The sequence below is a fragment of the Elaeis guineensis genome, chromosome 4 (assembly GCF_000442705.2).
Source record: "Elaeis guineensis isolate ETL-2024a chromosome 4, EG11, whole genome shotgun sequence".
Classification (NCBI taxonomy): domain Eukaryota; kingdom Viridiplantae; phylum Streptophyta; class Magnoliopsida; order Arecales; family Arecaceae; genus Elaeis; species Elaeis guineensis.
This window is the reverse complement of record NC_025996.2, coordinates 38343165-38415253: the sequence shown is the minus strand read 5'-3', so window position 1 is coordinate 38415253 and position 72089 is coordinate 38343165. Positions and strand designations below refer to the sequence as shown.

General features: G+C 37.8%; 3 protein-coding genes across 5 annotated transcripts; 1 reads left to right on the top strand and 2 right to left on the bottom strand.

The window, feature by feature from the left end:
- Positions 1-13612: 13612 nt before the first annotated feature.
- On the top strand, positions 13613-16305 carry LOC105042929 (probable glucuronosyltransferase Os03g0107900). Its single transcript, XM_010920299.4, has 3 exons — positions 13613-14417; positions 14513-14754; positions 15383-16305. Exons 1-3 carry the CDS (start codon positions 13755-13757, stop codon positions 15864-15866), a joined length of 1389 nt encoding a protein of 462 aa, XP_010918601.2. The 5' UTR covers positions 13613-13754; the 3' UTR covers positions 15867-16305.
- A 4541-nt stretch (positions 16306-20846) lies between these two features.
- Positions 20847-52644, bottom strand: LOC105042930 (uncharacterized). Its single transcript, XM_073256100.1, is given in 14 exon segments — positions 20847-21459; positions 21544-21605; positions 21608-21653; positions 31222-31293; positions 36577-36660; positions 36663-36747; positions 39073-39181; positions 39691-39838; positions 41775-41848; positions 41905-42240; positions 42309-42355; positions 44858-44961; positions 50676-50789; positions 52286-52644. Coding segments are annotated over 14 exon segments (1542 nt in total). The 5' UTR covers positions 52391-52644; the 3' UTR covers positions 20847-21303.
- Positions 52645-60503: 7859 nt separating this feature from the next.
- On the bottom strand, positions 60504-64821 carry LOC105042931 (ACT domain-containing protein ACR10). 3 transcript variants are annotated; one of them, XM_073256361.1, is made up of 6 exons: positions 64375-64821; positions 63898-64134; positions 63144-63249; positions 62002-62341; positions 61422-61580; positions 60504-61055 (listed from the first exon to the last, which is right to left on the bottom strand). In XM_073256361.1, the coding sequence occupies exons 1-6, from the start codon at positions 64526-64528 to the stop codon at positions 60918-60920; spliced, it is 1134 nt and encodes a 377-aa protein (XP_073112462.1). In that variant the 5' UTR covers positions 64529-64821; the 3' UTR covers positions 60504-60917. The 3 variants fall into 3 exon arrangements, with proteins under 3 accessions (XP_073112462.1, XP_010918604.2, XP_073112463.1); XM_010920302.4 differs by having other exon boundaries at positions 61296-61580; positions 64375-64819; XM_073256362.1 differs by lacking the exon at positions 60504-61055 and adding an exon at positions 61065-61223.
- Between the last annotated feature and the right edge of the window lie 7268 nt (positions 64822-72089).

Here is a 72089-nt window from a genome sequence, read left to right as displayed (position 1 = left end):
CCTCTTCTTCATTGTTTCTCTTTTTTTTTCAAGCTATAGTCTGAAGACATCTCCATCTGTGATGGTGCTCCATCTCCATTCTCTCTCTTTGGTGGGAATGAACCATCCCTCGGATGTACATGTGAGAGGTAGTCTAGGATGGCATCATAATTCCGGCAAGGGAGAAGATGGTGTAAGGTCAATGGGAAGGCAAGGAACCAAACATTGGAGTATATCCAACAAAAGTTGAGCATTAGGCACTCGACAAGTTGATGTCAACTGGGGAGAATGTGATTGGACCAAGAGTCTTGATGGTAATGCAGTCTTCATGGTCACTGACAACAAGGTGAAGGTGGGAGTTGGAGGTTGTAAGTGCAGGGATGGAAGGACTGATGGTGGCCGGAGGTGAAGGAACAAGAGCTTTCGATGGGATGCAGTAGGTGGCGACACGAACATTGAAAGAAAGGTAGTGGTGGTGGGGACGAATATAAGAGCAACTTAAGAAGACTTGCATAAATTGTGAATTGGCAATAAGACCCATGGATGGAGTTGATGATCACTTGATGCCAATGTTGGTGACAAGTTGTGGGGTGAAGGCAAAAATGGAGCTGCCCTATGCTAACAAATATGTAATGAATTAATATGGTGAAATGTGGAAGAACATGATGTTTCAATAGAATATTCTAGATGTTGACTTAGATGCTTCAGAAATTATTGACATTTTATTTCAGAAGAGCAAATTATTAACATTTACGACATACGTTATATTAATTTTTAGCAGAAATTAAGAGAGTTTGATATTTTTCGGATGGAAAAAGAGAAATTTGGTGTACTCGCATTTTCTGAAACTCAAACTCAAGCTCCAAAGATCCACTAATAATTAATCTTAAATTTTTTTTTGACATAAATGGGCATTCACACTATTCTCATGCAAGTACAGCTTAAGAGGTCAAAGTACAAAATGTCACACAGAGCTCTAGGAGACTCCTGACCTGGGTACAGGATCATTCATCAAAGTGGTCGGCAACAAAGGATGCAACCCAATCTGTAGCGTTATTCGCCTCTCGATAGACATGCCGAACAGTTATCGCAAAGAAGTATCGAAGAGACTCTTGGATGTCATGAATCAATGGGTGAACTATGGACTACTCCGCAATATCCTGGATCCAGGCAATGACAGTAGAGTCACCCTCCATAACGATCCTCTCTGCACATATCCTTAGTCGTGTGCAGGTGATGCCCATTTAGTCAGCCTGAAACTCTGCATCAGAAACTGACGGCTCAAATAAGGGAGACCCTCCAACCGCCGCAGCCTGCCCTCAGGGCCCCGGATCACATAGCCTGCACTGCCTCTACCCCCCTGATACTGCCATTAAAGTTGATCTTGACAAAGCCTGAGGGTGGGGGCTCCCAGGAGATGAAAAGCATCCTACGGACCGCTATTGGAGCAGCAAAGGAGCTCCAAGAACTCGGGTCATCAAGAGACTGTCCGACAACATCAAAATGGTAGTACTCCGTCAGATAATAGGCTCTTTCCAGCACCCGATGTATGGGAACAACCTCGGCATTGAAGGTCAGACTGTTCTTTGACAGTTAGATCTAGTAGGCGATGTAGGCCAGCCTCCCCATCGAGCCATGGCGGATCACACCAAGGAAGAAAGAGAGCCAAGAGCTAGAAGATACACCCCAGTATGGGCCACCCGCCATCCGCTAGATCAAGCACGCCCTAGGATAGCAAAGAAGGGCATACTCCATCATCTCATCCTCCATCCCATAGCTCGGGCAGGTGGTCGATAGCTCCATGCCCCTATTCTTAAGGAGGGACCGAGTTGAAAGACGGCCCCAAGTGACCTTCCAAAGGAAGAATCTAACCCTGGGTGGATAGCAGCTCTCCAAATCCAGGCTGCCTCGATCCTCCTCTCCAACGCTAGTCTATACATCGTAGCAAGCTCCCTGGTAGGGACTTTGGCGTAGCAAGACTGGCCCCACACCCTCAAATACTGACTCCGATGGATAGGAATGGGGATAGCAAAGATCTTATTGGCAAGCTGGCCTCCAAACAGTCGAATGATGTCTTGGGTCCTCTAGCCTCTGCCATCCTTAGTGATCAAGTCATGAATGTGCCAATCATCACCCACCTCTATACTGACGAATGTCAACCAATGGGAGACAGGTAGGCTAGAGATCTATGCATTCGGGCTCACATCAATCGAGATCCCATCATCAATCAACCACCTAAGCTAGCCTCCACTGCAGGATTGTGAGTCCGAATCTTCCTCCAAATGAAAGAGCAACTACGATCTCCTCGACTATGGGGTCTCTGACTCCAAGCCCTATAATGAGCTCTCATCATCCTGCTCCACATATAGTTGTGCTGGGTGAGGAATCTCATAGCATGTCTGGCAATCATCAGCTCCCTTTTGAGAGTAAAGACTAGATCCCCAAGCCCCCATCATGCACAGCTGGCAGACAACTTTCTATGAGAGCAGGTGCAGTCCGTGATCACTCTGTGTTGAGTCCCATAAGAAGTTCTGAAACTACTGCTCCAGACTCTTGAGACAAATGCAAGGTCCAACAGTATTCACAAGTAGGTAGACTGGAATGGAGCTCAGAACTAACCTCACGAGTGTAGCCCTCCCCATCATAGAAAAGGAATGGGCTTGCCAGCCATCGAGGTGCTCCTGAATCTTTTGCCCCATGAGCTTGCAATTAGCCCTCTGCAGTCACCGACTCATGATGGGGACACCAAGATAAGTCAGAGTCCCAATCTGCTCGAAAATCTTCAGCCCATCTTGAATCACATGCTTCACCTGGACCTTCATCTTTGGACTGAAGATGATAGTGGACTTCTGCAAATTCATACACTGTCCAGACATCTGATAGTAGGCCTCCATCGTAGATGCGAAGTACCTCGTATTGCACAGTGAGATCCGATCGATGAGTAAGCAGTCATCTGCAAATAAAAGATGCAACAAAAGCTGCATCCCAAGGACAGACCAGTAGGGCTCCAGCTCATCCCCTGAACTGCCATCCGAAGAGTACAAGATAGGACATCAGTACATAAAATAAACAAATAAAGAGAGAGAGGACACCCTGGTCGGAGGTCGCTAGTTGAATAAAAGAACTCTATCGGAGAGCCGTTGATCAGGATGGCAAAGCTCGGGCCTTCCATACAGTCCATAACCCAATCAGTCCACCTGTCATGAAAGCCAAACTCCTGAAGCGTCTGCCACACAAACCTCCAGCTCATTCGATCATACACGCGCTCCATGTCTGGTTTGATCTCCATCAACCTCCGACAATCAGGGATCCACTGCAGGTCATGCATAAACTCATGGGCAAGCAGGATGTTATCAATGATGCAATGGCCATGAGAAACCTCCCTGCTCCTGACTAATCAGGTGTGGTATGATCGGCTTCATCCATCCCACTAGAACTCTCGCACACACCTTATAAAGAATGGTATAGAGGCTGATAGGCCTAAAGTACCCAGGTGCCGACGTATCAAGTCTCTTCGGGATGAGGATGATCAGCATCCTCTTCCACTGCTCCAGTATGCCTCTAGTCCCAAAAACCATCTGCACAGCCTTAGTCACCTCTGCACTAACGATCGACCAATATCGATGAAAGAAGAAGGGTGGGAAGCCATCGGCCCTAAGGCTTTATCTTCCTAAGAGACTAAAGGGCCCCACGCACCTCATCAGTCGTCACAGGATAAGACAGGACCTCATTCTCCTCATCAGAGATACTGAAAGTAGGGTGACACTATTGGGATAGATCACCCCCACCTAGAGGGGCAGTCCAATAAGATCTGAAGAATCTGACCTCTGATCTCATCGCTGTCCTCCATAATACTGCCATTGGTGTCCCTCAGCTGCCTGATATAGTTCAAGGATCTCCTTATCATCATAGATTGATAAAAAAATCTGATGTTCTGATCACCTTTCCTAATCCTCTGCACCCTGAACTTCTACCTCCAAAGTGTCTCCTATCGTTTCAAGAGAGAATGGTGCTCAGGAGCTTATGATGAAGCTCCTGCAAGTCTGGCTCCTGAAGACCACCCTTTTGGTCCTCTCTCCTTTGTAGCTCCATAATATCTGCCTCTGCCCCTTGTGTCATCTAAAAATGTCACCTACTTCAAGTTGGTTCCATTGAATTAGCCTGCATCTCGCTAGCTCTAGCCTCTGAGTCATCTGATATCTTGCATCCCCATGAACCAGCATTCATCACACCTCCCTAATCCGATCCCATGATCTCGAATAGAAGGTCCAAAACTCCTCAAATCTGAATAGAGCTCTGGGCAGATGTAGGCCATTAATAGTGATGGAGAGCAGACAGTGGTTCGAGGCTATCCTCGGTAGGTGGTGCACCTGGTGCTCTGAAATCATGGAATCATGCAGTGGTGGTTAGGACTCGATCAATCCTCTCCCAAACCCTAGCTTCCCCAAGATAGTTGTTACATCAGATAAATTTGGGACCAATGTAGCCAAGATTAATCAATTCCAGATCACTGATGAACTCCCTGAACTCTCTGGAGTCAATGATATCTACATGCTCCCCGCCACCTATTTACTCATGAACCCTACAATGTAGTTGAAGTCTCCAGCAATGAGAAGGGTAGGCCCTGCATCACCAGTCTGGCTGGGACCCAAAGATCCTCCACTCCCTATACTCAATGCTCGCATACACCCCATATAGTAGCCAAGGACCTCCTGTTTGCTCGTAGATAACCAAAACAACCTACTGTTCACATCCATGGAAAGCATCCACCCTGATACTGCCGCAACGCCGCATCACCATGATTCCTCCAGCTAGACCCTGGACTCTATGACATAAGAGCACCATGATGGTGAAATCCATCTCCTGGCATGGGCTAGGCTCCTCCCTGACAATCACATCTCAAGCAGGATACAAATGTCAGGACTGTGTTGCTGGATAAGTCTTCCGAATGTCGTTTGAAAGGATGGCTTCCCCAGCCCCCGGGTGTTCCAAATCAGCAATCTCATTGGGAAGAGTGGCATGGTGGTGGGTCAACTCCCATGACCCCCTCTATCTGAGTGTCATCCTTCGATCCCATGGTCATCAATTCTCCATCTGCTGACCCCCCTTTCTCCCTGGATGGCCTACCTCAGTCGGACCACAGCCTTGTCATGGTCCAAGCCCTACCCTCTCCAACTTGGGGGAAAGAAGGGGTGGGTCACCCTTTACCACAGTCACCATCTCCTGCTCAAGGTGCTTTATCTCTTCTATCTAAACATCCTCTGGAACCACACTCATTTCTCCATCCTCTGTTGTCCTGGCTGAAAAGAGGAAGATCCCCGGATCCATGGGACTGCAGACACCTCCATCTGAGTCTCCGGATAGGCTGGGGCCTTACCCCTGGCTCTATTCATGAAGGACTAGCCTTTTTTGCTTTTAGGAGACCCTTTCCCCTTGCTTTTGGGCTTCTCCTGCACCCAGCCCACATCAAAATCACTAGGCCAAGCGGAGCCCACCCCCATTTCTGCCATCTGCGCCTCAGTTAGGCCCATGCTACGTGGGCTCTCCCCCATCTCATGGTCCACCATCGGGCTGAATATGTTGGCGGGTCGGGCTGCACCCACACTCGACTCCACACCCACCACCGTGCCTGCAGCTGCATAAATCACCGTGACTCGCCCTAGCCCAATCCAGCCATCGAACTAGGGGGATCATCGCCGTGCAACTTTGGTTGGCTTCAGCCAGTCGTTGGATCCCTCCGTCAGGTTGACTCGATCTGGGCCGTCCTGAGTTGGCCCCATTACAAGTCGATTTGACCTGGTTTCCACCCTAAGGGCCCGAGCTGACTTGGGCCTTTTCTCACCGCTCTACCACCAGCCTCCAGTCACTATTACAAAAAGAAGCTATGACAGCACTTATACGGCAGCAGTTTCTAAAATCACTGTCATAAAATCTACTGTAGTGTTTATTCGTAACCACTGTCATAGGTCAGATCTACAGCAGCAATTATTTATAACCACTGCCATAGGTCCACCTATGGTGGCGGTTACGAATAATCACCGCCATAGGACTACTATCGTAGATAGGACCTACAGCGGCGGTTACGGATAACCGCTGCGTAGGTCGGACCTACAGCAATGGTTGCTGAACCGCTACCATAGGTTATACCTACTGCAGTGATTATGAATAATTGCTGCCGTAGCTATCCTACGACAGTGGTTACCTACGATAGCGGTTATGAAGTGGTTATTCATAACCGCTTAATAGATCGACCTATGGCAGCAGTTATTATAATCGCTGTCATAGGTAAAAGCTTTGTCATTTCATAACTTTTGATCAAGAGATCGGATTTCAGTGATTTTTTTTCGATTTCATATAACTTTTTGAGATCTATGTGACTGCAAAAAAATATCATTTTATCTATCAAATTAGAGTTTTAAAGAAATTTAGTTAATGTTTACAAATAATTTTAGATAATTATGTGAATCTGTAATAGTGAAATCAAATTTTAAGTATATCTTCACCATTTATTATCTAAATAATTATCATTGGAGCATCTTCATAAAAAATTATCTCGATCTAATAGCTCTAGCTTTATCGATCATTAAAATTCGATTTCGACGGTCACGAACAACCGCATGATAATCTGATAAACAGAGACTATCGATGGATCCAAAAATTTATGATGATGATCTCGATGATATTTGTAGCACACTATCAAAATTTTACTTCAATTGGATATCATTAGCATGATCAATTTAGCACGGATGATTTTGATCGTTAAATAAAAAATAAATGATCACAAGGCCAATCGACGTCCGATTGAGATGATTTTTTGGATAAATGATCTCTGTTAGTACTTTAATCATTTATATGATGACGATCATAAAATTCAAATCGTGCGTATATGTTGGAATCCACTTAAACACATGTTACAAAAGTATAAGTATAATTACTTAAAAAATTTAAAAATGAATAGCAAGCGACATATAATTTTAGCTCGTTCATATACGTATGGTTTGAATTTTACGATCATCACCGTACAAATGATCAAAAAATAGTAGCAAAGATTATTTATCCAAAAAATTACCTTATAATCGGATACCGTTTGGCCTTTTCATCACTCATTTTTATTTAACGGTCCAAATCATTCTGTGCAAATTGACCACGATAATGATATCCAATTAAAGTTAAATTTTGATAGTATAATATCAATATTATCGAGATCATCGTTGCAATTTTTGGACCTATCGATGGTCTCTATCTATCAGATCATCATGCACCATTCATGATCGTTGAAATCAAATTTTAATAATGACATATTAGGGCCGTCGGATCGAGGTGATTTTTTATGATGATACTCTAACGATAATTATTTAGATAATAAATGATAAAATAAATTTTAAATTCTAAAATTATATTATATTTAAAAAAATAGAAAAAAAAATTATATTCTACTTCTATAAAGCGGTTGCATAACAGCCGCTGCTATAGATTTATGGCAGCGGTTAGTAAACCATTGCTATATTACTTATGACAGCGGTTAGGTATAACCACTATCATATCTCTATCTATGACAGTAGTTATCACCAACCACTGTTATAGTTTGGACCTACGACAGCGGTTATCGATAACTACTTCCATACGTCAGCCTATTGCAGTGGTTATCGGTAACCGCTGTTGTAGATCCAACCTATGATTGATTGTGATAGTCTTATATCGGTTGCAGAGGAAATAAAGGATCTGTATATAATGATTTAAGTAGTCAACTAGTACAGCATGGACTTGAGTATTTCGCAATCTCTCTCTCTCTATTTGGGCCTCGTCGCCGCCGGCTTCGCCTGACGGTAGTGGCCGCCGCTGCCTTTGGCCGCTCCACCGCCCCCGACTGCCGCCGCCACCATCGACTGCTGCCTGCCACCCATCGCCACCCCTCGATGCTCTGCTCGGGCTGGCCGCCCGCCACCGCCCCCCACCATCGCTCGCCCCCTCCCATCGACTGGCCATCATCCGTTATCTATCGGCTATTTTGATCAGTGAAAGGCTATGGCAGTGGTTTGACAACCGCTGCCGTAGTATCTATGCAGCGGTTGGCATAACCGCTGTCAAGGCTTAGCCACGGAGCGGTTGGACAACAGCTGCCATAGTTGTACGGCAGCAGTTGGACAACCACTGCCATAGCTGTACGGCAGTGGTTGCTATAGCGATGGTTGTAAAATAACTGCCATATCTTTCTATGACAGTGGTTCAAACAACCGTTGCCGTATCCCAAAAAATTACTGTCATAAGGCTACGACGACGGTCAGTGACAGTGATTGTCTAACCGTTGCCGTATGCTATGGTAGCAATTTGGCTGCAACAGCAGTTGAAAACTATTGTCATAGTCCTATTTTTAGTAGTGGGTCCCGACAACCACCCCCGGACAGCAACCAGCCATGGCTCAAACTCCTCCTTCCCTTCATCGCAGACCACGTTCTCCGCATAGAGGCCCACCGAGGAGCTCCTCCCTTTTCCATTGGTTGGGCATGCCGTTGGCACGTGAAAACGTCGCACTGGAGACACACGCTGTCCAAGTTTTTATAGATGAACCTCTGCCATTGAGGGCCCTCTGGTCCATCGATCAGCACCCCAGATCGCAGCAGCTGTCCAAGATCGATTGTGATGTAGACCCACACGAAATCGAGTCATTGTTGCTCCACTGTGCATTCATCCATCGCCACCATCTCCCTCGCCAAAAGCATAATGCTCCGGACCGCCACCTCTCCCTAGAGCTCCATCAGGAGCAGTCGAACCCACACCAGGGCCGACTGGTTGCCCCCTCTGATGGGTGAAACCATGGCCTGCCCTGTCACCACCCAGGGAGTGCCAAAGATCGCATCCTTATCTCCTTCGTCAGCGAACCAGAATAGGAGGTGGCCCCGATCCAAAATGAAGCTTGCCACCACTCCCTTCACTTCAGCCCATGACCAAAACCCCTTGATCGTCACCTCCACCCCCACTCATCGCCCAAGGCTCTTGGCCACCACTGTCGTGGCCATCCACTCCTCCATATCCGCCCGCACCTCCTTTTCGGGAGCTAGACCACCTTCGGGAACCATCAGACCAGCTCCTCGATCTTTGCTAGTGATGGTTCCGGTGAGACCCACATCGAGCGCCCATTCCCCGTCCTCCTCCATGCCATCTCCGGCCAATCACTTGCTATCGCAGCCCCCTGATGATTCACAAAGTTGCTTCCCATCTTCATCGGTGTTGCTAACTATCGAACGCAATCGGAACACCGATGATCACCCGAAAGAGAGTCGAAGCATAAATCTCAAAGCACTAACAGAAGTTGCAACGGTCACTATTCAAAATAAACACTTCGAAAGTGTTCAGATTGTATCCTTCGTCACTATTAGAAATCTATTCTCTGGTCAAAACAAACCCAATCTTAGAATCTATTCTCTATTAGAAAAAAGATATAACACCTTACGATGGAAGTAGAGGATCACTCCACAAAAATAGTAAAGAAGCTTGGTTCAATTGCTTGGCCTGATCCTTGAAGCCAACAACATGGTCAAAATAATGTCTAATTATTAGATAGATCAAATCCAATACACCAATCCAATAGTTACTCCTGAAGGAAAAGTATCCGATTTGATTGGCTCATCAAGGTGTGTTTTAAAATTTTTCTATTCTACTGGTAATATAACATACCTAATTTGTAGCAGCATAGAGATCAAAATTTCAGGAGAAATTGAATCGATGTCTCATAAGGCTTGAAAGCATAGGTCCTCTATTTCGCATGCACGTTAGGCTTTGTAAGAAAGAGGGATGATCTTCTTTTCACCAATCGTCAGGAGGAAACATGGAGAGGGAGGAGATCTAATTTCCTCTCCTTAGGGACACTTAGAAAGGAGTTCACATGCCTACAAGAAGAGCGCCCAAGATGTCTCACGGTAAGAAAGAAAAAACACCTTTTTTTTTCTTTTGGTCGCGCACACCCTTCACGCCCCACTCTTTTTCATGGTGTTCTTTATTTGTCACACAAAAATTGCATGTTTTCACTGGTTGGTTGGGTCCCTGCTTAAATAGGTGAGGCATCCAAATCTGATCCAATGTCCTAAGGAGTTAGGAGTCCTTGTTCAATAAGGAATCCCACTTAAGAAAGGAGATGTAAGAAAGAAAGGACACCTCCTTTCTTCATGCGTGAACACTTTCACCGTGCGCACAATGTGGGGTGGAAAAAATCAACCCCCTCCCTCCTTTGGTTGGCCACCTTATGAGAGAGAGTTTCAGGTAATTGAGACTCTTTGGTTTTTAACCAAATGGGCTCAGATTTAACTTAAATTGGATTTGATTCAATTCGATTCGAACCAGATTCGAAGGGTCTGTCAATCCTAATCTAATTAAAATTTTGATCCAAGTCTAACTTGAATTTTTAACCCAATTCAATTCTAATTAAATCAAATCCAATCTAAAATTAATAAGTCCTTAAATTTAATCTTTCATAAATCTCTTGGATCATTGATCCGATCATCATCATCTCCAGAATTAAACTTGAACCTCATGTCTAGTGCTAGCTAGACATAGTCAACTTGTTTAATTCCGTATGACCCTTAACTTAATTCTAAACTAATTTATTCATTCAGTCAAGTCACGTACTTTCAAATTGAACTCATAAACTTAGATCAATTCTTTTTTACGTTGCTTGACTTTGTGCGTGACTCCATAAGTTCGAACATTAAGTCGGTAGCAAAAGAACCATTTTCTGTACTAATCAAAGTTACCATCTAGCAATGATTTTCGACGTCCGGATAGGTTGAATATATGCAAGGCAATATTCAAGAACCAATGCATATGGTTACTGCATAATTCATCCCTTTGATCCTGAATGCTCAAAGACGATCTAGGATTTAACTGTCAACCCTGAATGAGTCATCCACATAGTATTTTAATCTTTCAAATCTATCACATGAACTATCCGAGCCTAGAGTTTACTAAATTGAAATACAGTGATACATTATCTTCTATAATCCGGGGGGATCAATCCCATCTTGATCCACACACAAATTTCGCAAGTACTTGACCGTACCCAATAGCCTTCTATTACTGCACTAGAAATGCAGATAGTTCGACACCAAAGTACAGTGAGTTACTTGCAAGTCACTATGGTGATCTTAGGTCTGAGGGACACTTATGCACATATGTTTCATGAGCTGCTCTTGACAGCAGAGCGCTCCACAGGTGAGTCACTTATTTAGTGATGATGCACCCCTATATTTTACCTGTATACCATACCAGTATCTCCACACTTTTTAGTTACAAAGATAACCAACCTATATGGCACATAACGACCTACACTCGATAAACGTCATCGTCTTTTAATAACGTATCATTTGGTCGTGAACATGTTTAAGAACTAGTCGATAAATCCTTCTTTATCGATTTTCATGTAGTTCTAAGGACTTCATTACAATATATGAGTTTATGTAAAGAAGATGTATACTTTTTGATGAAAAATATCAAATAATTTTTATTAATTCATAATTCATATACAATTACAAAGAGCACAATCGTTCAAACGATTGATTTTAGGACATATTTCTTAACAACTTCCTATATTAATTTTTTTTTATGATAAAAAATATTAATTTTTATATTATAATAATCCAAGATCAAATATAGAATGCGCTTTATCTATCGTTGGGGCTTGAACTGGGCTCGGGCTGGGCCAACTTTGGATCGACTTTCAGGCTAGGTCCAAAATAGTTCAGACCAGTTTCAAGCCTAATTATAGGATTCATTTATCTTTCTGGTTGAGCTCGGTTATATCTTTGATCCGACCCCAAAATCTAACCTGATCAAGAGCTCGAATATTTGACTCGAGCTCAATTTTCAAAATTATTTTTTTCCATTAAACTCTAAAAATATTAATTAGAGCAAAAACTCAGCATTATCATATTAATTAAAGTAAGAAATAATATTATCAAATTAATTAAAATAGATTCTAATAAGAGAGGAATGAGATCTTTTCTCGCGAGTTACAATACTTCAAGATGCATCTCCCTTTGGGCCTCCTCCTTTGCAGCCTTCCAAGCGGCAGGGACCTCCAACCAGACGACGGCAACCTTCTGAGCAGCAACGGCCTCCTCTTCCATTGGTGTCGTGGGTGGGTGTGAAATATGATAGTGGCTGCATTATCGAGATCCACCTCCTGACCAATCCGTCTCGTAGGCTAGGTCCCCATCGAAACCCTCGACAACCTTATCACTCTCCAGGTGGTTAGCCTTCGCCTCAACACCCTCTTCGGGCCCCTCCCATTGGACCTCACCGACTGCAAGGAGCTTCAGATTGTCTACCTCCAGAGGAGCCACTTCTCTGACGGCTGGCCTCCAACTAGGCAACGGCGACCTTCCGAGCGGTGGCGGCATCTGTGGTGGCCTTCTCCTCCTTTGTCGGTGACACCTTGCTTGTGGGTGGATGTGAAATACGACGGTGGCCATGTTACTGAGATTCGCCTCCTGACCACCCATCTCGTGGGCTATCCGTCCTAGAACCCTCGGTAACCTCACCACCCTTCAGGGGGTTAGTCTTCGCCTCAACACCCTCTCCGACCCTCTCCCGTCAGACCTTGTTCAACTGCAAGGAGCTCCGTATTGTCTACCTCCAAGGGAACCGCTTCTCCGGTGAGATCTCCACCGACTTCTCCTTCGACAAACTGGTTTTACTCAATCTCGCCATTAATAACTTCATCAACAGCGGTGTTGGGGAAGGGGAGGGAGATGGCCATATGGATTAGGGTTAGGATTTTTTTTTTCATTTTTTTTAGAGATGGAGGAGAACTAGTGTGGGTTGGGTCAATCGGATTCGGGCTGGGCTTGAGTCAGGTTTGGATTTGAGTTTTCAAAAATCTTCGAGCCTAAATCCGATCCAAAACTCGATAAAAAATTTTAGCCTGAGCTCGAATAGAGAAGTGGCCCGATCCGATCTGCCCCACTTCTAACCTTATCTACCGTATGTATGCCTCGCATTTGGATTGATCCACCTAGTTCATATAATAATTTTTCAAACTCCCGCGAAACATCGATCCAGCGACCGTGAACGGCAAGATGTGGACGAAATCGACTGTGAACGGCACGTCATCGATGGCTGGAAGGAACGTTAGCCCAAGACGAAAACCAGTTGCAAGATAAGGACCGAGTAATAGATCTGAGAATACGATGCACGACCCACTCAAAGAAAGCCCCAGTTTATTCGCCCAAAAGAAAAAAAAAAAAAACCCTGCTTTCTCTGTTCATTCGTCTGGTTCAAATTCAAGTCCTCGGCGGTGGAAGGTCCCCCAGGTCAACGGCAGACACGAATCATAAGGTCACATCCAGTCCACGGCCATGTGAACATGCCCAGAACCCACGGTGTCTGATAAATATATATAACAAGTCAAATAAATTTTAAACTTCACCAAAATTAATTAGAAAAATAATTCGAAAAAATAGCAGCGGGACACCGAGGACCCACCGCACCGCATAAACTAGCTGTTCAAAACTAGCAGCTGGGCATTCCCAGGGATGTATTTAAAAATAGCAGAAGAAAATGATAAATTCGATTTAAAAAAATAGCAGCAGAAAATATGTGTGACAAGAGACGACCTCCAAAAATCTCTTGTCCTCCCTCCTCCGACCGACTCTCTGGTCCTCCTCCTCTCTCTCGGTAATAGTCCTCTAATTTCCCTTCCCCTCTACTCCACTTCCTCCTACTCCGAAAACCCCATCCCACCCTCTTCCAAATCCACCAAACTCCTTCCCTTTTAACCATCCATGCAGGAGCTCAAAGCTTCTCGCCATCACTCCAGAAGCTACTTCCAATCCCACCCATCTTCCTCCGGTCATATGAAGCTCCTCCCCAGAAGAACCCACCTCCAACACCCCCACCACCACTACGAGAAAGCCCTCCACCTCAAAAAGTACTCCAAATGGTTCCTCTGGCTCGCCCTCTCCGTCTACCTCTTCTCCTCCTCTTCTTTCTCCCTCTTCCCTCGCCCCACCCCTACTTCCCTCCCCAAAACCACGCTTCCCCTCAAAACCACCCCACGCGCGCTCATCGAAGCTCGCAATATTTCAACTTCTCCTTCTCTCAAAATCTATGTCTACGATCTGCCCTCCAAGTATAACAGAGACTGGCTGGCGGACCGGCGGTGCGAGACCCATTTGTTTGGGGCGGAGGTGGCGCTCCACGAGGCGTTCCTCGGCTTCTCCGGCCGCGCTCTGGACCCCAACGATGCGGATTTTTTCTTTGTCCCTGTCTATGTGTCTTGTAATTTTAGCACTCCGAATGGATTCCCTTCGCTCCACCACGCCCGCCCTCTTCTCGCCTCCGCCGTGGAGCTCGTCTCCTCCCAGCTCCCCTTCTGGAATCGCTCCGGCGGCCGCGACCACATCTTCGTCGCCTCCCACGACTACGGCGCCTGCTTCCACGCCATGGTATCATTAGTTTTATTATTTTTATTGTTGTATTTATTAGCATATATTGTCATTATTATTTGAATATATTAATTACTTTTTTTGGGTGGGAATAGGAGGATAGGGCGATAGATGATGGGATCCCGGAGTTCTTGAGGGAGTCTATTATTCTGCAGACCTTTGGGGTGCGGACGCCGCACGTGTGCCAGGAGGTGGAGCACGTGCAGATACCCCCGTACGTTCCAGCGGATATTGAACGGTGGCCAGCGCCGGAGACGGTGAAGAGGGATATCTGGGTGTTTTTCCGGGGGAAGATGGAGGTCCATCCCAAGAACATCAGCGGCCGCTTCTACAGCAAGTAAGTTCTGGTGGTGACGTCTTTATTTTTTTATTTTTATTTTTTGTGTTGGGGATGGGTGGGATGAGAGGGAGCGTGGTTGCGACTGGTGACGTATATATATATATATATATATATATATATATATATATATATATATATATATATTTTTTTTTTTTTTTTTTTTTTTTTTTTTTTTTTTTTTTTTTTTTTTTTGGGTACACACGTTTACTCGGGTTCTTTGGACGCCTATGGTCTAAAATGACGGCCGTGAATGTCTAGAATTTTCAATGTGTGCAGCATTGTCCTTACCAATTACTTGGACTCCTTGATCTCCCTTTAAAATCCGCAACAACGGCCGTTAGATAATTCAAGCTGTGTTATTTTTTTAAATTGCAAAACTCGTCGTGTTTCCTGAGAGCAGAATATATTTTCCATCCTGACTGTTTAAAAAACGCGTTAAATTTTTTTTTTTTCTTTACCAACTAGGGAAATACGGTGTTTTGACCTTTTTTTTTTTTCTCATAAAAGATGACGTAGTAAGTAGACTTTACCGTTGTTAATGGGACTTTTAGGAAGTTAAGTCTTGACGGAGCAAATGCCGTCCGTTACTTTTTTTAATTACGTATTATTTTTTTTTCTGGTGCAGGAAGGTGAGGACCGAGATCTGGAACCGCTACAACACCAACCCTCGGTTTTATCTCCAGCGAAAGCGGTTCGCCGGGTACCAGTCGGAGATCGCGCGCTCGGTTTACTGCCTCTGCCCCCTCGGATGGGCCCCCTGGAGCCCGCGCCTCGTGGAGGCCGTCGCCTTGGGCTGCGTTCCCGTCATCATCGCCGACAGCATCCGCCTCCCGTTCCCGTCTGCTGTTCGGTGGCCGGAGATCTCCCTCGCGGTGGCGGAGCGCGACGTCGGCCGCCTGGAGGCCATCCTGGACCACGTGGCTGCCACCAACCTCTCCGCGATCCAGCGCAGCCTCTGGGACCCAGCCAAGCGGCGGGCACTGCTCTTCCACCGTCGGATCGAGGATGGCGACGCCACGTGGCAGGTGCTGAAGGAGCTTGAGGGAAAGCTGGATCGGTCCTGGCGGAGACGGCGGGAGGACCAATGGGAAGTTGATACGTGGAGGTAGCGGGAAGGCGGGGAACGGCTGGCTATTTCTTGGAGTGCTCGCTGTCACGGGAGCGGCGGATCGACCCACGGGTGATTATTGCTGGGTTGCTGAGCTGGCGTCACGTGATTGGTACGACCAAAAAAGGGTAGGGAGATCACGGTAAGCTACATATTTTGAAGAAAAGAATGACGAAATAAATAAATAAATAAATAAATGTAATTGGTTGGAAAAGGTTGATAATAATCAAATATTATACTGGGATATAGTTGAGATCAAGAAAGGGACTCTCCGGTTAGGGCAGAGGAAATTTTTTATTTATGGTTTTTGGGTGGTTGGATGAGATTAAAGTAGTAGAGATTAGGTACACGGGGGAGCAGGGGGTGGACCGGGATGTAATAATTATGAATTAATTTTGATATATATTAACAAGGTCGGTTGGTGCTTTTTCGATGTATTATTTAAATGGATGTGCGGTCGATAGAGGGGAACAGTTTAATTATTTGTACGTTCTTTTTTTCTTTTGTGATAATGTTAATTCTTTCTACCAGAAAAATAAAATCAGCAATTTGAAATTTAGATTCAAGTTACAAAGACGCTTATTAAAGACTTTTCCGCACGGTGGTCATAACATATCTGGTGGCAGAGTAAGAATGGCGATCATGTTCCAGCTTTTGAGTTCAAGAAGGATTGGGAGTGGCTGTATCTTCTTGTTTCTGTGAGAAAGTAAGAGGACTTCAAAATTCAGTGAAGAAAAGGAAACATAGAAGAAAAAAAAGAAAAAAGAAAAAAAAGAAGGGAGAGAAAAAGGAAAGAAAAAAATAAAGAAGGAGAAAAAAAGATGAAGAAAAGAAGGATGAAATGAGAAAAAAAAAATATTGGGACGTTCCATCCCATAAAATAATGGGAATACCTCCATCTTATAAAATTTAAAACTTCAATCATGCACGGTCTAATTAGAGATTTATACCGTTTTAACTAACAAAAGGTGTATAAGAATTTTGCATTCTATGGAATATACCTTGGCAGTCTGCGCATTGGTGAGTAAGATTTGTTTAAATAAACAATATTAGCAGTGAAATTTATCGAAAATTTAATTATTTTAAAAGCAAGATATTCAGCATTTGTTCTGTCGTGCATCAGAATCTGCTGTCCACTGTGTGATAAGTGGAAATCTAGATTGTTGACATGATTAGAGATCTTATTTCACCCTCTTGCTGAAGCATCATCCACCTAGCGCTATCGGAATTGGGTGGTGAGATGTTCCTGTCGAAAGACCAATTAGCAAGGGCCAATTCACGTAAAGCTAGTTCCATTTATAACAAGATTGCTTGTCACATAAGTATAGTTTGTTGGGCCTAGCTGAATGTTGGCTGCTGAGCTGTCTGGTTGGTCTGGTCTGGCGATAGCCTGTCTAACCTTGATCTAATATGCATCTGAGACATACCTATCAAACTATGCTCATATCCCTGCCAACTTTTAAAAGAGTGAAGGTTTCATATTTGTTTTGTAAAATTTGCTAATTGTTTGAATTCACTTGCTGGTTCTTTGCATCCAGAAGGAGTTGGCCTTGGTTACCAGTTTTATTGGATTACCAATCATTTGATTGAAGAGTTCTCGTTCTTCTTCTGATTTTAGATAAAAATAGGATATCCTAATCCTCAAAATACAATACTAATATTCTCCTATTATTCATATTACTTTCAATTTTAATTTTGATCATGAACTGATATACTCGGATATGGTTATGCTAATTTTTATATCAATCTATTCTGATTCGATTCCAACGTGAATTAGATACACCGAAAGCATGTTTTTTGTGTCATGCTAGAGCCACTTATAAAGGAATTCCTAATTTCAGACCACTGCCTGTTTGATTTATTTAAATTTTGTTTACTTTGAGCAAATGGCAGAGGGCGAGCGAACCGAATTTTGAAAAAAAAAAAATAATAATAAAGACAATGTCTATTCTTAGAAATTTTAAAAAAATCCGACCAGTTTAAAGTAAGATATAGATATCATGGAAGTAAGATATCGGATTCTGCATTGGTTGGTACCTAATAATTCAGGTAGACCGCAGCCATCATGCTTCACGGCCGAAGCAGACGGGTATGCTTTCTTTTTGAAGTGTCCCATATGCACCGCCTTTCTCCCTTTGAGAAAAATGGGCAATCGTCATCTTTAACACAAAGGTGGTCACGGCCTCCAGAAGCGGACGCGGGCGTGTGGACCCATCGTCACAAAGGTGTGACCTACTATTGGACCAGGAGAAGCCATGATCGGCGAGGACCAGATTTATGACAACGGCTGTGGTATCATAATAATAACTATTTAAAATAATTTATATCTTCGTGAGATTCTAATTTTTGAAAAATGACGTGCATGTGAATAAAGTTGTGATTATCCGCCATCTTATTTGTATATGGTATAGTTTTGAGATTTTCTTCGTTTTGAATAAAACTTGAACTTAGTAATGTGCATGTTTTGAAGATTACAATAGCTATGAAAATAGGAAGAGTGGTAGGGATGCGTATAGAATGAATGCCCATCTCAAAATTTATAGTAACAAATACTCATGTTTATATTAAGAATTCATTATATTACATCCAGTGCCACATAAAACTCAATACAAAGGCTTTTGTACCGTTCAAGTATTATCCTGATGTATTGATTTTTTATACTTTCATCGCACATCCAAGCAAAAACTGATATTCTACGGAAAAAAATTGATATTTTTTTTAATTTATGATAATAAACTTATAATCTGATGGTGCTGGAGAGGATGCCAACCGGTCAAATTGATAGTTTAATTTCCTTCAAACTTTCGGAGTGTTCATTTATTTTAATAAAATGATGACATATCACCATCACATGATATATGATAAATCAATTGTTTATGGATGCCTTCTATATACTAACTGCCAGTTACAAGCTTGGGGACAAACTCTATCATCTCTTGCACTGTGAGCACTCTTAAAAGAGAAAAGTGAATCTCCATAAAATTTGAAAAGAAAAAAAAAATCTACAGAAAAACAGAATCATGATGGATAGAACCTAGGAAAGAATGAAAAAAACAAAGAAAATAGATATCTAGTGGAGAAAGAGAGGGGCATATAGCATTGTATTATCATGATCAAAAATTTTATTTATGGAGAAATTATTGATTAGAACTATTCTACCAAATGAAATTTAAACTATCTAAAGAAATATCGCCGTATCATCCAATAAGATTAAAAAAATTCTAACAAAAGTCAGATCGGAAATGGCCAACTATGGCTCGGCAAAAAAAAATGACCATGGTTGACTTTGTACTTTTCTATGACAGAGAGAGAAAGGAAATTTTATGCAGAGAGAGAGAAGATGGCAAGCCCAAAGAGTGGCACCTTCCCCACCTTCCTCCCATCCTATACCACAACAGATGGAAGCGCAGTTTCCAAAACCCACTCGAGCTCTTTCTCTTTCTAATCACAACCCTGTTGCAAACATAAAAAGGAGGAGGAAAGCACAGTAAGAACACTATTACGCTCTCCTCATTGGGGATGAATAAGGCGAGTTGGTGGAACGCGATAATGACGTGTGGCAACCTACGAAGGAGGAGTGCCGACGATTCGAAAGTAAGCGGGAGAAAATTAAGGATAGCGGAATGAACTTGGAAGATGTTTGAAGCTGAGGACATTTTGGTTGGTTGATGAGTCGATCAAAATGAGATATTTTTCAAGATGAGGAGATGTATGTACAAATCACTCAAACTTAATAAGTCAAATTGTATTCTTTTCTTGTTCTTCACTCTTTGCCATTCATTCAAATTCCAATCTCATGTACAAGTCCTCTCCTTATTATTATTATTATTACTATTATTCACTCTTTGCCATTCATTCAAATTCCAATCTCATGTACAACTCCTCTCCTTATTATTATTATTATACTACTATTATTTACAGTTGAGATGATTGACCGTCCACCTAGTGGATAATGGTGGGTCCTTTGGAGTTAAGCAGGGCTACAATTGGTTTAGAGATGTAACACACCAAGCTTCATTGAGTTTGGATTTACCTACTTGGCTTGAAAATAATTTTGAGCTTGGATTTACCTCTGAAGGAAAAGAAAGACACTAGTTTTCCAAATTAGAAAAAGTTAGTATTTAAATTTTTTCAAATTTAAATTTTACTAAATTATCCTAAATCTGGATTTTTAGCTACCACTACATAAAAGCAGCTTAGTGTCTTCCAAAAATAACCCTAATCAAATAAATCTATCAAATAACTCGTAAATGTAAGATCTCTCTTAAACGCTTTAATATGCTAACAGTCTAGAATGGATCATATGATTGATTGACCATCAGATGTCTGATTTAGCAAGAAAGAATTAAACAACTTCAAAGAAGATATTTTAGCATTCTGAGACTCCAAAGACTTTCACGGAAAGACAAAGAAAGATGCTTTTAAACCACAAGAAGGCGAAATATAGCACATTAGAAAAATAGTTTATTATTTCTAAAATCTTTTGAGAATTGAGATTCTAGTTAAATTATCCTAAATATAGGATACTTAGAAGCAACATACATATGTACATGCATTAGTATAATTTAAATACGCTCGAGCCTGTTTCTTAGTTAAAGCTTGGTTTGTTTAGCTTCCAAACAAGCTTGATTTGGTCTTTTCACAAGCTGAGCTTGAGCAACCCAGTTCATTTGACTTCTCCAGTTAGGCTGGGGAAGGTAAGTTATTTTGCCCATCCATCCATCCTTGTTCAACCAAATAATTATTTGAGCATCTAGAATTTGTCATTTTCTCAGAAAGATAAAATAAGTATTCTGAAAAATTGGTACAGCACAGATACTTCTTTTTGGTCTTTCTAACCTATTCACCCCACTCAACCCAAAAAAAAAAAAAAAAATCTATATGAGAGGATGCATAGTTTAAACCAGCCTCGCAACCAAACACATCCCAAAAGATCGAGCTTATTGACAACTGAATGTGCACTTCTCTACTCTATGCACCATTATTCACTTCAATATCATCTGGAAAAAATTCTACTAAAAAAATGTATATCATCTGAAAAATTAAGCATCTTGACATCACCACAAAAAATAAGCAAATGGTAAACTAGTCCATTCTTGCATCTTGTATTATTCTTCCATGAAGTGGAGCACTATTTGCAGATGATAATCAACAGACGCATAACTGAAGAATTAGGACTGCACAAATTTTCAAAAAAAGGACTCGTATGGACTAGTTGCATGAAACTCTGGTTCCCTTCAGATTAAGGACTGCCCTACAGCTACCACTATGATATATTTGCTTTGACACCAACAAAGACAAACCTACTAACCCAACAGAAGTTGCAGCCCAAGAAATAGAATGCAATAAATTCAGATTCCTGTTTTCTTCGTAGATCTTCTGTTTCACCACCAAGAGATCATGACCCTTTTATCAGTTCTGAAGCTAAAAATTCTAAACTAATAATTTGACAGGTTAGAAGCAAGAAAAATACCCTGGCGTCCATGTCGCACTTCCATAACATCAAAGCCAAAGAGAAAGCAATTTGAATAGCAGGGGAGATATAAGGCACTATCTACCACCTCCATCGGCTGCCTGAATGGATTTATCTGAATCTACAGTACAGGTTGCATCATCATCGTCAAAGCTTAATTTCAGATAAAAATCAGCAAACAGAAAAAACAGGAGAACAAACATACTGGCAGCTTGAGAGGTTGACAAGTAGTGCTTATGCAACGGGCACCAAGATATGCAGCTTCTCACAGAAGTCAGAAAATACTGCTGGGACACCCATCTCCTTGATTAGTTTCTGAAAAACAGCATGTGTAAGCTGTATGCAACTTTTCAACTTACCCTAGTGCAGTGACTCTAAACCGTTGTACTGCAACCAGCAAAGATGCAATGTTTGGTGATTATTTCACATCCACACAGAAGATCATTCAAAGTTATTACATAGAGAACCAACTTGGAAAGAAGCATGAAACCAAGGTTCACCATATTGGTACCAGACCTTGTACTAGTACATCCTATTATAAAGTTGGTATACAGTTTGCACATCTCAGCATACTGAATGTCGGTATGATATGGTAAACATACAAATTTGATACCAGTGTAGTACTGTATGCCTCGTACAGTATGGTACCAATCCATATGGCAAACCTTGCATGAAACAAATCAACAAATTCAACGCATAGTGACCCAACTTATGTACATGAAATATAGTGCTGAAGCCATGCTAGGAACTATGCTTCTATACGTTCATACATCTAATGTTATTTGAAAATGTACATAACTATCAAAACCTTCAGTAATAACAATACACAAGAAAACTCAGAAACAGATACACCCATGTGGGTTTCAAGGTGTTGATGCAACATAGTTTCTGGAAAGCAATACTACTGTGCTTTAGTTTCCCACAGAGAGGACACTTAGAAAAGACAATAAACAGAAAACGAATGATAATAGCCAAATTTGTATATGAGCAGCTGCAAATGATAGAAATGTGGTGAGCTGGCACGAAGAGAGCTTGGTGAATGGTGACCTTATTTAAAGGCAGCAAATGGCACAAAAATATTGCAGTGCAGTCAGTGGCACATAAGGTAACGGTAGATTGACAGTTTGCCCATCACAAGCATCATCAGGCTGATAGATTTTAAGACGAATGAAATTGTTGGAACCTGCTGGAACCACAACGCACAGAAACATTGGCGCCACCAAAACTTTCCTACAAGGCCTGATTTATTTCCTTCTTATCAGAATGATTGTTGGAATTCTTAATTTTAGAATAGAGATATTAGGAATCAATTATATATATTTTTTCTATTGTAATTAGTTTCTATTCTAGGACAAATCTTTGTATAAAATAGAAGCTGTTGTAAAGAGTTTTTTTATCAACCAAATACAAAAAATTCTCTCCAAAACCTGTGTTCAACATAGTATCAGAGCTGAGCCAAACTTTCTTGCATAACTCTACGAAACAGATCTAGATTTTTTTGGTTTTTTGGATCAAGCTTCTTGACAACATCTAAAGGGGTTGGTGACTATCACCACCCATCTCTGAAGGAAGATCTACCATTGATCAGCCTTCTCCGGTGATTTTTTCCGGCCGTTCTTCTTTCCGGTGATCTCCCTCGTGTGTTGCGCCTCTACCCAGCCCCTGCTTGTAACCGGTTTGCATTTTTTATTTTTTGGTGCATATCTCTTGTTTTCAGTTTTGCTCCCATGTTTTTCCTTTCTGTTTATTGAAGAATGGCTGACGGAAAAAAAGGAGTAACTGAAACTAAAATGGGTTCTGTTAGTGATAATCCCTCCTTGCAAATTAGTCCTGTAAAGCTTGATGAAACCAATAATCTAGTATGGTCAAGATCCTGTCTCTTGTTCATTCAAGCTAGAGGACTGTAGGGTATATTATCAGAGATAAGCCAAAACCAGAAATTACTAGTTTCACCTATAGTCAGTGGGAATCAGAAACTTCTCTTGTGATGTCTTGGCTCATCAATTCTATGCAACCTCAAATAGCCTGCGGATATTTGCTATTAAACAGTGCTTCCATCATTTGGAATGCAGTTTCTCAAACCTATTCTCAAATGGGCAATGATGCACAGATTTATGAGCTACGAAACAAGGTTTATGGCACAAAACAAGGTGAGATGACTATTGCTCAGTACTTTGCTGAATTGAGTGGTTTATGGCAGGAACTGGACTACTATCAGACTTCAGGCCACATGTGCTGCTGATGCTGTTAAGTTCCAGAAATTGATTGAAAAAGAGCGCATCTATGACTTTCTTATTGGCTTGAATATAGAGTATGATCAGATACGGATCCAAGTGCTTGGAAAGGATCCCATGCCTTCTTGAGGCAGACATACTCATATGTGCAACAAGAAGAGAGTCGAAGGAATGCCCTGATCTATTCAACCTCTATTGACAAGGTAGGGCTAGTAGCTACTTCTCGAGAACAGTCACATGTTCTCAGCATGGTTCATCAACAAGATCATTACACTTGACTACTGTGGCAAGTCTCGACATACAAAGAACATTGCTAGAAACTGCATGGTCATCCAACTAAGGGCGTGGAGGTAAACGGATGGCTCATCTAGACCACAAGCAAATGTGTCTGAGACTGGATTTTTCGAAGAAATAACTAATATTGAAATTTTCCTATGAAGAAGTTCAATCCCTAAGACGTTTGTTGTCATAGCTTGAATCTCAATCTACCACTGTTGCCTCTTCTAATTTTGTCAAATCAGATCACGCTTTTCTTGCCAATCTTGAAAAATCTTTTTGGATTATAGATTCTGGAGCAAACAAACACATGACAGGCTCTTCAAACAAATTCTCAACTTATTCCCTATGTTCAGGAAAAGAAAAAATCCGCATAGCGGATGGGTCCTTAGCCAATATTTTTGGAACTGGTTTATTGAATGTACTCCTACTATGAATCTAACTTCAGTTCTACATGTTCCTAGCTTTCATATAAATCTTTTGTCTGTTAGCTCTATCACTAAGGCCCTTAATTGCAAAATTGAATTTTTTCCCACTCATTGCATATTTCAGGAGTTGAAAACAGGGAGAACGATTGGCAGTGGTAGATTGCAAGATGGCCTATATTTGCTAGATGACAGTTGTGGTTTCTCAAATCCTGATACAAACCAAGCTTTGTTAGGACATTCTATGAGTGCTAATCAAGAGATCATCCAATGGCATAGGAGATTAGGACATCCTTCTTTTATGTTTTAGAAAGGTTATATCCTATTTTGTTTAAATAATGCAAATCAGATTTGCTAGTTTGTGATGCTTGTGAACTTGCTAAACCCACACGACATTCTTATCCTTTAATAAATAATAGAAGTTTGGTTCCTTTTATGACTATTCATTTTGATGTATGGGGGCCTACCCAAACAGTGTCTTTATCTGTTATAGATGGTTTGTCACTTTTATTGATTGTTGCACTAGATGGACTTGGATTTATCTGTTGAAAGCAAAAAATAAATGTTTTCTTGTTTTCAACAGTTTCACAAAATGATTTGTCCATAGTTTGATGCTCAGGTTAAAATTTAAGAATGATAATGATACAGAATACATAAATGGAATCTTTCGTGCCTATTTGAATTCACGAGGAATCTTACATCAAACTAGTTGTGTAAATACTAGTGCATAAAATGGGATGTCTGAGAGAAAGAAGAGACATTTACTTGAGGTGGCTCGATCTCTATGTTTACTATGAATCTTCCTACACCTTACTGAGGGGATGCTGTTCTTTTGCAGCATATCTTATTAATAGAATGCCCCTTAGAACACTGAACTTTAAGAGTCCTTTAGAGATGCTCCAGAAAAGCAATTCTTATATTGTTCCCCAAAGATCTTTGGTTGTGTTTGTTTTGGTCATAAGACAAATGTTGGAAAGTTAGAACCTAGAGCTCTTAAATGTGTGTTTGTGGTTACTCTGAACTAAAAAGGATATAAATGTTATCACCCCCCTTCAAGGAAATATTTGTGAGCATGGATGTCACATTTAGAAATCTGAGTCTTATTTCTCCACCCAATCACCTCTTCAGGGGAACATAAGAAGGAAGAGGTGTCTTCCCCTTGTCATTTTCAAGAGGAGACTCTTAGACTTGAGCCAAACTTTAGTGATGATGTTAAGGACAAACCACCTCAAACCCCTGGGAGATTGAATAGATTGGATTTGAGAACCTACACACGTCGGAAGAAGACAGATACAGCCATTAACATGATGCATCTGATCAACCAACATCCCTGAATTCAGTTTCTGAACATCCTGAGGAATATGTGGTGAGTCTCTTTGATTCTGATGATACTAATCATGATTCCGAGTCTAATTCTAATTCCTCTATTGATGATCTTGATGTTCCCATTGCTCTCAGATAAGGAGTCAGGACTTGTACTAAACATCCTATCTTCAATTTTGTTTCTTATAATTCTTTGTCTCCTTCCTATAGAGCCTTTTCTTGTTGTTTCTTCTGTTTCTATCCCACGGATTGGAAAGAAGCGTATCTTGATTCAAAATGGAAGGCAGCTATGATTGAGGATGAGGGCTTTGGCAAAAAATGAGAGATGGGATCTTGTTACTCCTTTGGAAAGAAACCAGTTGGATGCAAGTGGGTGTTCATAGTAAAACATAGAGTGGATGGTTCAATTGAAAGTACAAAGCCAGATTAGTGGCAAAAGACTTCACACAGACCTATGGAGTGGATTATCAGGAGATCTTTGCTCTTGTTGCAAAGATGAATACTATTAGAATACTGTTATCATGTATTGCAAATCTTGAGTGGGACTTACCGCAGTTTGATGTTAAGAATGCCTTTTTACATAAAGATTTAGAGGAAGAAGTGTACATGGAAATTCCCTCGGGTTTGATGATGAAAAAAACCAAAAGAAAGGTTTGTAGATTGAAGAAGGCATTATATAGTTTGAAGCAATGTGACTGCTTATCAATGCCTGGTTTATGTTGATGATATAGTTGTGACTGGAAACGATAAGGAGGAGATTACCGTCTAAAAGAACTCTTGGCCGAGAGTTTGAAATTAAAGACTTGGATAGATTATGGTATTTTCTTGGAATAGAGGTTGCCAGATCAGATAAAAGAATCTTTATTTCTCAAAGAAAATATATATTAGATCTCCTGGAAGAAATAGGTATGTTGGGATATAAACCTGCAGAATCTCCAATTGAAGCTAATCATAGATTGCAAGCAAGAGTTGGGGAATCAGTTACTTAAGGAGATATCAGAGGCTGGTTGGGAGATTGATTTATCTCTTCACACGAGCTGATATAGCATATGCCGTGGGCCTAGTGAGCCAATATATGCATGATCCTCGTGAGCCCCACTTAGAAGCTGTTTTTCGCATTCTAAATATCTGAAATCTGTACCTGGAAAAGGACTTCTATTCTCAAAGCATGGCATCTTTAGATAAAAGCTTTTACAGATGCAGATTGGCTGGAACTCTTGATGATAGAAGGTCAACATCAGGTTATTGTACATTTGTTGGTGGCAATCTGGTTATCTGGAGAAGCAAAAAGAAAAATGTGATAGCAAGATCAAGTGCAGAAAGGAATATAGACCATGACACAGGACATCTATGAATTATTATGGTTACGAAAATTGATGGAGGAATTGAAGTTGTCAGAAACAAATGATTTGTCCTTATTCTGTGATAACAAAGCTACCATCAGTATGGTGCACAATCCAGTCCAGCATGATCGGACCAAGCATATAGAAATTGATCGACAGTTCATAAAGGAGAAAATAGTGAATGGATCTTTGAGTGTCTCTGATGTGACTTCGAAGGAGCAGTTGGCCGACGTGTTCACGAAAGGTCTAAGCAGCAATTATTTCATACTCTAGTTTGCAAGTTGGGCATGTGTAATACACATAACCAACTTGAGTAGTGTTGGAACCTGCTGGAAGCACAACGCACAGAAAAGTTGGCGCCATCAAAACTTTCCTACAAGGCTGATTTATTTCCTTCTTAACAGAATGATCTGTTGGAATCCCTTAATTTTAAGAATAGCAGATTATTAGGAATCATTGTATAATTTTTTCTATATAATTAGTATCCTATTCTAGATAAATCTTGTATATAAATAGGAGCTGTTGTAAAAAATTTTTATCAATCAAATACACAAAAATTCTCTCCAAAACCTATGTTCCACAGAAATTTTTAACAAGCTAAAGAAAATATGCAAAATCAAAAAGAGTCTCACCATTATTTGATCCAACCTTCAACTTAAGCTTGATTGGCACATGGCACAGCTGGCTTAAACACTTGAGGGTGGTTTTACAATCAATCAATGAACATAAATCCCACATTCTTTTGTTGAGGAAATAGATATCCCAGATAATAGAAATCTAAATCTCAATGCTATAACAGTAAGAGGATCGAGGTCATGTCAAACTGCAAGTGCTCCTTGATTGAATGATTGTAAAATAAGATCATACCTAGTAATAATCACATTGTCCATACTCCACAAACAAAATTGGAAAATACCTTCCCCTATAGAGATATTTAAATTAACATAAAATGGTCAAGCTTGCTTCTAAAAGGGGCCACCAAACCAAATTTCTCGAACAAGCCCGAGGTTCTTATTTGGGACCATAACTAGCCTGGTGAAGACAAATATGTGGACAAAAAAATTTATTCTAAAAAGACCAACAGTAGAAATGCTGTAACGATCTAAGACCTCACCATAAAAGGCTATCCGGAAGGTATTGTTCATGTGCGTTAGCCTGGATAAGTACGTAATATCTCCCCAACCGCCCAGCACACAATCAAGGTAGGACTAAACACACACCTACACAAGTCCTCACATACTCTTGTTTAAACCCTGGCATCCTTGCAGTGCTCAGGGTTAGATCCAATTAAATCCAAATCAAATAAAATCCAATCAAAAATATTACATTCAGCTTGTGGTTAACCTCAAAAGGCCAATGTTGTAGTGTACCCTATCCCACATGAGCCATAGATTAGGTCATTTTGATACCATTTATAAATACCCAAGTGCTCACCAAAACAGCCAGCCAGAAGTAATTGTTTAAGATCCTTGAATCTGTTTAAGAACCCAAGATCTCCTCAAGCACAACTATGTGGGACGAAAACACATCGCATGGGTCCTCACAAATGTAGTCTTCATTCGTAATAGGTAGAGAAGCCTACCCATGAAATACCACAACAATCATCAACAGCCAACAATGGTCATTTTATTTGAGCATGTGGATCCAAAATCTCCTCGTAATCAATATAGTGCTCCTGATTAAATCCAATACCACCATCTTGTAAAACATGAAGAAAACATTTGGATCCACATTATTAAGGGATACTTGCATAACATATGGGTCTCAATCATTTGCAAAGAAATAGATTCCAGGTCTGTGTGCAGCAGATTGTATTAAACTTCTATCTTAGCCTCCTTTTAAGAGACAAGTATGTGTACCACATTCCATATGAACATATGTAAAAGAACGACCAAAACTCAATTACTTAGCATCATTGAAGGTCAGAAAAGGCTTAGGAGTCATTCAAACACAAATAATTCAAAACATGCTAGCAGTGCCCAGGAGGAGAAATCAAAGAGGTAGTGTTGTTATCTATGGACACCTCAGCAGGACACTGCTGGATGAAAATGTTGAGAAGTAAGCTGTTGAGGCATTTGCAAAAGGTCAAACCTCTAAATAGGGGTAGATAAGGAGTACAAGTGGGATTTAGAAATACCAATGACTATAGTTAGGAAGCATATAAAAATCATGGAAGGAGTGGAAGTGAAAAATAGGCAAAAGAAAGATGGCAAGGCTTCATGGGTGAGACCACTGTTTAAATACATCAACGAAAACGGAGGCACAACCATAAGACAAAAAATAATTAAGAAACTTATATTTACTAGAAAGGTGATATCTACCAATACGAGGAGAGAGACCAAGAGAATAGAGAATAAGTGACCAGAAAAACTGAGATCCTATAGTGAAGGAAAGACACCTGATGCAGTATTGCTTCATCAGCGAGAATAAGGCAACACGAGTGTCATTGTTCCAATGTTGGAATAGGTGCAGTAGCAGCAGTGCTGCAACTGGTATGCATGGAGAAGAAATAGCAGGGCGCAAGTTTCTAGACTGAAGACAGACCAATGGATAATGATTTATGGATGCCCATTGGCAAGCTTAAGGCAAGCCATGAAGAAGAAGGGTTATAAAAATTATCCCAAACAAAGAGCAGCAAGGAAGCTAGGGTTTTCATTCAAAGAGGAAGGAGGATTACTTTATAGGTCACGGCCATCCATTGAAAAGCAAATTATATGGCTGTTGGAACATCTGGAAGAGTGAAACTGCAGAGGGTTTTTCTTCTTCATTTTTTTCTTTTGTGGTAGAAAAGTAGTGTGATGCAAGTTCTATGGAAGGCTCTGAAATATGCTAGAATGGGACTCACCATGCTCTCCCAAGACCCTCGATGGCCCACTGAGGTGCTTTTAAAATGGGGTGGTTTGGTTTTAAATGGATAAGAACCCTGCAGATGCTTCCTAGAAGCCTGTGGTCCCAGTAAGAAGTTTGGGTCCTGTCATCCTTATTTTGTTTTCTGTTCTTTTTGTCTTTCTTGTTAGCTACTTTCCTTATTACATTCCTTTAATAATATTTTAGGTGGAGGCTTCGACCTCTCTCCTTATTCTCAAAAAAAAAAAAAAGCATCCAATATAAAACATATATATGACATATATTAATGCTATATACATGTATAAATTTTGTAACATACATGTTCACTGTTTATGAAGGATTCAGCTTGAATCCAAGCTCAAGCCTAAATAGGAGATGCCCAAACCCACCCCAAATCAACCAGGCCTTGACTAGCCAAGGGGCATTTCTAGCCCTACGAAACATGTAATTCAGTAGTGGATCTCTCCTTATTTTCTACTCATTGGAAAGACAGTGGTGACTACTTAGTGGTTTTGGTAACTATAACACTCACCATTTCCTTGTTTGAACTATGCATTATAGCACCTCCAATCTAGATAATTCGTGTTCCTTCTCCAGAGCATCATTTTGTAACATTCAACCCACTGCATAGACTACATACTAAAGATCAATCTGGTTTTTCCAAGCAAAGTTTCAGGGAGGCATTTACAGAGTATCAGGGAAAAAAATTACATTTACATCTTAACATCTATTCTCATATTAATGCCCCTCTTGCTTCCTGCTCATGGGAGAGAAAAAGGAGGTTGCACCTCCCAATATTGAGGGATGTCATCATCAATAACCAGGTTAGGTGATCACAGCCACGGATACTACCTCCCATGTGCATTGATTGCTTAGGCTAGACTCTATTGCTTATTATACCATCCACATTTACAGTCATTTTTTTTTCTTGCACATGCATATTATAATCATTCTTTGTATGACAAAGCTCAGATATAGGTGATATGTAGAAACCCTTGTCTGTGTCTTTCAATTGGGCATCAGTCCTTTATATAGTATATTGTGCTTCATGCCCTAATAAAACACTACTTTCACTCCAATAAAGGCTTGTAGTTTCTTGATGTCTAAGTTATTTTTTCTTCCTTCAGAAAAGAACAGCAAGTACAATTTTGTCATTTCAAATTTGGACCACAAGAAGCATCAAGTACAAGACAGATCCTAACATATGACAGGTTATAAAGAATGGAAACATCTACAATTAGAACCAAGTATGAAAAAATAAAAACTTTCAAGTTTCAACATATGTTTGATGCTTCATATGTAGATAAATACATGGCAACAATCACATTATGTCATTGTAAATGTCAACAGAATAAGAATTCAAAGCCCCACAAAAAATTAGAATTGATAATGAACTCTAGAAGAGTGAAAGTTTGTAAGAACTGAGAAGACATACAATTGTTGGTAACCAATTGGCATAAGCAGCAACACCAGCATTTGGTGCAACAATCAGCTGAGGATAGGAATCCTGTTAAAAATTCAGGAGATAGCTAAGAAATAACAGATAACACATCTAAAAGATTGGGACATTCACAAGGAAATTCTTTTTTTATGCTCAAAATATCAGACATAAATGAGGTACTTAAATGGATAAATATCAATTCCTTACATATATGACAATTTCACACTTGATTTTAAGCTAATTTTTTTTGGGGGTTAGATAGCAAAATAATTTATGAGCTTTCTATGTAAAGAACAACCTTATGAAAAACACAATAAGTGTCATTCTTAATCTACAGGAACATAGCATAAATCTGAACATACAAAATCAAGTCCTAAATCTCTGGGAATTCACAGGGAGCAAATAGAGTTCAAGCTAATTTGCCTGGTTTTATCTATATAATTACCAGGATCAGGACTTCAAATGTATGAGCTTGAAACAATTTAAGTTGAATAACAATGGTAACTCATTGACCACCTTGCCTTGTATAGTAAGGATCTTTTAGATTAGTTAAAAATTTAAGTCAATTTTTATAGATGAAAATATCATATTGATGCCTCTCAAATCTCTTTGGCTATCTCAAAAAAAGGTCACAAGCTGATCCAAGGGCACAGACCATACATGATATATGCAGCCACATGACCAACTCTTGGATCTTGACAGAAGAAAAGGGAAGTATTTCTCCTTCCCTTGGGCCTTGCAAAGGACTTGAATTTGTTGACATGGGAAGAGTTATTAAAATTAACTTAGTAGAAGTAGAAATATCCCAAGTATTTAACGGATAAATTTTAAAATTGAAGTACAAAAACAAAAAGAAATCAAGAAAAACATTAACTACTGACAGCAAATCAACCCAAGATTTCTGTACTATCGGTACCGTCCTATATCATATCAATATTGAATCGGTATGCAGTCTTGTACCATATGATACTTGGTTGTCTCACCATCTTATATCGTACTACATACCAACACTGTAATGGGATGCACCAGTACGTGTTTTGGTATTAAGACGGGAAACTTGAATCAACCAAACAAGGATTAAAGAGTAAAAACATAATGCGGCAAACCATGAATCGCCAGATACCGTTTATATAAAACTCCAGGCTTACATAATAGATCAAAAATAAAACCCTGAAAATGAAAAAATATGTTGAAGATTTAGGATTTCATAAAAATTAGAAAACTAAAAAAGATGCAAAAAGATTAGTAAGGCTAAATACGTAGCATATGAAAATTTATACGATAAGTTGAGTTCAAAAAATGTGAGAATGAAATTTACAAATAGCTAAAACAGAGGTAGAGAAAACTAAAGATATTGATTAAGTTAGATGCATTAAGGTGATGATACTCAGTGATTGCTGACCGACCCGAACCAGGTAGTTCGGTCGTATAGAATCGAATCGACACCAAGTCAAGATGGTTTAGCAGGTCAAGTCGGTTCGATTATAAAATCTACCCTCTCCTGTTTGATGGTTCGAGAGCTTTAGAGAGCTCTCTCATTCACTTAGACCAACTGCCCCACCCCATCTTGACCTGCCATCACTCCCTCCCATCCTCTCTCCACAGATGCACTGTTCCCCCTCTATATGCAACCGTTACTGAAGCTCCACTCCCCCTCCATCTCCGTGATGCCCTTCTTCGAACCATGACCATTCGTAAGCTCTCTCTCTTCTTCACTTCTATTCCTCCTCTCCATCCTCTCTCTTCCACTCTTCTCCCTCTCCTTGTTTAGTAATGCCCTAGAATGGCATGGTACATACCCATATCGTCCAAACTAGTCACTACCGATATAAGCCTCGTACCGTCCAACAGACCTAGAGGATAATAATGAAAGATGAGGAAATTACAGAATGAGGTATTATTTAAAAATTCCTAAATGAGAATCTTATTAAAAAAATCTTTTTTGAAAAATACAGTTAGGGAGAGACCAAGGTTTAGTCTTACAATTCATAAAAGTGTAGTAGAGATAGATTTGAAAGAAAGCAAAGGGGTAAAATATTAGGATTGGATGAAACACCTATTGAAAAATCATGGAAGATATTGCATTAATTGGATTACTAACTTATTTAAAATTATGAAAACTAAGAAAATAACAAATGTTGGAAAAAAGTATTGTAGTACCTGTCTATAAGAATAAAAGTCATCTATAGAACTATTCTAACTATCAAGAGTTGAGCTTATGAATCACACAATGAATTATAAAAGAAATAAGTAAACAAAGATTAACAAAAGTAACAATGTTTTAGATCACCAATTTAGAATTATGCTGAAGATCCATAATGGAGGCTATCTTCTTACTTAGACAATTGACAGAAAAATATAGAAAAAGAAAAAGTCATTAAATGATCCATGGTTGGCAAACTGTCCAGACGCCCAGTTCGAGACATGCCGAACCATACCGATATGACTAGGATGGTTCCGACATTCAAAATAAACACTGGAGAGGTGAGAGGGAGAAGAGAGGAAAAGAGAGGGAGGGGAGGAAAAGAGCCTTCAGAGGCTGCGAAGTGCCAGTGAGGTGGGGCAAAGAGACAACAAGAGAGGAAGAGAGAGACAGGAGGGAAGGAAGGGAAGAGGGGGAGAGAGCCTTCGAGGCCTATCGAGGCTGTGAGGCCTAAAGGTGTCCAATCAAAACATGGGCGAATGCTCTTGTTTCTGCATATTTTTTTATTAAGTGATATGGGTGAAGTCAGCAACACCATTGCCGACTTCACTTAAGAATTGAATTTTTTTTAATTTTTCCGATATTGGGTGAAGTTGGCAACGACGCTGACTTCACCCAATATTGCAAAAAAACAAAAAAGGGTGAAATAGGGGTTGCCATCCCTATTTTGATCAGATGCCTTTGGGCCTCCACGGCCTTAGCAGACCTTTGAAGATCTAGATAGAGACCGAAGGCTCTCCCTCCCTCTCCCCTCTTTTCCCTCCCATCTCTATCTTTTCCTCTCTTTCCTTCTGCCTCCCCCCTCCTCGTGCACTCCAGTGGGTGCAGCGGCCTTCGACGGCCTCCAAAGGCTCTCTCCCTCTCTTTTCTTCCCCCTTCTCTCTCTTCCTCTCTTTCCTTCTTCCTCCTCCCTGTTATGTCCATTCAAGTCCGGTATGGAATGGCACGAAGGCGTACGAACCATACCATCCGTCGATGGGTCTAGGCATCGGTACCATACAGTGAACCTTAATTTGATCTTTATTGATTTACAAAAAGCTTATTATAGAGTATCAAAAAAATGATTTGATGGGCTTTAAGAAGAAAGTTATACATAAACAATATATTGAACAAATTGAAGACATTATGTAAGCATTAATAAGTGCTAGGAGTTGCTACGGAACAATATAAATTTTTTCAATCAAAATAGGCTTATATGAAGGATTAACACAAACCCAAATCTTTTTGAAATCAATTATGATAAAGTAGCTAATATTTAGGCTGATAGACCATGGCATGTGTTATTTGCGGATCATATAGTATTGATTGATGGAAAGAAAACTAGATTAAATACTAAATTGGACTTATGGAGAAAAATTTAGAGGATAAGGGTTAAATTAGACAACAAAGACAGCAAATATGAAATATAAAATGAGACTAAAATGAAGAGGTATATTAATTAAAATTGGAGAAGAGAGATGCGAAGAGATCAACTTCATTATTTAGGATCTATTATATAAAGTAATTGAAAATAAATGAAGACATGTAGCAGAATTAGAGCTAGTTAGATTAAATGGAAATGAGCATCTTGAATATTATGTGATAAGCACATACTTGGAAATGAAAAAATTTAGAGAACAATTAGCCTGCAATGTTGTATGGGTCAAAGTTCTAGCCAATAAAGAAAGCACATGAAAAAAAAAGAATATGGCAGAAATAAGAATGTTAAGATGAATGCAAGGTTCACCGAAATGCCCCGAACAGGATGGTCAAGGTGTGCCGAAATGTACCGATGGCTAACCGATGCGGTTCGGACATTCGATTTGAAACGCCAGCGAAGATGGAGTAGAGAAGAAAAAGAGGAAGAGAGAGAGAGAAGGGAGGAAAGGAAAAAAAAAGACCGGCGATGGCCCTCGAGGCCATCAGAGGGCGCCGAGGCCCCGGGCTCCCAGTCCTCCACGAGATGTGAGGAGAAAGAGATAGAGAGAGGAAAGGGAGAGAAGAGAGAGGGGCGGAAGGCCGCAGACGATAGCCTTGCGCCACCGTGGGCTATTTTGGGCCGTCTAACAGCCACGACGGCCATCCGATGGCTTCCCCGCCACCTTCCACTCCTCCTTTTCTGCCCTTTCCCTCTCTCTATCTTTCTCTCTCATTATTTCTCTGTGGAGGACCGCGAACTGAGAGAACTCGATGGCCTTCATGGCCCTTTAGCGGCCACCACCGGATCTCTGTCGACCTCCTTTCCTTTCCTCTCTCTCCCTCCCTCCCTCTCTCTTTCTCTCCAGTTCATCTCTCATTTTTGTGTTGGTTCAAACCCAGTACGGTTCGATACAGGGTGTATCGACTCGTACTGCCGATCGGCCGGCACGAGATCCGATACTGAGTAGGTGATCCTTGGATGGGTGTATCATAAAACTAGAATGGATAGACTAAGAAATGAACATATCACAAGAGCTGTAGGAGTTCACAAGTTAAGAACAAAGTGATAGAAAATCGACTGAAATGGTATGGACATATAAAAAGAAATTTTGAGAAGGTTCTTTCAGGATAGGTACTTTAGTTTGTGTCATAAGTTGTTAAAAAAAAAAAAAGAGGAAGACCCTAGCTAACATGGATGGAGGTTTTAAGGATATGAAGAAACTTAGAATAACATCAAAGGTGACCTAGAAAGAATACTTGGTGAATAAGAATCCATAAAGCTAATTCCTCATAGTTGGCAAAATGCTAGATAATTATGATCATGATTATGATACTAATTTAAAGTAAAAGGAAGTTAGAGTGATATTTTTATCTCTATGTAATCATTAGATTTGTTTCTTTGGTTGTCATTTCAATATTTATAATTCGTTTGTCTATTGAAAGTAAAATTTAATGTTATAGCTTTACTCAATATTTGCATGGAAAATTAATTTAGCAAGCAATCTGGTTAAATACTTCTAAAATAAATTACAAGAACAATATTATATGGAGTTGACTACTACTTAAAAGAAATGCCAGATCCTAGAAGAGTATCTGCTATTACCATATATGGATCTGCAACATGTAAACTAACAAGGCAGCTCTCCAGAAAATGTCGTGCACAACTTACAAAGGTTAGTTTTCACTTTGCATTTAATGAATTCATCTAGTAGTATATTAGTAAAAATAAGTAGTAAGATGGAAATAACCTTTATTATATCAATATATCTGTCATGATAGAAACCTTTGTGAAGCTTTAGCGTCACTTTAGATGTTTGTCCATTTGATCCCCCGTACCAGAATCTATGCATGAAGATCTACATGGGCAGCTCTCCTCAGAACAATTAACATATTTGCAAAGCTTAAACGTCATGCCATCCCTATTAGCCGAAATAGAACAAGAACAGGATCAGTTGAAAGCAACTAGGAAAATAATGATTGCCCTGCAGAAGATAATGAAATATAGATGAATGTTTGGTTCATTTGATAGCCAATTTAAAAAAAAAATCAGCATATACCCACACACTAACAGGTGTGGAGAAAAAAAAGAATAAAGATAATTGTGGAGATGAACTATAGCCATAAGCTCTAAACAATTTATTTGCTAAAGGTTATAAATTTCTTCCAGCCATTCACAATTACAAAGGTCATACTTTCATCGTCCGACCATTCTTTCCTGATCCTTCAAAATGGATTCGACGCCTTCTTAGTTACCCTCCTCATTTTAGTCCTCCAGGCAAATCCTACCCCTCCCAAACTAACACCTTCTGTCTTTGCTGCACATAATTAAGCCATATTGAATAATTTTCCTTCACTTGCTAACCCCCTGAATGGTTCCTTCCAAAGGAACGAAAGAAAAAAGCATATACAGTAAATAGTTTAATTGCAATATAATCCATGACAAATGTTAACCAGTTCTAAACTTCTTCTACAGTTTAGAGTAATAAGCACCTCTAACATGTCAGACCTTCCTTTGCCAATGTCCAAAAGAGTTAAATCTTATCATACACTTACAATCTAGGATTACCTTACAATGATATTTTGCCTACACTCATGCACATTGACCAATTAACCATTTTAGATTCTTCCAAACCAAGGTATGCCATATCATATCGAATGGGACAGTACGAGGCATACAATACCTACTAGTTTGATACCAATATGCAATATGGGGGGCATACTGACACTTGGTACACCGAACCGGCCCTTGTATTGGATGTATCCACATAGTAACAAGGTGGAATCGGTATGGGCCCAGTACGAGATGTGCACCTTGCTCCAAACTCTCTCACTCACTTTCTCAAGTTATTTCTCCCCCTGTTTACATTTAAATTGCACAAAAACCAGAATCTCAATGTTTTGGAGGTCTGTAATATTTGATATGCTTATGAAGAAAATATCCATTGAATTTTGGAGGTCTCCTGCCAACAAATTAAGCGCTTACAATGTGGACATGTTTCTCATAAGCAATGAAACTTTGACTTCATTTAATTAATGATCTAGACATACACAATCCTATTTAAGTCATGCTCATCAGCATGGATTTTTAATATATACGGGCCAACAAGCATTTTGACACCTCAGTTTTATAAGTAGAACTAGAATCCATGTTTTCATTCAGTGTATATCCATGGAACTACCAAACATTTCATTGATGGTCCTAGCCATGCTAGATGTCAACCATGACGTCAATGTGCTTTCTTAATTCCAACGACCACTCAGGTCAAGCATCCTTACTGGCAAGAATTAAGTTAAAATCCTCACTTAATTGTTGGTCATCTCTGACTATGTTAAGGGGTGTGTAGAACAAAATAAAATAAAAAAATGGAAAACATATAGACTCATATTCTCATTGATTATGTGCATGATATACAAATGCAATTCTCCACACTTTTAATTGCATTTCAGAATATTGTTACCTACATTGTTTAAGATATTGACTGCTACATGTTCCAGAGGTCCCTCATCATGTCAAAAATAATGGACAAATAGTCAACAGCTGTACTTCCATTATGATAGCCTTATTTGAGCTTTCTAGTGTTTACATGAATGCAATTATTTTATACTAATATCATATTATAACACAGGATAGTTTATCTGAAAATTAATCAGTAGATAGCTTTTGTAGCATGCAACTGAATGTTAACTGATTATCCAGTTAACATGTTATTCCAATAAAAATCAAGCAACAAAGTGGACTGGGCAAATAAAGGCCAAATCTTAACTGCTGGTTAAGCATAATTAGATATTAAGCATATTTTGTTGTAATACTTTGCATTTGACCCCTTTATATCTAGATCAATCCTCTTTAGCATCACCCCTTCACCATCCAATAGAAGTCAAAACACAGGTAACCCAAGTCCAAACTTCATTCATTCGTTACACTTGAACAATTCATTTAACTAGTGTTTCAGAAAGTTATCGACAATTTTTTTAATATATAGGCACAAGCAACCGATATATAATAAGCAGGGATGCTTCTCAGAAATCCATGGTAAATCAGTAGATTGTGGAAATGACAAGCAATTGAAATAGATCACAGGAAGGCACATATAAAGAGGGGGGAACCCTCTTAAGATCTATGATGATGTGTTAAATTGTTAAAATGCTGACTCAGCAAGTTTTAAATTAATAAAATTAGATATCATGAGTAAGAAAGAATACTCTCTTAAAGATCTAGCATTAAGCGAGAGTTGAAAACCAACATAAATTGTGGAACTGCTGGTCCAACAAGTTCTATTTGCAGCTGAACACCAGGAAAAAGTGCGCGCAACTCTCCAAACACCGCAAGTTGCCAAAGCTCTTTATCAGGACCTTTAGACATTGATTTACAAAATATGAATAATTTATTTAGAACATAAATAAAATATAACACATTTACATTCAAAGATTAATTTGCAATTATATTTTGAATAGTAAAAATGTGGAACTATGGGCTCCCTAATGAAGGTTAGAAACAATTGAGATAAAATGCTTCATATCAATCCTACTCCATAGTTAACTCTTCATAACCCAAAAATGTTTCATTGGTTACCTAAAATATGCTCAGTTGCTTAACAGAAGAAGAGTTTGCTTAAATTACAAGAAGCAGATAATTTATTATCTGAGCACTAATTAATAATTATTTTGAAATGTCCAAGGGATGAGATATAGCAGACATAAAAAACTAGCTTTGCAACTAAATCCAGATGTATTGAGCTCCATCAACAAGAGTTTTGGAAGAATACTGTAAGAAAAAAGCTATCACTGATAGTTCAATAATCATCCAATTTCTAAAAATAACTCTTACATATCCATAATCAGGAAGTTTCAACAGTTGTTACCTAAATAATGTATGCACAATCTGTTGCCAACGTCCGAAATTAAACTTTGAACAGCTAAGAGTTGATAACAGTGGTATATGGTAAGGGCTGCAAGAGGACAAGACAAAGTTAAGATAGCGCCATAGACTAATACAATCACAGAGATTTTCTACGCTTATTGAAAAGAATATCAAAGTCATGTAAAACATTGTTTTCAACAGTTCTTATTCTTAGAGATGTGCAATATATTATATAAGTCCTTGTAAAACAATGTTGGGTATAAAATACCATATGAAGATACAAAACACCAATCAAAAAGGAGTTGATTACAATAGACAACTATTGTGGTGTAGAAGAGAGGCATCATTAGTCCACATTGATTGTAAGTCAAGAGGACTCTGGCTTATATAGGAAGGGACCATCCATCCCACATGAGACGCTTTTTAGATCGGAATGCAGAGGGACAAAACTATGAAGTCCATGGCCAAAGCAGATAATACCTCATGTGCCAAGCCATGAGCTTTGGCCGTAATAGTGGTGTGCCAGGTAGGGGACCACCCCTTGCTACTATGGGGCCCCTTCTGTCCGTACACAGACTCCTTAATGGGGGGGGCTTGGTAAAAATGAGAAAGCACCTCCTGTCCTTACACATACCCCCCTTGACTAAGAATTATGTTGTGGTGTAGGAAGGAAACATCATTAGTCCCACATTGGTTTGAGTCAAAAAGACTCGGCTTATATAGGAAGAGACCACCCATCCCATGTGAGATACCTTTTGAATCAGAATCAAAGGACAACTGTGAGGCCCATGGCCAGAGCGGACAATACCTCATGTGCCGAGCCATGAGCCTTAACCGCAATAACAACTTTGATAGGCACTTTCAAAATATTGATTCAATATAAGGGTCTTTTAAAATATTGACAATCTAAGTTTTTCATTTACAAAGATAATACCTTTAGCTTGACTAAGAATACATAGGTAAAGAATTATACCAAGTGTTGATTATGTTTATATGAGCAAGGGATTAGCCTATCATATAAACGTATTATATTGTACTAAGCCAACTGTCATATGCTCTGGCAAGGAAAGATTTGAGACATGGCCTAAAAGATACATAACTAGCACATTATGGGCCTGTTTGGATGCCCAAACAGCTAATCTTTAGGTTAAATATTCTTCAGTAAGAAACTTCTGCCAAATTAAGTTGGTGATCAATAAAATAGAGGAATATGAGAGCCCAAGATTCCATTTTTCCTCATTTTATAGTAAATCACAAATTTAGCCATTTCTGTATCCCTAAAAAATTGGAAAACTGATTACCAAAGCCCCTTCACTCCCCCACTCCTACTAATCTTAATCAACAGAAATATAGACTACTGCCTTGTAGGGTTTTAAATATCGGTGGGACGGCAAGGCATCCACCATCCCAACTGTCCGAATAGGACAAGTTGGGAAAGGGCACACTGACAGTAATGGGACAAAACATCCACCATCTTGAGTGTCTGTATGTGGGTATGGAAATCTACAATATTAAGAGAACTGATGTGGTATATTTGCCTCATGCCGTAATGACAACATGTGGGACACCTTATGGAGAGGCAACATTGACAACATAGGATTATTCTTTGAAAAACTCTCATTAAGTATGTCATACCATACCGAATCGGACGTACAAAGTATACAGAATAAAATGTACATGGTGTACTGAACTAGATGGTATGGGCTTACTATACCCAATATGAGGCATACCGTACCGATACTAGGCAGACGGGGCTAACATACCATACCAATTTGGTAACAATACACGGTATGTGGAGCGTATCACACTTGGTATTGCTGAACCAGCCCCTACATTGGGTGTACCGATGCAGTGACATGGAAGCACCGATACAGGGCTTGGTATCGAGATGGTGTACCTTGATTCTTGTTCTCCTTATTTCTATCATCTTAGATCATTATATTATGATCAGAATAGTTATGAGCTAATCATTTTGTTCAGCACATAAACTGGAGTAGAATGGGTGAGAAGAAAATTAAATATGAAATGTCTATACTAGAAGCAAGACATCTATCTAGAAAGGGGTTGTATTTTACTATGGCTTGCCAAATGATGCATAAACCATTGTCTGTTTTTGGCTGACAACCGCAGGCACCAGTTAACACTATCCTGCAAATAGACTGTCATTACAGTTACATTTGGTAAGAAACTACAGCCTTTTAACAATTCAGTATACAGTGTTCATCAAATAATGCCACGATGAGTTTTAGGCTGCAGAATGCTTCTGCAATGAAATAGCAATTGGGTAGCACATGCAGATGGCTTAGTGCCCCAACACTGTTTGAGAAAAAATAAAAGTGAACTTTGTGTCCATGGCATACTTTACTAACACGAACTAGAAATATGGACAAGTTATGGAATGTCCAGAAATAAGCTCCAAGGTATAGAGTAAAATTAAAATTCTGACATACCCAATGCAATAATAAAGCAACTGGTGAATGGAATGGAAGGCATCGCCATTCATAATAATCTTTCCAACTCCTCAAACAAGTTGATAATGTACTTTTCGGTTCTGTTGCAGTGAAATAGTAGTATCCAAACAAAAGGTCAAAACAAGGATGACAAGAAGCAGAAACTTACCAGTACATGGGCATAGGGAACTTGGAAGTTTCCAATCATCAACCATCCTGCTAACGAAATAGTAGTTAACAGGGATACAAAAAACAAACTGACAATTGTTTGTAAAGAAAGGCATAAATTAAACTTATATTGCATGAATATCAAGCATTGTTGATAGAAAGCAAATATTCAGATTTCAATATCTTACAAAATTCAGAGGATTCTCATAAAGCTCAATTAAGACAATCCTATCTATTGAGGCCGTGTTTGGACTCAGGGCAGCAAACCTGGGGTTAGTTATCTTTAACTCTTGGGGAACCCTTATTCACTTATTTTTGGTTAGTAGTATCCCTTATTGGTTGAAGTTTGAGGGGTTAGTGGGATAAATTGTGGGGAAAAAGGGAAAAAGTAGAAGGAGAAGAGATCTCCATAGGTTGATCTTATTTCAAACCTATTTCACCAAGGGGTAAATAAGTTTGCCGAATTAAGCATTTTTTTGTTGCACTGACCAGGCAAACCTAACCCGGGGAAATAAACTGGTGTCTCGGATGTTACATGGATAAACCCCCAGCAACCCCCATTAACTTGCAATAAAACAGACCTGAGTATTTCACCTACAATCATGAAAACATGGTTACAGCATGATGATAAGGCTTGAAAAATAGTTCTTCCTATACCCAAGACCCCAACTTTAGAGTGCTGATTTATTGAAAACATTTTTGTATCAAATCTCTTATTTTAACATACCATGAACACACTGATTCAGGATTTGATCTAGATCTGTCAATAATTATAAGGCTGGATAAGTTACTGTGCACAGAATCATCATAAATATTCTGTGAGTGAAGACATAAAAAGGAGTAATTGATAGTGTTTAATTGTGACCGTCAGCTGGGAGCAATGTCCTGATCAATTTTATTAGAATCATCCTTCATCCCGTAGCCTAAGTGCAGATCCTGTCCGATACCCGGATTAAATATAGGTACCCTAAAGTACTATACTAAGTCATTGAACACATAAGTCTGCATACTGTGACCTGATCTTGATAATGGCTTTAAACAACTGATAAAAACAACAACAAAAAAAGAGAGAAAAAAGTAGAAAAGGGAAAAAGAAAAGAAATACTGAAAATTGTAGGAAATACATAAAATATTGCTTGAATTATTTTTCTATAAAAAACAACTGTCATTAGAAGAGTTGTGTTTCATCTGAACATGATAGGATCATTGGATGGAGCAAAACGCACCAGTTTCAGTTTGTCTGAAGTATAAGTGTGTTAGCAAGATAAAGAGTAAGCTAATTTCCAAAAGTCTAGGGCAAAAACAATTAGGTGACTGCAAGATGTTTGCATTAAAATCAATACTTGCCACTATGATATGTGTCTAAGTTTCTCTAATATATCTCAGAAACATATTAGGAAGGCAACCGATCAAAGCAAGGTTTTAAACCCATGGGATGAAGGTGTTTCATTTCTCCATGGAACGGGACGCCCCGCTATCCCATCTCGTCCCGACACAGTCTGGTCATGCATCCCAGTAGATATCCTCTCTTCTCCTTCTTCTTTCCTTTCTTCCTTTCTTTTTCTCTTTTCCTTCTTTCTTCCTTCTTTTCTTTATTTTCCTCTACCTTCCTTTATTTCCTTTCCTTTTTCTTCTTTTTCTTCTCCACTCCTTTCTCCTTTTTTTTTCATTTTTCTTCTTCTTTCTTTTTATTTTTATCTTTTCTTCATCTTTCCTTCTTTCTTTTTCTTCTTCTCTCTCTGTGTAGATGAGTTTTGGAGTCCCAATCCTGTTTTCTTACAGGAACGGGATGGGATGGCCGGGATGCCCCCTATCCAGCAGGACGTAAAACCTTGGGTTAAAGGCATTTAAACTGTCATATTTAGTATTGCTTTATTTTCCCATAATTGGCCATGACAAGACATTAGACATATGTTTATTTCCACTTTTTCTGTCATTCTGTTACTATCAAAAATCACCTAGAAAAGAAATTTCATAGATGTTTAAAACTATGATAGAACTGCATAATTATTTTAAGTCTCTGCAATCCACCTTTGATGTAACTGAGTTGGTTTTGATTATAGAAATAAAAAGATTTAATCTCTTCAAAATTATTGTCTATCCATTCATTTGTCGCATAATCCATTTGTTCCTTGATCACCAATTCACGTGAAGTTCTTTCTGTTTAAGGTAGATGAGCCAACATCAAATGACATTTTAGCAATCATGTATAGCTTGGAGCTCTGAAAATGAGTGGATCCACAAAAATATTGTGTCTAAAGACAAGACTCGAGAAAGAAGAAACAGTCCATTAAGAACCACAAAGGCTACATCATCCCTTCAAACCTAAATTAGAACAGTTAATTAACATAAGGTTAACTATGACATAATTGAACGAGTAACATTTTAATATTTTAGACTCCAAACAGTAATAAAGAAAAGGTGAAATCTTTGACAAACCCCAAAGAACAAGTCATGTAACGAAATAGAAGGTTGTTTTTTTTTTAAGTAACAAGTCATAGTAGGCAGTTTCCCACAATGCACCAATGAAGCAATATGATGGAGAAAAACCATGAATAATTGGTAGAAACCACTGTTGGTTTACAGCTGCATTCTGATTTCCATAGCCCAATTTGGTGAAGACCCTTGGACATTAAAAAAGAGCATCTCGTGACCTGCTTTCCACACCCATAGCAGAAAATAGAAAGAATGTAATTAAAAGGTAATCGACTAATCGCACACTTTAGAAAATGTATTTTAGAACAACTGTTCAAACATTAATTCTTAAAAGTCAATGTCTTGACCATAAAATGAACAAATGTGACTGCATATCATAGAACTATCATATCGTGCATGAGTCAGTACAGAAAAATACTTCTCATGCATAGAGAAGGTAATTTTGGGATTCGCTAGAGCAATCAAACAATCAGAAACTAGATAACAAGACATAAGATTCCATGAGAGAGATATGCACTGATAACAATAAGAATGCAAAAAAATTTGACATCAAGGATCTCACTCTATCCTTCACAACTTAGGTGAAAGTGGACTTTTAGGTAATAATTCTGCTCGCGAAACCTTTCATGCATTAAAATGTGCCTAAACTGGAAGAAAAGAAGATAATATTGGAGACAGCCAACCAGAGAATATTGACATTTAACCAAAAATCAGGATCTGGAAAAGACATACAACGTGAAACCAAGCGGCTAACACAAAGCTTCCTCAAGATTGTTGAAACGAAGAAAGAATCAAGTGATCACAACAGCAAAACTTTGTTTAATGGATGTAATTGAAAGAAATCCAAAAAACTTGATGGAGACAAAGTCCAGGAATCTGCTTTCTTCGTTGAATAAGCTTGTTGAAAAGATAATAATCAATGAACGCAACTGTGAGCTGAAACAAATAGATATTGCAAACAACCAAAAATTCAGATTAGGAGGTCCACTTGAATGAAAAAAAGTTGCTATAAAGTAATGCAGCTAGAACAATATGCAAGAGGTCATTAGGAACAAAAAAATGTGCAGAGAAAAGTGGATTATCCATAGATCGAGAAATAAAAATGCTCTAGCTTTTGCAAGATTAACCAGTAAAAAAGGAGCAAATCCTTTGAGCTAGAGAGTTGCCAAAGGGCTCCAAATTGATGTGGATTTAGCTCACAGCTTATATAACTAACTTGAATATTGAAAGTTAGGTTTGCTGTACTAGCCACTACGGGTGCATATCGACCATATTGTACTAGGTGTGCCAACATTGTAATAGAATGATATTGGTATGGGGTCCGATACCAAGACAGCAAACCTTAATCGAAACTGATCTAAAACTAGTGGAAAGCTCAAAATAGAGGATGGTAGCAATATTTGAGAAGTCACAAGTACCTTTCTCATATAAGGCAGCACTGCTGCATATAGTTAATCAATTGTACATACAAGGAGATAATGAGACAAGACTGTAGATCAGATTTTCTCACATTATGGACTCTGACCAGGGTCTGGACCTGCATATGGTTAATCAATTATACATACAAGGAGATAATGAGACAAGCCTGTAGATCAGATTTTCTCATACAATGGCTCTGACCAGGATCTGGACCTAACAAAATCACCAATCTAATCTTCTCTCTTGCCATGTCAGCAGCATAAGCATCATTAAGAAGTGCAAAAACAACCAAAAGCTGAAAGTATGTTCACTTTATTTGCATATGGCATGACATTGGGTTCCTAATACCGGTATTAAAGTAATTAAGAAAACAAACTTCGAACACGAAAACAGGACAACATGTGCTGTGCTGGCAATATCTTCAAAAACACCAATTCTCAATCCAGATTCCTTTAATATCACATAAACCAGGACTCAGAACCCCCATACCATGTGTCCACATGGTATTCGGGCTGTGAAACCTGCTCCCAACATATTGGATTTTTTGTGAAATGGAAGTCATAATTCCAAAGTCCTGGTTCTTGAACATGAGCTGCAGTGATATTATAAAATTCAGCATTTTATGAAACCGAAAATTAAGAAAATATCAAGACATTGAACTGTCTTATGATGATAGAGATAAAGACATATGGGATATTTAAAAAAATCATAATATTTGAAAAATAGTTTATTGCTGAAATCGCATTTGTTAGATTGTAGTTTGAAGCAAGGTCTACCATGTGACCCATACCAATCATACCACACTGCACTAGTCTGGGATCAGGTTCACTTGGGTATACGAGTCAAACCAGTCCGTGCTGGTCCAATCAGAGTGGAACCACTCCATACCATCAGGTAACATCCGAAACTAGGGAGCATACCATTATAAAAGGTAAGAAAAGGAAGTCCAGAGCTATCTCAGTATGAGGTCCACACCGTATCATACCAACCTACCAAACTAGTAGGTCCCAATATGGTATCTGATAACCAAGATTGTGGACCTTGGTTTGAAGCTATATAAGCTTATTTTCTTAAAAATGAAATTAGCAACATTATGTTTGTAATGTTTCAAAAAATTGAAATTCAAACAGCCAGGTCTAAAAACACATTTTTGGTTTCTGTCACCCACCAAATGATTTTTATTTTCTGCAACTTTGCTGGCTTTTAGAAGTAAACTATCCAGTATCAATACTTTCTGAACTGATATTTATGAATATCAAAATAATTGAAAAGGCCAACATAAAGAAGAAAAGAATAGACATCATCCTGCGACATGTTGTACTGCTTGGAACCTTAGGTGCATCAAGTTATGCTGGATACATACTGAAACAATCAAAAGTTACAATTCCAAACATAGAGAAGAAAAAGGTAGATTCAACAGCAGCTAAAAGTATAGCAAATTATTAGTTATTTGATTAAAATCTCAATGTCTTGTATACTTAGGCCCTAGAATATCCAAACATGTCATTAAATTTATTTTTTTAAGTTTCTTTTAACCCTATATCAAAATGTTTTCAATTTATCTCTAGACTTGCAAAATCCAAAATAAACTTTATAAGAAGCTTAATGATATTTGAAGATATGAAGAAATGAAGAAGCTATAGCAATTCACATTTATAAAAAAAAAATCACTACGTAAATTGTTAGCCATGGTTCATCGAACCGTCCCGAACTGGCCACAAATTAGGACGCTCCGAATCAGAACACCGAACTAGGGAGAGGAAAAGAAGAAGAGAGAGAGAGGAGGAGAGGAAAAGAGGAGACGACGCCGCCAAAGGGCCTGCGCTGCCCACTGAGGCCACCAGATAGCCACGGAGGCCTCTGCGCTCTGTGTTGCCTGATAGGCGTTTAATCAAGAGAAATAGAGAGAAGAGGGAGCGAGGGTATCGGAGAAGATCAGTCGATGGAGAAGCTACCGGAGGGTGCGGGTGGCGTCGTGGCCATCAGCGGCAAAAAAGGCACGAGCAAAGTCGCGCCATGGAACAAGGATGACCAGCCCCTGCTCATCGTATTTTTTTTTTTAACGATGATAAATAGTGAAGCTGGCAATGAATTTGCTGGCTTCACTTAAGTAAAGCTGGCAAATCTATTGCCGGTTTCACTGTGTTCGGAATTTTCTAAAAAAACCCTATAAACATTGATGCTTGCCCTATTTCACATCCGTGGAGCTATGGGCCCGATTTTTGCCATCCAACGCCACGGCGGCCAACCGAAGGCCCTCCAGCAACCTCTTTGCCGACTTTCCTTCCTCCTTTTCTTTTCCTCCCCCTCTCTCTTTATCTCTCTTTTTGGCCACGATTTGGCGAAGAAAGCGGAGGCCTTAGCAACCCTCCGAGTGCCCCACGATCGTCTATGGCACCACCAACATCTCGTCCAGCCCCCTCCCTCCCCCTCCTCTCTTTCTTTCTTTTCCTCCTCCCTGATTCCTTTTCACTTCTGTGTTAGTTCATGTCGGTCCAATTGGTATGGATTCATACCGACTCGCACAACCAGCCGACCAGCACAGATTTGGTACTGGTTCCACAACCTTGGTCTTAGCAATAACTAGACCTAGTTACATATCAGTTCAAACCAAAATTGAAACATTTTGATTTCAATATCCAACTTTCAGCTAAAAGTATGAATCATCTCTAGCAAATTACCACCTCATATATGTATATCATAGCATATCATTCAAAAATCAACAAATTTTTAATTATTGTCAAGTCACAAATTAAGGGCAACTTAGGAAAATATATTATAGAGCTATAGGAGTTGTACAAAGTAAGAACAAAGTAAAAGAAAATTGATAGAGATGGTATGAATATGTCTAATGAAGATCTGAGGAGGCTGCTATAAGGAGACATACTTTAGTTGTGTTAAAAGTAGTAAGAAAGGAAGAGGATGATCTAAACTAACAATGGATGGAGGCTACGAGAAAGGATATGGAGAAATTTGGAATAACATCAAAGGTGGCCCTAGATAGGAATACTTGGCGAATGAGGATCCATAAAGCTGACCCAAATAGTTGGGAAAATGCTAAATGATTATGACAATGAAGTTACAAATTAGAATTTCAAAATGTAATGTTTCTTAGTCTGCAACTTTGAAGGAAGATAACTAAAGATAAAAACTAGTTGACAAAAATTGTTGCAGTGACTAGAACACACAATAAAAAGTGCTACTGCATTGATTCTGATATCTAAATCTAAAACTTAGTACTCACAAATACATCTCTGGGACAATTAGTACTCTCTGATGCCTCCCCATTGAAAATTGAGAAAGGACACAATGTTGAATGTTCTCCATGTTCCCAAATTCATAATATTCTTGAGATACCAGAAGTTGGAAAACTCTCATACCGCATAACTAGATAACATGTGGGCCAAAACATTAAATTTTCTAAGTGCTTTTGATCTTCCATGCAAATAACATCCCCAATGAACTCCTATAGATCAGGATTTCCAATGCCAACATAAGAGAGCTTGATGATTCTGGTTCTAGTTACCCAAAACATCTTATAAATCCAAAATATGTGATAAACCTCTAGTATCCTGTCATTCAAGCAATAATCCAAGTGTTATCAAAAAGTTTCTACTATATAATTAGTTCATAAATAAGTTAGAATTAATTAAAATAATTTTAGCAATTGTCATGAGAGCAGCTGCTGTAGTTGTCTGTATCACCTACAACGGTTGGGAACTTATCAACTCTACAGAAAGAGCACATCTGGCAGCATAATTTGAAGTTAGGTCTTCGCTTTGGATAGATACTGTTTTCTAATCTTTTCAAACCATTTAAAGTGGAAATCACAAAGAACTGTTGTTTTACTGCAATTAGCCAAATTTGTTGTGGGTCATAGCTATGACATGAGAAGAAGTGAAGGAAGGAAATCAAGAAACAAGCAACCCATTAACCGAGGGTGATCACCTAAAATAACACAAATGCACACACAGGCACAAGTAGTTCATTCATTAACAATGTACTCATATCATCAGCAGTAAGAAAAAATAACATATCCATTGCATGCTAATAGTCTATAGACATGAAATCAATGCTGTGACTCTCAACTTCATCTATGTTAAACCGCTATTTGTTAACAGAAGCATGCTTCAGCACAGCCAAAGCGATGTGGCATGCAAAAAAGAGTCTAGATTAACAAACTTATTTTCTTTGTAAAATGAATAGATATAAAGCAATTTCCTAAGAAAATACCTCCAACCTTTGTTGAATATTACGATTAATATAATTTAAACATAAAATTTGAAATAACAACATGGTAAAATCAGGTTCGTTTGCATGCACCAAGTTTTTTATAGTGAATATTCAGCAATCAATTGGTAAAAATTTAAATATATTAAAGGAGCACTGATGAAAAGCAGAACAAATGGAGAAAAAATATAGCATCCTTAAGTTTCAATATTATCTACAACACAGAAGCTGCTACTTTAGTATAATAAATAGCAGTCAATTCAAACAAACACATGCTAGTTACCGAGCGTGTAGCTTCCATGGAGAATGTGAAGGGAAAATCATTCAACAAATCTGCATGTTTCATGTGTTCTTCAAGCCTTGCACATTCTTCTTTATGTTCATTCCAATGCAACGCCTGGGAGAGGAAAACATGAAAACAATGACCGTACGAATCCTATTACATTCACTAGCATATATAGTGTGAACACAAGAAAAATACAAAGTTTTTTAGCACTGATTATGAATACTGAAATATACAATAGTATCTGAAGAGTTTTTGCAAAGTTCTTAAACAACTAATAAGAGGTAAGTTAAGAAAAAATCTCGGGTTTATTCAATCAATAGAGGTACAATAAGCAAGTAACAAAGATAAAATATGAGCTTGTTTTATAGCAATAGTAATTAATTGTTGTTGTTTCAAGGTCAATTTATTCACCCATCTAGATAATATTTTTCCTTGTTCACTAAGTTGGGATTAATAACAATAAACTATGCATCGTTCATGTGTATTGAAAGTGCCTAGATAGCAATCATCAAATTCAAGAAGATAAAGGAAAAAAGAATTCCACTCTTTGCATGCACAACCTCTGATATATAAGATAGATGCAGGATCAGAATGAAAAGCATGGCACTCTCTAAAATAACATTGTCATGATATTATATCTACCCATAAGTCTATAAAAAAGACATTGCAGTGTTCTAAACTTTTATTCTAGAGCATCATATTCACATGAGCATTGTCAATGCTGGTCGATTTATGCATCCTTCTAGCCTTTTGTGTCTTCATTTTTCCATATTCTTCCCCTTCCTTGTCTGCTCTTGCCCCATTAGGAGCTTGAAAAGAGACGTGACTTCAATTTCTTCATTATTTTTTCAATATATAAATCATATTTTAGACAAACTCAGAAAAATCTTGACAAATCTTTTTATTATATGTATGAGGAAAATATATATCGCATGACAGCTTCTCGGATAGTTCATATCTCATGGTTTGGATGGACCACCCATCTTGTTCTTTTTTCAGTTAGAGAAAAACATATACAGTAATATTTTGGATTTGACTTTTGTTATCTTAAACCCCTAGCAGGTCATCAGATTTCCAAATGTAAATATATAAGCTATTCCACCAACACATCAGAAACCTGGAATTAATCAGCATACGTCATAGGTCATATATCCATGACACATGACAGTCATTTGTTCCTTTTCTTTACTCTCTCTCTCTTTTTTTTTTTTTTTTTTTTTTTCTGCTGTCTCCAATTCTTTCCCGAATTATGGTTGGATGACTGGGGTAATCTGGTTAACACCTGATAGACGTATTTATTAGTGGACGTTAAATGGTGATTATCATCACATTTCACCCACCGTTCTATGAATAGAGAAATTGGAGGAAGATCGCCCTCGAAATGGATCACTCATCCTTTTTCTTTTCAAAACAGCTAGCAAGAAGAAGAATACCCGGAACAGACTCATTCAAGACATATTAGTTGTTGACGTATTTATGCTACCGTTCGGAATCTTGTCGGATCATAAGCGCAGTCTCCGCCTCATAAACCAACGAATCAAATAGTACTCAAAAGGGAAAACAAAAGTAGAAGAAATCTTAACAAGAAAACGAGAACAAAAGAGAACCTGGTGGGAGGGGGAGCAGTAAGCCACGGCACCGCAGAGGCCACAGCGACGGGTGGGCGGGCCAGGGGCGCACGGCTCTCCCCTGCCCCTCGCAGCGCACTCCATGCCCCTCTCTCCTTCGCTTTTTCCTTTTTTTTTTTTTTTTCTTTTTTCAAGACAAAATCCTTCCCCAGAATGGAATGATCTTGATGGACAGGGTTCCAACTTTCGCGGAATCACCTTCCTCGCGCAAACCACCGTTGGATCGCGCAGTAGCCGCTTCGAGAGATGTGGAGGAGGATGAACCAAGGAGTTCGGAGTGCTTTGAGAGCTGTGCGTGCCGCTTCGAGCCCGAACTTGATGACTTGAAGGGGCGCGATGCCCTCTCCCTGCTTAAAGAAAAAGTATATTTTGCATTAAAAAAAAAGAATGCTGGGCCACTTTGGTGGTGGTGGTGCGCTTTTTTCTTTTTCTTTTTTTTTTATTTTTTTGAGTGGTGCAATAGGAGGACATAAAAGCTTATGGAAGAAATAAAAATGCACAAACTAGTGTGTAATAAATTGAATACAAGTACCATCAGCTTGAATTAGACATCTGATATGTTGGAGTAACTCGGCTAAAGAATTGAAGACCAAATTAGCATGCAAACTAGCAAGACAACTGCTGGTTGGTTGCCCTCTCTTAGCATATGGGAAATAAAAAATGAATGCAATATAGCAGCGCAGTGCAAAATGTCAGAGAAGAGAGGATGAAGTGAAAAAGATAGACTTAAAGGCATGTCCAAATTCTTTTTAATCCATTCTACTACTATGAGTGAATCGCCTTCAAGGCAAATCTTTATGTGTTTCAGATATCAGACAACCAATAGAAAATCTTCTCAAGCCGCTCAAAGTTCACCACCGAAGTAGTTTGAAACTTCCTTGACCCTGTATATAATACAAGACCTGTTTCATCCCTTAACGATAAAACCTGTGCCGGCCTCCTCCCCTTTCCATGGTGCATCAAAATAACCTTTACGATACCACGGGATGGGTTATCCAAGAAACAAATCTTGATGAAAGTAGTAATAAGCTCATCGGGCTGCCAGTACCCATTGCAAGTATGTTGATATAGCAAAATTTGAAGCTGCACCATAGAATTTAGTTGCATAATACCGAGCTAGTTGAGAAATATGCATCAGACTACATTGTTTCCCCTGAAATAATCTTTCATTTCGAGCAGTCCAAACGGCCCAAGCAGTGCAGCAGATGACAATTTTATTATATGAGTCCATGAGATGACCTGAGAGAATACCAAGCAAATGTTCTCGAGAGTTGAAGATGGAAATATTAGCATTTGCTTTCCTCGCCTCATTCCAAGTTTGACAGGCTATGGCACAAGATATTAAACAATGTTGTATATCCTCTATTCCTGCTTGACAACCATCACAATTCAAGTCTGTATTGCGGAGCATTCTCTTGGAGTACAGCACCTGTTTACATGGTAGTTTACCCCAACTTAATTTCCATAGGAACATCTTAATCCTTGGTGCCACAGACATCTTCCATATCCACTTAAAACTCCTTGGAGTAAATGGTTCTTGTCTCTTTGTTATGACAGCATATGCATCACTAGCTTTAATGGAATTAGAACCATTTGGCGTCCAAACCAATCTGTCCTTGCAAAAATATTTCGGCTATGGGATGGCTATCACCTGCTGCACCAATTCAATAGGAAATAATTGTTCCAGCATAGATTGCTTCCAAGATCCATTATTGTCAATGAAATCTGAAACCATCCATTGATCCTGACACTCCCCAGAATTAATGAATGTTGGCCATTGAATGATTGTAAGCCAAGGATCCTGCAACATTCTAATTGCACTTCCATTACCAATCTGCCATTGAAAACAATTTTGAATCCATTTTGCCCCAGAACAAATATATCTCTAGATTGGTGAAACATCTCTTTTTAAATGATAAGAGCCCCATTTTTTCCTGTCGGACCATCATGACATACTTACCATGGGACTGCAACTTAATGAGGTTAACTGTTCTAATGGGTTGGATCTCACTGATGTCTTTTTATGCTTTAGCTATCTCATATTCTTACAGCGAGGTCACACTATGATTGCTATTACAGACAGGCCTAAAGTGCAACTTATCTTGTTGGTTTTTGACTACAGTGCAATGTAGATTTTACCATCTGTTCTTTATAGAAAGCTAAACAACAATACAACATACGGGGCTACAGTGCAACTATTCTGCTTGATTTTTGGTTATAGAGCTATGATAATTTTGGATGCTCTGCACTTATCCATCTTAAAAATTGCAAATATCAGCTTGTGCTTTTCACCTTCTCTTCTGAACAGTTTGGGATATGTAATATGTCTACCTGTTGCTGCTTTTCATGTCTTCAAACCTCTATAGCGTCTTGTAACCTTTATTTCCTGTGAATAAAAATGTCATTTCCTACCAAAAAAAAAAAAGGAGATAGGAGTCCCAATTAATGAAATTGTGTTTGGATATGATAAGCTGACTCCAAATGGTTGAAATTTCATGTCCCCATAGAAAGACTTTAAAGATTTTCTCAAACTCTGAGATGATTGACTTTGGAACAGCAATGTTGGATAGCAAATATATATAAGATGACGCCAACACTGATTGAAGTAATACAAGTCTGCCCATCTATAAAAGTTGCTTCCATTTCCAACCTTTCAACGGTTTATAGATCTTATCAAACAATGGATTGAAATCTTGTTTTTGGAGTCTGCTACTAGATAGAGTTATGCCAAGATAATTTCAAGTACCAGATTTAATCAGAATTGTTAGCATATTCACAATTTGATGTTTCACATTAACATCACTTTTCCGACTAAACTGGATTTGAGATTTAAATATGTTAATTTGCTTGCCTGATTGATTGCAATAATCAGCAAGTTTTTTCGAAATGCGGTGCTTTATATTTTTATTTTCCCATAAATTAGTTAAAAACTATGTTAACAACATTTGTACAACACTCTTGTCGTTTTGCACCTCTAATTTCATTTGTTTTAAAAAAAATAAAATAAAATTTTGTTGCTAAAAAGTACTAAGGGGATACCTGCTTCGCGACTGGAATTGAAATCGAAATAGATTGGAATGAAAATCAGAATGATCAAATCTCTTGAAACATTTTATTCATGATCAGAATCAGAATCAGAATGAAAATTTGAATCCATAGAGGTGAGTAAGGATTGAGTTTTAGATAGATTAGATCATTTCCATTCCATCTCGAAATTAGAATCGGAATGAGACTCCCTCCAACCAAGCGGCTGGAATGGGAGTCACTCATTCCAATTTCCACGATGTCAATTCCCTCCAACCAAGCACCCCCTAAAGGTTTTACAAATAATTATAAGAGCAGAGGGTTTCATGGAACATGTTTGTCCACTCCAGTTCTATTTCTTCTTAGATTTTTAAAAGATAAATTCTTGCCAAATGGATAATTATTGTTTTTATTAAAAAGATTAGATATTTTTGTAAATTAATATATATTTAAGGGTTTCTGGATAATTTTATCCTTAAATTATAAGGCAAGATGGCTTAGACGTATTTACTAGATATTCAACACATTTTTAGATAGTATATATATTTTTAATAAGGATTGATAGGCCTACTTCACTGTATAGGTCTCTCTAGCCAACGCACAAGATAGGCCCTCAGCATGTCCCTCAAATCTAATCTACCATTCTGGTCTATGGACAAAACTAGTTGAAATGGTTATCTTCATAACGTAAACCAGAAAAACCTACCCACTTAAGTGTAAACTTAAACGTAGCTACGCATTTGAATTTCAAGTAAAAGCAATTATCGATTTGAAACATAACTTAAAAGCAACTATCCAAATAGGGATAAAATGATCTAATTATCCTTGCAGTTATAAAGCAATATTATACTATTATAAAGTAATACTATACTATTATAAAATTATACTATACTATTATAAAGCAACACTGCATTGTTGTAAAGTAATACTACAATAACGGAATACTACACTATGATAATATAATATTACCTTATTGTAAATGAATACTACACTAATATAATACCATAAAGCAATACTGCATTATTATAAAAAAAATATTATACTAATATAATATAATACTACCTTATTGTAAAGGACTACTACACTAATATAATACAACAAAGCAACACTATATTATTATAAAACAATACTATACTAATATAATATAATACTATCTTATTGTGAAGGAATATTATACTGACAATATAATACTGCAGTATTTTAAAGGATACAAGAGTATAAGGGTCATCTCAGCAAAAATCAGTAGTTGCTTTTAATTTATATTTCAAATGGACAGTTACTTTTATTTGAAACTCAAGTGAATAGTTACTTTTAAGTTGAGAGTATAGTTGGAGATTTATCTCTAGTTTTCTAATCTTCACTTCTTATTTCTATCATTTATGCTTTATTGATCATATTCTCACTCTTATCTAAACTTTGTTTCGCCACTTATTCTTTCTCCAGTGATTGATATACCTTCTAGCTTGGTATTGGATTGGCCATTTTTAGTCATGTTACAACTCTTGATTATCTCCTTGTAGTTTAGCTCAGTGCTAATAATGGTATTGGAGCCAATCACAAGAGTCTCACCCTGGGAGAGAGATTAGATGAAAGATGGTGACTACATGGATGATTCATCAAATTTGGCTAAGATCATTGGTGTGGTTGAGTTGGAGCCGGCTTAAAGAATGCCATCAAGAGATAATGCAACTGAGGCATGCTCTGATCCCTCACTTATGACCTCTTTATTTCACATAGATGCCTATGAAAATCCACCGATTTCTACTATTTCACCCTCTTCCCCTCATTAAAACTCTATTATTTTCTTTGACTTCACCCTCTTTCTCCTTGAAGCAAAGTACATACGAATCAATGCTCATCTACAATAACACTAGCAAGAAAGAATATCTTTTAAGGTCTTTATATGACTTGGCTTAGCAAGGACGACAGGATGGAGCACAGAGATGAATAGAATCATCCCCTCTCTCTCTTCTATTAAGACGGAGTGGTTTGTAAAACCGAATATGAATATAATAAAAAAATTAAAAAATAAAAAATCATGAAATGATCTAGATGTAGCCCTCCGATCAATCTACAGAACTTCGTATGAATGCTTTGCCTCTCAATATATATGCCTAATATCGTTGCGGTCTCTCTCAACAATCTTGAAATATCAGCCAGCAACGGATGTGGGGACTTCTCTCGGAAGTCCCCTCATCCAATTCACCATCATGATCGAGTCTCCATTGATGATAAAAAAAAGTCAGCCCCCAATGTCAACCTCACATAGGCAATATCAATGCAGACCATCTGCAATTCCGCTTTTAGGATAATGAGCTTAAAGAGATGACTCCCACTAGTGGCAACAGATCTAAAATCCGATCTATAAATAATAAATTTAGCTCCACTATTACTATCAATCACGCTACCATCAAAGTTGATCTTAAGATAGGTCGAGATAGAAGCTCTCAAGTGATGAAATCCTCCAGATCGCTATGTGAGCAAAAAGAGAGTACCATAAATTCAAAATCCTTATGGTCAAATCCATTGATGTCAGATGAGTGATCTCAAAAGCCTGACTTAGAGCTCTCTTAGGATGAACCTAGTATCTCCTCGAGTAGAATACAAAATTATTTTTGGATAACCAGATATAATAGACAATATAGACAGCATGAATACCGACCTACCTGGTTGCCTTAAACTTCATACTCTGTCGCAAGAGATTTAAGAATGCCAGAGTCTCGAGCTGGGCATCTATTGGCGCAAACCCAGCCATCCGCCAAATTTGCTTAGCTCTGAGGCATAAAAACAGTGCATGCCCCACAGTCTCCCACTCAGCTGGCATCATCTCCACCAACGACTTTTTATTGGTTGGAGACATGTTGGGCCCAAAGCACATGGAGACCGGAAGTTCCACACATGCTAGCAGGCCATATGTGTCGCCCATTTTGAGCATATGATACATATTTGTTTAGACTATTACCTCTCTCGTACTTAGATATAGGGATGCAATTGTCCATAAACCTCTAAATATATATATATATATATATATATATATATATATATATATATATATATATATATATTATTTTTTTTTTTTTTTTTTTTTGCAAAATTGATGTATAATTAAATAAATTTTCTGTGCAAAATCCACAAAAGTAAGACTATGGTTGAAAATAATGGTGTTACATCCCAATGATAAAAAAAGAAATGGTGTTATAACGTTATAACAATAGTTGTATAACAAAACAACCACTCTTGTTCACCATATGCATTTTTCTCATTCAATAAAATAATATATATTTAAATTCAAATTTTATGCTGGTTGAGAAAAAAATTGTTTTATTCACTCAATTGAAAATTGTTTTTGTCTAGTCAGTGACCATTTCAATCAAATAATCATTTATCATTATTTTCCTTAATAGCAACCAATGACATTGCAAAAGTTACTATTTAAGAATCTAAGTCTCGAAATTTTTTCACGTGAAAGGAAGCACTGATGTCCCCAGTTAATGCACTCCTGCCTTCTTGTGCTACTCTTGCTTATCTCCCTTGAGCACAACCATGTTAAACAAAATGAGGTTTATTTTCATTGACACTTTGCCTTTCCATCCTGTTAACTTCCTCAAGCAAAAGAGTATTGATCTACGTGTAATTTCACTCTAAACAGATAAATTAATCAACATGTAATTATAGAAATTTCTACATTAGTTTGTGTTTTGCTAATATATATAATCTCTTGTTTCTAGAAATGACCTTTTTTTGTGAATAATGGTTAATGGCGCGTGTTAATCATGAAACTAAGAACAGGTGACACAGTGCTTGCACAATAACAAGTAAAGATGAAAACGGTCACTTGTTTGATGAGTTAGGATGAGAAATTTACAACTCCTGACTCATTGGGTAAGGTTATAGAGAATCCATTACGATGTTATAACAGCTTGTAGAAGTTTTAGAGTTCATATACCATCATATAGAGAGAATATTAATCTATACGACCCTAAAGGGGCTAGCAGCTAGCGATATCTTGGCAGTGAACAGAATGGCCCTCTTGTTGTCACCTCTATGGGCATTACTTGGGACATCCAACCACAATTCATTGATATATTGTGGATTGTTGGTACCTGGTAGGACTAGCATGGGTTCAACTTTATCAATATTGAGACCTAATCAGATCTTTGACAATAAGTGCTACAATGTACCTGCTGATGGCAAAAGAGAGATGTGAACGCAAAGAAAACCTTCTGAAACTGTCAAGATCTGATGTCTTGTAAACTGATGGATGGTTGCTCTATTGAATGATCACCAACCTCAATCTCTGTGGTACTAAATTACCAGGATTTGGGAATGCATTCATGGCCCCAATTTTTTTTTTTTTTTTGAAAATAGTGAAGTATATTTAAACATAATGAGTGAAAGTTCTATCCTTTTAATATTTCTGTTAAATACGTCCAGCCTGAAAATTTGATGGACCATCTTCCGTAAAAAGATTCATATATAAATGTAAGCTGAAATGGTTTTCCATGCTCCAGGGAAAAACTCATATCTAACACCTTCTGGAAAAGGATTCATACATATTGTTGGACTATCTCCAATATGAAAAAGATTTTACAAAGAAACATGAAATACACAAACGGACAAATATGTAAACTGAAGGTTTTAAAGAATTTCAGAAAGTCGAATGAATTTTCTGGAATAATTAGATAACCATGAAAAGAGCATATTATAAAGATGGACATCCCATATCCTTACATCAGGAGAATTTTGCAAATATTAATAATATTTACTAGAATTTCAGATGAGAACTTTGCAAATGTATATGAATAGTATGATATCCCATGTCATTACATCAGGAGAATCATTGGCAGCTTTGTGTTCAGCAAGCATTATTATTCCACATTAAAATTGTGAGATACTCCTCACTGTAACATGATGTTTCAGGCATGCTTGCCACGTGGAAGGGATGGCAAGATTCTGTCGGTGAGAAATTACATTCGAAGATTTGATGTTTCCTGGCATGCTTGCAAGTTGCAAGGTAGAAGTGATGGCCAGATTTTGGCAATAATGGAGCACATGAAATGATATTCAAAGATTTCCAAATTATCTTCAATAAATATTCTCTCCAGAAACTCTCACATGCACAACTATTTCAAAGCAGTACAAAAGGTACTATTTAATTAGACACACATACCCATCCGAAATTTGTTACAATATGCTTTAAGTTGGTACCAGACAAATATATCCTTTTCTACCACATTTTTACAAAGTTATACCGACAATAATTTTTGTTTGTTCCTATATCTTCTTCTTTCATCTGCAGCGACCTACTTAGCCACCTAAGTATCTGTGATATTTTTATACACAAGATAAAAGGGCGAGCTCACACTTTGATTTTTTCGAAAAATACATGAGATATGCTGTACAAAAAATGAGTTAAAAAAGAGAGCTCCTTCGCATTCAGGGATTTAGCAATTCTAACGGCTTGGAAGCAAATGAGTGTTGATGCCCATCATTTCTAAGCTAATTAACATCCAAGTCACTCCATCTACAGAGCCTGCTGGGATTTAGCAATTGTCAGAGGTTGGAAGCAAATGAGCGTTGATGCCCATCATTCCCAACCCATTAACATCTTAGTGACCCCATCTACAATCTTATTCTTCGAAGCAGACAATTCATAATCATCACCAAGGAGGATTCTGTAGACTTCCCACTCCCTATCACCAACAACATGCCTCCCAATCTCAGCCTGAAAATCAAAAATCATATTTTAGCTTAGAGTACAGAATAGGCAGCTCTGTTACCTAAACATTAGCCTGAACTTTAACAAGAGGAAGACTTCGAGCGCTTATACTCCAGTTTGCAGGAATAGAAGACAAAAGCTTCCAGTAAATGTCAGTGGATTTTAAGGACATAACTGCAACATCAAAGAAAGGAGGAGAATGACAGATGAGTTTGCCTCAGTCAATAAAAATAGGCAAAAGCATACCAAAAATATGCAGATGCGGAGCATTTTGAGGGCTAGGGTGATGTCGTGAAAAACAAGAGGGCGGCCCTTGCCAGATAATTCAACAGGATTTGCAACTAGGAGCTCTGTATCAGGCCCACGGCTCACCACAGTTACTCTGAGTGGGCTGAACAACACCATTCTCAGGCTCAAACATAATGCCTTCTGCTTATTTGGGTCGATAATCTTCTTCCCATCCATTTGTATCACAAACAAGTCACTCTCGCAGCTTCCATTTTGGGCTGCATGGAACCGCCCATACGATATCTGGCATGCATTGGATACAAGTATTTCAGTTTAAATGCACACACAGAAAAGACGCAAGACTTCATTAGATGAAAGGTTTCTACCTCTACATATGCAAGCCGACAGAAATACAGCGATAATCAGTAATAGGACTCATCAAACCATAAGATGATAGTCTTATTACATGGCTATTTTGCAGTGCACCACCGCAACTAGAAGATCTCTTAGCATGATTGGATGAATTTGAAAAACATCATCAGATGATAAACGACTATATTTGGTAATGCTAGATGCATCTAGTTAGTTTGCCAAAAACTTAAAAAATGAGTACACAGAAGCACAGTGCAGACAAATTATAATTATATCAAACATGAAAACCATGAAAAACAAGCCATAAATCTAATAGAAAAATGCTTAATGAAATATAACTTGACATTGTTACCTGGATGTTATAATCTTTAAGAGTCCTCATAATGTCATATAGCAGGCCCTTGTGGTCACGGCAAAAGATCTGAATAAGTGTATGACCAGGGCTAAGGGAGTTGTCCATTGTGACAGAAGGATAATTAGATGAGAAAGGAGATTCCCTGGATGATTGTTCAGGGATCTCCAAGGCAAGCATTTCTTCTGTAATTGCAGGGGGAAGCGAAGGTGAAGCTTGCATACATGAGGCAATCTCTGCACTGGCCAGTTCAATCTCACAATTTGTCATGGAGTCCCCTAAAACAGCTCTTAATTGTTCACACGTCTCTTCCTTTCTACCTTTTGTATGAAGAAGTTCCCTGAAACCAATATGGAAAAAATGTGATCAAAAGATAAGACAGAAGAGGTAAATACACTTTAAGAGAAGACCTTCATCTAAAACAAGCAACACCAAGACTCCAAGCAATCTAGACGAACAGAAACACAAGAAGTCCTTTAGCTGATTATAAACTGAAATGTCATTAAGAACAATTACATGAAACAATAGGGAAATGAAAGATAAATTACATGTCCCTAAAAGTTGGAAAATTTTCAGTAGTTCATTTGTGAAGCAGCTTTCAAAGAGTTGCATCAAGAAACTAGCCTAGGACTACTTCGTTGTGTAGAAGTTAAATCCATCAGAATGGTTTCATTGCACCAAGATTTTAAGTGGTATTGGCTGGTGCCATGTTGGCTAGCACTGGCATGGTACATGGCCAATGCTCAGCAGATACTGTCACACATGCACGAGCACACGCCCATGCCACTAGACAATGGAGCACTGGCATAATATCCTGCTAGTTTCTACAACTCTTGAAAAACTAACTTTCACTTGTACACCTTCCTCAGGCTCTATCAATTCATCATCTGAGCATAGAAAACCATTTCATATAGAAAAATTGATCAGATCATATTTTACCATTTATTCAAGTGAATGTAAGCTGATCAAGTTGTGTATCAGCTCGGCCTAACCTTTAAATTTCAGAGACTAAATTTTCTATTAAAACACTAAACATCTTTCATATATGATTAGAAATTTAAAATATGACAACAGAAAAAAAAAATTTTTTTTTTCTAATGAGAGATCAGAGAGAGAGAGAAAGAGAAGGCATCATATGGCACCTGGTGTCCGTGATAAAGAAGAGGTCCACAACTCTCCCATCTGGGGTGGTCGACACCTTCACCCTCCTTATAGTGAGCTCCAGCTCACAAAGTACCAGGGTCACATCTGCGCAACCTCACAAGCATTATAAACTCTAATTTTCTGCCTATAAATTATAGATGCTGAATTCTCAAATCAACAGACAGCTCCTTCTATAGCAGAGAATATGAAAATCAGCAACGATACACACGCACAGAGACACCTAAACTTGAAAAAATTAGATTCCTTAACTAGATTTCTTAAATAAAAAAGGGATCTAGAAAAGATAAACGGGAGACTCATAGAAAAAAAAAAAAAAGATTTTTAAATCCATTACAATAAAGCACCGCAAACATAGCTTAAACTCTAAGAATTATACAAAGAGAATCCAGATCAAAAGGTAAAAGAAGTAACATATCCAAAATCAAGAATATGTATCTTCACTTGATCTCCACAAAATTTATTGCTATCACTATATACACAGAAAGAATCTGCAATCATTACTCAGAATCCCCATCAATTGAAGAGGAAAACATGGATTCCGAACTCTCCAAATGAAAAACATAAAATCTTTTAGCTATCAAAAGTAGAAATTAAAGGAAAGGAGAGGAACTTGGGAAGAGACAAGTGCAGCAGCAAATTCAGGTTGAACAAGAAATAAGAATAAAGCCTCCAGCCTTCGAAACATTCAAAACTTAGAAGAACAAGAAGAAGGGCAACAAATTAAGCACCCACCATGCAAGAGGCCCATCCGATCATAGCACGAGAACTTCAGGAGAAATAACTGCGCCTGCTGCTGTGCCGCCATCATCTCCTGCTGCCTGTAGCAGCTATTATACAGCCCTGACGCTGACAACACCGCCGGGCACACCCCCAGTAGCCTCTTCTTCAGCAACCCCCACCTCGTCGCCCCCTCCCCTCTCCCCACCACCCAAAACACTATATAACACCACTTCCCATCCGTGCTCACATCTGCGACAACACAAAGCCACCTCAAATTTGCACACAAATCCTTTCAGAAATCCAATCTTTAGTAGCAAACAGAGGAAGTTGCATCAAAGTTCCATAAAAAACAACCAGAAAAAATTCAATCTTCAGCAGAAAAAGAGGAACAATTCTCAAGATTGAATACACAAACCTCGTAAAAATCAATTTTTTAGTAGAAAAAAGGAGGAGGAGAAATAGATGAAATTAGGGGGACTTGGGGCTCACCTCCCCTCACAATGCTCAATCCGAAGAAGAGGATCACACGGCAGAGGTCGCAGCCGAGGCCGGTCTTATCGGGGCAGCTGATGGTGATCACGCTGGGCTCGCCAGGGCTCTCCGGCTGCCGGATGACCACCACATCGTCGCTAGGGATGCCCATCTCCCTTCTCTTGTCCTTCTTTTCTTCTAAACCAGTTCTCCTTCCCTTCTCCCCCCTTCTATCCTTCTGATTGACGAGAACGGGGGGATTCAGAGCCGGTGTGGTTGAATTCCACGTAGCAGTGGAGGATCCATCAGCGAAGGCACAGAAAAAGAGAAGGATTTGGAGAGGAGAGAAAGGAGCGGTAGTGGGGGTCGTCCTCCTCCTCTCGATCTCTGTCTGTCGGGACCTGTGGCCGGCTCAGCGCTTGCGTTGCTGTTCCTTATAGTGGCGCCTGGCGAAGGGATGACCGAGATGATCTTAAAACAGTGATGACCTCCATGATGATCTCATCTTTGGTGATCTAACATTTGCTTTAGATATGTCATATTTTCGGTGATTAAACATATCCGATTATTCAGAATAATAGGTTTAGTATTTTATAAAAATTTAAAATAATTATGATGAATTTTAAATTATAATATAATTTAAATTTTTAAATAAATTATAATTATTTTTTTAAAATTTTAAATAATTATAGATTTTTATTTAATATTATAAAAATATATATATTCTATCATTTAATTCTTGTTATATACATGATACCTAACCTCCTACTAATATCTTTCTATTGTGGTAGTGAGAAAGGCATCTTTAGTCTCACATCGGTTATGAGTCAAGAGAGAGTAGGATTTATATGTATTAAATTTTTTTTTTATATGAATTATCTTTTAAAAGATAAAATTATGGAGTTTTAAATGACCAAGACTCATTGAAATCTAAAGATGATTATGAGCTAAAATCTGTTTGTATGCCGGTCTCTTGACCTTTAGATCTTATTAATATCATCATTATCTAACCTATTTGAATCTTAAAATATCTTATATTTTTAATTTTAATAATTTTTAATTTTTTAATTTTTTTTATTTGATCAAGAGGCTACATGTGTATTTCTGAAATAGATGGAATCATATAGTTACCCCAAATCTCGATATCAGGATAATTTATTCAATTTTGTATATACACTTTATGGATAGTCCATGATTTAATTTACAGGTACTTCCCCACGATTATGTATTCTTAGTTAAAAAATTTTGAAAATCTTATTATATTGTTACAACGAACATTCATTCAAATCGTTAATAATCATTATTATTTATTATTATTATTATTATTAATTTTATACATTCTAAAATATCTGTCAAAAAATATTTCAATCTAAAAATCATGATCATAACAGCAGCTGCCTTCTCGTCACGGAACATTTCTCCTGCTAATCCTGGCAAGCGAAAGGCCATTTTCACCCTCTTCTTTTTCAAAATAATTATAACAGCGCAAAAAGTAATAGTCGCTAATAGATAATAAATAAAAATTATTTCTAATTTATTCATCCTGATGGTTTATATAACTCTTGTGGACTTCAATTTCACTTTTAGGTTATATAAACATATCATCTGGGCATTTTGATTTAATCGAATTTTACCATTTACTGGTTGAAGCGTGCGTACGGTATAGCCTATAGAGGATTAAAAAATTAAAAGTTCACAGTCCGGGTATCACCACGGCGGCGTCCAGATGGACGGTCAAGGCTTTTACAGCTCTAGTTTTAACCAGTTCCGTATTACTGTCCACACGTGCGAACAGGAGCTGGAGTTGAGGGCGATGATGACGTTATCAGCTGCTAGCGCACAGGGGGCGGTCGCTCACCTACAGCGAAGTCGGGGTAGGTCGGTGGAGGGTGTTAGATTGAGACCGGGCAGCCGCCATCACGTGTTCCATCCATTTTCTCCTGGGACTTTCACGTGCCATTTCTTCGCGGATGCGTCAAGGTAAGTTCCACCTAAATCCCCTCACACGTACGGTTTTGAAAAAACATCTGTCGTCATGGTTTCCCACTTTTTCTAATATTACTACGTTATACCATAAATGACAGCCACTACCTCATATTTGCACTTTCCCTTTTTAAATTCCAAAATTATAGGAGGTCGGCCCTTCTCTCTGAAACAAAGCAGGATGTACAAATAACAGGTATTATAATAGATATAAAGCTCGACAAAAGCTTTGGCAGAGATCTAATACGATGATGAGACAATACAGTCAGTGAAATCTTGATGGGTTTCAATGTGATTAAAGTTAATTAAATATAAATTTGAGTTGGAAGCTAAAACTACTTCTTTACCTATGCAGGTTCGGTTGTCTCTTTTGCCCAAAAGATTGATTCACCATCTTTTGTAACATTAATCGTTGGATGGTGAAATAGCTGCTATGCAATCAGTATAAATGGATAAGAGAAAAAATTGGGATGCTTTGAGAGAGATGTAAGGTACAATTCAATAATTGACATCGCTGGAAAGATATATTTATATTGACTTCTATCGAATATTATCCTATCTTTTAACTTTCTTCTAATAAAAGCATTCCTTACCTTTTTATCTTTTATTTTTTTGATAAGTTACCTTTTAACTTCCTATTACTGTTCACTTTTCTTGATATATAAATTGGGTCCTAATGCAATGTGCCATCGGATATTCACTAAGATTTTATTCTTTGATAGATAAATATTATAAAAAATTAAATCAAATTTTTTATTGATCAATTTATCCATATTCTTATGCTTGTCGAGATTGATAAGTCATTTTCTAATAGATAATATTTATCTACTAAATAGAAAGAAAATCTTATCCACCAAGGAGATGGATAAGTCATTTTTTCATTAGTCAGAAAAATAAGCTTTTTATTTCATTCCTAAAATAATTCTAACCATATAATAATAATATGATAATATATTAATATAATAATGATATAATATAATATTACATAAATATAATATATTTTTATAATAATATTATGTTATTATAATTTTATAATATATTATATTCTCATGATAATATAATATAATATTATATTATCATGTAATATAATATACTATACCATTATTCCAATATAATATATTATTATTTTATTATAATTAATATATTATTATAAGAAAATATTTTATTTTAATATAATAAATGATATTATTATATATTATGTTATAATATATGCTACATGATTTAATATAATGTGGTATATTACAATACATAATATTATAGTAAAGTAAATATATTATTTATATTATATTATATATTATGATATATTAAACTACTATAATATGGTATATTTTTGTAACAATAGATTATATTATTATAATATCATAATATATTATATTATTATGATAATATAATATATAATATTATAATAAAATAAAATAAAATATATTATATTATATATTATAATATATTAAATTATGTAAAATATAATATATTTTATAATATATAATAAATATTTTTATATACTAAAAAATATTATGAAAAATATAGATAAAATTTAGTAACTTATCCATAAAAGTAGTAATGCAAAAGAATATAAATAGTAGATTCTAAAATTATTTTTTGATGCATAAAAAAATATAGATAAATTATTTTTCTATCTAAATAGTACATGAAAAATACTTATTCAAGAAAGTAGAGATTTCTAAATAAGTTATTTATCCTCTAAAGAACGGGAACGGCAACTCTTCGAGATTCAGTTTCTCTGCTGGTATTGTTTTGGTCATACTCTTTCAGGCTATAACTCTTCAGGCATTGCAAAGCTTTGCGTTTCATGGGAATATCACTCTTCCTTACTGTCATATTTTATCCTTCATAGGCAGCTACTATGTCTACAGTTATTGTTCTTTATCTTACTACTTGGACCCATCGCTACTTCAAACACGTGCTATGGTTTCATTTTTGGTTCGGCCTCTTTTGGTTTTTTGTTTTCTTCTCAAACAGTTTACTTACTTTTGTAAATCTTTGCTTTGCTTCAGTAAATGTTTTATTCTGTCTTATGTGAACAGTTAATCTTCACTTTATAATATAGTTTTGGCCTTCTTTTTATCAAAAAAAAAAAAAAGAAAGGAAACAATACAGTCTGGTGCTGTCCAGAAGGGTACAAGAAAGATCCAGAACCCATTCTCCAGAAGGACACCTGAAACAAGCAAAGGGACCCGCTCGGATCTCAAAGGTGTGCTTGCCTGGCTGACGAGGAAGTCTAGACGGTCGCAAATCAAGGGTGGTCTCACCACCACCAGTGGTGGATGTTATAATCTGATGGATGGTGATCTCAGAGACCGTGATTGGATATGCTTTGGACAGGCATCCTCCCAGCATCCACTTACCACCGTCACGCCAAAGTTTTTATCCATCATCTTCGATGAAAAAATAATAATAATAATATATATATATATATATATTATTTTATTATATTAGATTATATAGTACGGTGGATAATAAGATCAATATTTAATATAATTTAATTTTTTAAAAAAAATATTATTTTTTTAAGATATAAAAAATTATAATAATTAATAAGATATTATATAAAGATACACAAAATTATATATATTGTTCAGAACATCATAAAATAAATAAAAAAAATTATTATTATTTTTGATATCTTATATATTTTGGTATCTTGAATAATATTATAACATTCCATTACTTGGTATGATATTTGATATCAATAATATTATTTTTTAATAATTATTTATAAGATGTAAAAGAATATCATGTCGTTATTATGATATCTTGTTATTTTTTATGGTATTCTGTTAAGTGTTATGATATTTTATTATTACCTATGATATTTTGGTCAAATATAAGTAAAATAAGTAAAAGATGACGTTTTAGAGAAAAAAATATTTTTGTTAAGAAAAAAATAAAAAAATTGAATTATATTAAATGTCTGTTCTATTATTAATTATGCTATGTGGTCCAAGATAATGAAGCAGTATATTTTTTTTTGATCGAAGATGATGGATAAAAAATTTCTCCTGGTGTAACATATATGGATAAGTGTTACGCACATAAGACTGGCCCATTGAGGGTGAGTGAAACCCATTCCATCAATTGTCATAGAGTGAAGCAGTAACTCACTGCTCCATATATTGAGTGACTTCAATATTTGAACAAAAACATTGTAACGTAGGATTGGAATTTGAATAAGAAATTAGTCCCAATGGCTCAGTTGACTGCAGCATGATTTTAGGTGAAGAAAGCTTAAACTCGACTGAGCATCAAGGGACATAAAAACCTAGATGTTATTAGAGATGTCTTAGAGAAAACTGCTAAAATAATTTAACCAACATGGCAAGGAAATAAATGATCAACATGAACTAATATCCTATTTAGATGATGATCTATTTCATGTTAGACATTAATTTTTGTCCCTTTATTTTTTTAAGGTGGGGTGGTAACTGGGGAGTGATGTTAGATATTAGTCCCTAATGTATTATGGTTATTGCACATATTTAATTCTCATATAGTATTGTTGAATTATCACTATCACAAAAGGTAACCATGAGAAAAGAAAGAAAAGTTGTGGATCCATCTTGATATTTGTATCGGATTGGACTGAAAATGCTGTAAGACAAACACTCATAAATATATGTATATATATAGATATACCTGTATACATATGTTTATGTGTGTGTGTATGTATGTATGTATATATGTATGTATGATAGATATATATAGATATATGAGTATGTTGTATAAACATATGTATGCATATATATAACCATAGATATATATAGATATATGCATATATATAAAAATAAAATTTTCATCATTGAATCCGTTGCCTCTTGTAATGTTTTCCATGGTTTAGCTCGTTACAGTACTAGTAGTTGCTTCCTATACTACTTTAGGTTAGGTTAGGTAACGGAATGTTAAATAAATAATCTAAAATGAAGATCTGGTTGGTATTTTCCAGCTCATACATTGGGGATATCGCACCTATAAGGAGCTTAGACCAAAGAAAAATATGAAGTACTTTGGATAAGCTTGTCAGCTTTGGCGCTCACCACGAAGTGAAGCGGAGGTGAGATGGTGGATGGTTTTGAACCATGACTAAGCAGCCACCATCATGTGTTCCATCCATTTTCTTGTGGGAACCGTCATGTGCCATTCCTTCACAGATGCTCCTTTTCTAATATTACGATTTATAACATAAATAACAATATCTTGATATTTGAACTTCTATTTCTAAAAAAATCAATACTATACTAGGCCACCCCCTCTTTGAATCATGTTAAGTTAGGGAAATAATGCTCAATAAAGTTTTATGATGCCGCTGGAACCTTGATGGGTTTTAATACGATGAAAATTAATTAAATATATATTTGAGTTGGATGTTGAAACTATTCCATAATCTAGCTTTGAGTGCCATCTGCTCGTCTTAAGACATATTTGGTTGCAAGAAGTTGAGCTCTCGAATAAGAATAAGAACGGGTGATTTTCACTCAGATCATTTGGTTAGAAAAAGTTCTATTCTCAATTTCATTCTTGAGAGAGAGGAGAGGAGGGAGGAAATAGGTATGCCTCCATCTCTCAAAATACACTCTCGACTCTCTATCTAGTATTGCAAACCCATTTTGCTGGATTTATTTTTAAAAAAAATTAAAATTTTAAAAATATCTCTCGATTTAATTGACATCTCAAAAATATACTTAAAACCAATCCGATTTCTATAACAAACCAAAAATGTCAAAGGATATGGTAATTTCAATTCCCATTCTAATATATTTCGATTCCAATCGCAGACTAAATATACTCTTATGATGTATTTGGTTTACGATCGGAATCAGATTCATAATCAGAATAGATTATAATGAGAATTGGAATGGCTATATTTCCTAATGTATAGGGTTTGTGACCGAAACGAGAATCATAATCAGAATAGAATTTGTTTACTATGTGAGAGTAGAGATTGGATTTTAAAGGATTAGGATATATTCTCATTTTCCCCTGGAATTAGAATGGGAATAAGATCCACTTCAACCAAATGGCGGGATTGAAGTCACTTATTTCTATTTCTATTTTAAAATCCGACTCCTCCTAACCAAACATGTTTTTATTAGATTTTCATCTAACAAAAACATCCCTTTTTTTTTACCTTTATGAAGTTACTTTTTACTTGCCTGGATGAATAAATCGAGCTCCAATGATACAGTCCAATATGGACCATAAGGGTTCAAGCATGACCCAAAACCCTTTATTTAGCAAGAAACCCAAAACCAGTCCAATATGGACCATAAGGGTTCAAGCATGACCCAAAACCCTTTATTTAGCAAGAAACCCAAAACCAGCATAGAAACTTGAATAGATCCTACAGGTAATCAGTTGTTATGACCGACTTGTAAATAGGATGGTCACAAATCGTAGGTGGGTCTCTGGTTACGAAATGATTGAGCTCACCACCACAAGCTGTGGGAGATACAATCCAATGGTTGGTGTTCTTCGAGACTGTGGCTGCAAGCCTGGGATACGCATTCTCATGCATGACTCACACAGGTCTAACCCATAGATGGCAAGCTAAACCCATTTCCTTTTATCAAAACAGTCTTTTATCATGAAGTAGTAACTTGCTGCTAGATATATTGAGTGAGCTTAATACTTGAATAAAATATGGTGACGTATGATTAAAATTTGAAGGAGAGATTAGCCCCGATGGCTCAGTTGATCGGAAAATTATTATCTACGTTGCATGCACCATGTGATCA

Bases quoted from the DNA above. Each gene is read 5' to 3' on its own strand.
- LOC105042931 (XM_010920302.4), bottom strand. From the start codon at position 64,528: ATGGGCATCCCTAGCGACGATGTGGTGGTCATCCGGCAGCCGGAGAGC. The intron at 64,135-64,374 runs GTGAGCCCCAAG...GTGTTGTCGCAG, and splicing joins ATTGAGCATTGTGAGGGGAG to ATGTGAGCACGGATGGGAAG. The intron at 61,581-62,001 runs GTAACAATGTCA...AATGCATGCCAG, and splicing joins TTAAAGATTATAACATCCAG to ATATCGTATGGGCGGTTCCA.
- LOC105042929 (XM_010920299.4), top strand. From the start codon at position 13,755: ATGCAGGAGCTCAAAGCTTCTCGCCATCACTCCAGAAGCTACTTCCAA. The intron at 14,418-14,512 runs GTATCATTAGTT...GGGTGGGAATAG, and splicing joins GCGCCTGCTTCCACGCCATG to GAGGATAGGGCGATAGATGA. The intron at 14,755-15,382 runs GTAAGTTCTGGT...TTTCTGGTGCAG, and splicing joins AGCGGCCGCTTCTACAGCAA to GAAGGTGAGGACCGAGATCT.